This window comes from Hordeum vulgare, chromosome 7H (genome assembly GCF_904849725.1).
Source record: "Hordeum vulgare subsp. vulgare chromosome 7H, MorexV3_pseudomolecules_assembly, whole genome shotgun sequence".
In the NCBI taxonomy this organism is placed as follows: domain Eukaryota; kingdom Viridiplantae; phylum Streptophyta; class Magnoliopsida; order Poales; family Poaceae; genus Hordeum; species Hordeum vulgare.
In genome coordinates this window covers 22,811,674-22,883,762 of record NC_058524.1, presented here as the reverse complement: position 1 = coordinate 22,883,762, position 72,089 = coordinate 22,811,674, and the positions used below count along the sequence as shown (strand labels likewise).

The 72,089-nt window shown below is 46.3% G+C and overlaps 1 long non-coding RNA gene and 1 pseudogene across 1 annotated transcript; both read left to right on the top strand.

Annotated features, from left to right (window-relative positions):
* The first annotated feature begins 22,891 nt into the window (after nt 1-22,891).
* On the top strand, nt 22,892-24,272 carry LOC123411541. Its single transcript, XR_006613277.1, has 3 exons — nt 22,892-22,956; nt 23,227-23,395; nt 24,126-24,272. It is a non-coding gene; the product is annotated as an uncharacterized LOC123411541 (long non-coding RNA).
* A 2,944-nt stretch (nt 24,273-27,216) lies between these two features.
* Nucleotides 27,217-50,405, top strand: LOC123408073 (annotated as a pseudogene).
* Nucleotides 50,406-72,089: the final 21,684 nt, after the last annotated feature.

The window sequence follows — 72,089 nt, the reverse complement described above, 5'->3', positions numbered from 1 at the left end:
AATCGCCTAAGTATGAACTTTCTCCGAGTGTGCACTTAACGTCACACTCGGGGACTTAGCTGCGATCCAGAATCGCCTAAGTATGAACTTTCTCCGAGTGTGCACTTAACGTCACACTCGGGGACTTAGCTCCGATCCAGAATCGCCTAAGTATGAATTTTCTCCGAGTGTGCACTTAACGTCACACTCGGGGACTTAACTGCAATCCAGAATCGCCTAAGTATGAACTTTCTCCGAGTGTGCACTTAACGTCACACTCGGGGACTTAGCTGCGATCCAGAATCGCCTAAGTATGAACTTTCTCCGAGTGTGCACTTAACGTCACACTCGGGGACTTAGCTGCGATCCAGAATCGCCTAAGTATGAATTTTCTCCGAGTGTGCGCTTAACGTCACACTCGGGAACTTAGCTGCGATCCAGAATTGCCTAAGTATGAACTTTCTCCGAGTGCGCACTTAACGTCACACTCGGGGACTTAGCTGCAATCACGAATTGCCTAAGTTTTAACTTTCTTCGAGTTTGCACTTATCGCCACACTCGGGGACTTAGATGCGATGCAGAATCATCTAAGCACCCACATGCCTTCGACTGTATCCTACAGGTACACTCGGGTAATCAACTGACAACTACATGAGTTGCAGACCCTCATTGAGGCTCATGTGGAGGTCATAACAACTGACATCTACATGAGTTGCAGACCCTCATTGAGGTTCATGTGGATGTCAAAACAACTGACAACTACATGAGTTGCAGACCCTTATTGAGACTCATGTGGATGTTAAAACAACTGACAACTACATCAGTACCAACTCGCCCCGAGTGCGACCTGATAGTCGCACTCGACAACCTAGCTGCGATCCCGCATCGCCCAAGTACTCTTCAACCTCCGAGTATGCCCTACCGATCCACTCGGTGATCCTACCGATCTACTTGGAGATAATACAGATCCAATCGGCAATTTCACAGACCCTCAATGAGGTTCATGCAGATGTCAAGACAACTGACATGTTCCGAATGTTTGCCCCTGCTTCACCAAGATAAGCCAAACAAAAACTCGAGTCAAAATTGCACCAAAAGAGCAAAGGATTCGATGTCAAGTTCGACCACAGATAATGGCTCGGTGTGGATCAAGCTTACCCACACCGAAACAAGAATGTAACGGCCAACAGCAGTGGCCAAAGTTTCTTACAAAGCAACACTCGGCATACCGAGGATAATGTTTTCTTACGCGTCGTTTGGATCGGCGCCAAGACTGGAGGGCTCTACGAACGTGTCCAGATCAATACCGTCGGCGATGCGGGTAGCACTCTCAAGGAAAGATTCCATGAAGTCTTCGAATCGAAGTTTCTTCGTGTTGGCCACCTTCAATGTCTTTAGCTTCTCCTCGCGCACCTCATTGCAATGGACTCGGACCAGGGACAGAGCAACATCTGCACCACAACGAGCTGCAGATTTCTTCCACGACTACACTCGGTTCGGAATCTCCTCCAGTCGAGCCATCAGGTTCTCCATCTCCTGCCGCGACTCATCTTCTGGCCAAAGCTCCTTGTCGATTCGGCCGACGACTTCTCTCAGTTGACCAATGAAAGGGCCAACTTTGCCCACGCGGATGTGCGCCCGGAGCAGATCCCGATTGGCGTCCTCGCCGAGTGGCACGTTATCGCGAATCAACCGCTCCACATCAGCTGCTTCAGCTTTGGCGTCAATGCAAAAATCTGCGACAACAGGACACGCAAACAATAAGCGTCGAGTGTGACACACATACCACAAGCACTCGGAAAAAGCAGGACTTACCAGCGAGACGCGTCATCATCTGCCGAGCCCAGTCACTGACGTATTTCTCCTGCGCTCAGCACCGTTTGTTCAACACGTCCCTTTGTCCCATCAGAGCAGTCCTTTGTTTCCCCATCTTCTCAACTTCCTCAGTCAGCACTTTGTTCGCTTCATGAGCCTCCTCCAACGACTTCTCTCGCTCCGCCAGAACCACCTTCATACCATCCATTGCAAGCAGTGCCGCATCCCGCTCACCGGCAAACTGAATCTTCTCCGCCCTCAGAGTCTCATATGTTGTCCCCATTTCACAAGTTTTCTGCCAGCCAGCACCAAGAGACAATCAGATAATTCAGCAATAAAAGTCTAAATTCTTCAGACCCCTGCCGACGCAAGCAGTCGACAGCGATCTCGGGGACTACACCCAGTGGGTTCACTGAGAGTGACCCCACTGGCTGAGAGTGACCCCACTGGCATGCAACTCAAGCAGGCCCGCCCTATTGAGATACATGTTACTACCCACGCCTACGAGGCTAATACTACCCGACCTGAGTATAATTACTCTTGGGGACTCTTACAGTAAGTGCACCCCGACTGCCACAACTGTTTGCAGTCGACCATACTATTTCAAGATCTGACCAAGGCAAAAACAATATGTATAAAGTCAACTGCCGGTGCAAGCACTCGACAGAAGTCTCGGGGACTACACCCACTGGGTTCACTCAGAGTGAACCCATTGCAAACATCATCCGATATCCGAGAACACCCAGTGGGTTACAAGAGAAAAGTAAATACTTACTAGCCCACTTACTCGGATATCTTCCCGCAGCTCCAAACTCCGCCGGTACAAGGATGCGACGGAGTCGTAGGCCCTCTTGGCTTCCCCAGCCATCAGCTCCGTGTAACGACCAAGATGCGGTCCTTTCCGATCTGGGGGTCGAGGCCCCCGAATAGGAAAGAAGCGCATCTAAGTGTTTCGCAAGCAAGTAAACATAGCACATAACAATAATTACAGTAGACAATCTGGGATTCAACTGTCTTCTTATTAATAATACAGAGTACAACACAGATACAAACAAGGTAGTTCCGGTACGGACTACAAAACAAGGAAAATGCTATGCTACCCGCTGCAGGCCCACGATCACGACCACGGCTCAGTCCTCTGGATAGTTCACGTAAAGGCGATCTGTCTCCTCGTCGTACTGCCACGCCAGCTGGGTGCCGTCGGGATCATCTGACTCTGGGGTACCTGTACCTGCTGGAAGTTTCGGAGGAATCCGTGAGCCACGGGGACTCAGCAATCTAAGACCTTGGTGCCAGAACTAGTCATGTTATTGGGTAAGGAAAGGGTGAAGTGTTTCAGGCTGCTGCATCCTAAGAATGAATAAGTGGCTAACTTGCGCGAGAAGGAAGTGAAAGTGGTCTACGCTAACGATCGGGAATACTTGATCAGAAAGTGGTCCTGAACACCTACCTACGGCAATCATAACCCCACAGTGTTCCCGGTCGAAGAGAGATCTTCGAAGGGACAGTCACGGTTACGCACACAGTTGGCATATTTTATTAGTTTATGTTTAAGTTCTCTAATACCGGATGTTAAGAAAATATTCCAAGTTGCCACATAACCGCGGGCACGACTTTCCGAAAGATTAAACCCTGCAAGGGTGCTCCAACTAGTCCATCACAAACGAACACAGGCCGCAAAGGCATCCTCTATCACGAATCTCGTGATCTCGTCGGATTCCTTAGAGGAAAACCTCGACTCTGGGGTAAACCAAAGCTTCACCGAGATTCCTATACGCAAGATATACCGCTAAGGCAAGACAAGACTAGCAGGACCTCCCGACGTGTCGACGACCCTGATAAGAGCCGCGTATCTCAGTCTCAGGACACGCCGGATGAGCGATGGTTACCACGCCAAAACTCCGAGTTGCCCCGGGGAGCGTAATAAGCTGCTCTGGTTTGGACCAACACTCATGAGGAGCACTGGCCCGGGTTGTTGATTAAATTCCTCGGGGTAGCTATTCCCTATGCAGTTTATTATTAGGTGATTAGCAAATAGTACCAAAGTTGGGTCCTGCCGGACAAGCCTTAACACTACGCGATTTATCAAGGGGGTCACCATAACAACCCCGAACGTGTTAGGAGCGATCATTATGGAATCAAACATCGGTAACCGGTAACTAAGGCGGCAATAACGGAACAAGACACCCGGCAAAAGGCTAGGCCTCCCGTCATTTACCAAGTATATAGATACATTAAATAAATAACCGAAATTAATATAATGATATCAAGCTCATGTCATCACATGGGTTTAAAACACCTGCAGCTAACAATGCTAACATTATAGCTGAGCAAGCCTACCTAGCCATGCAAGTTTGCTAGGAAAGAGTAAGGTGTTCAGGCTCATGGCATATGAAGAGGCAATATATTTTCAGTGGTAGGCAGCGAGCAATTTGACATGGAATCGAAACTAACATAACAAGTCTAGAGATGGGATCAAGGTCATGCCATCTTGCCTGTGATATCCTCAGCTTGGAATGGTTCTGGATCGTCCTGCACGTACTCTCCTGACTCCACGTATTCGGTCTCCGCTCCCGGTGCTACCCAACACAAGAATAACAGCCAATGAAAAGCAGCACCACAAAATGCAACAATCACATGATGCATGAGATGAAAGTTGAGCATGCACCACTATTTCTAACACTAGCACAAGCAAGATAAACTACAACAAGTTCCTGGACAGAACTTTGCACTAAACTATTTGGACATGCATGGGAATGATATGAACAGATGCATCTCGTAAAAACGGTGCAAAACCATGTAAAGAACTTTGCAAACGGAGCTACGGATCAACGGGAACCAACGAAACACGATATGAAGCCCTACGTGAAAGATTCACCACCACACACACAATTGGCACAAATCTGGTGTTCCCAGGTTGCCAAGACATATATTAACCCAACATGAATGAAATGGAGCAATCTAGAACACCCCAACAACAATTAAACACAAACTTTGAACAAAACGGCAAAACTACGCAATCTGCCAGTTTCTGCATCTTAGCTGTTTGTGAGCAACATGCAACATAGCTACAGGTCTTCAAATATGACAAATAATATATGTGGCTGTTTCCAACCAAGAACACTACAAGCTCCAGCAAGAATCACAGCAAAAGGAATTAAACTCTAGAAGATACAAGGCTACAAACTTTCCCAAAACCATCAGATCTCAGGGACTTAGTGAAAATTCCTGCACCTGAGTTTCTGTTTCTGTTCTGAAGCTTTTTGACAGCAATCAAAACACAAGCTACTGGAATCCAAATAACTTGAAAATTGACAGGAAGCTTCACAAACATACCAGGTTCAAAACACTAGCACTGAACTAAGTCCAGTTCTCAACATAATGACCAGCACATCCTTATCTACAGGGGAAGAAAATGTCTCCAGCATTCCAGACTTTGTGAAATTTTCAGAGTTCAAAAATCTGGAATTTTCCAGCCACATGCCCACTTTGTCTAGGCATAGTTTGCACACACATGTCGCCAAGAGGTGATTGACACCACTATGGTGTTGAGCACAAACCCCTACCACTAACACACCAAGATCCATGCCCTTGGGCTCCATCTATACCATGGAAACAAAGCCCAAACTTTCAACAAAATGAAAATGCAACTCCATAAGGTATGCTTATAAGATGACAATTACATAGGAGAGTTTCATGTGCACAATGACAAAGTGACATGGGGGTTTGAACCCCATGTTTGTGTCATGCACATCAACAACACCAACACACACAATACCTCACTAGCACTAGCATCAAGCTCAACACAAAAGAAACTCTAAGCTAACAAGAGAGTATGCACACCCCCACATATGGGCATGTGATGGTGCACACTCTCACAAGCATCACTAGGATCTTCCTAGTATTCATGTCATCCTCAATATGCAACCACCACAACAATCCACACCCTCACATGCTAACATAGATAGCTATCTAGTGCAACTCATCACCTCAAGTACATGTGGTGAGGGGGGAGGCATCCACCCCACTACACCCTTGCAAACAAAAGAAACTACAATATCAACTTAGACCCTCTTAAGCTCAATAGATGTGGCCAAACATGTATAGCTAGTGCTTCTATCACCCCCTTAAGAACATCACTTCACAAGAAAAACACATCACAAGCACACACCTCTACCAAGTGTTCTTCACACCACTAGATGTAACCCACAAAAGTTTACAAAGCTAGCAATACAACCTCTATCATCTTGCAAGTGTGCAACACACACACAAAGGAACCTGCTCCTAACTACACTAGCAAGGAAAAGATTATAATGCCATCTTGCTGCCCAAACACAAGGGAGGGAAGAACAAAAAAATAAAAATAAAAAAGGCAGCAAAGAAAGATAGCAAAAAAAATGTCAGGGGTCCTGGGATTCGAACCGTGTACCTCCTGGTTTACAAGTCACCATCTAGCCACTGCACCACCTGCACTACTGTCGACAGGAACGAAGCAGGAAACAAAAGAACATGCTTCGCTGGCCACCGAATAGCAAAAAAACCAAAAATAGGCCGAGAGGGGGATCGAACCCTGAACCTCTCATCAGGCACGCATGAGATCGACCACTGGGCTACGAAGAGGTATCTGACAGAGGGGGATTCTCATACAGGAATAGATATCTGAAATCGCCCCCTGTTTGTCTTCTGGGAACGACAGTGACAGGGAACCCGACGGCTATCCTAGCCGACGTTGCTAGCTGCGCTGCCGGCGACGAGCTCTTGCACACGACGAACAGCTATCTACGCGGGAAGGAATCCCCGCTGCTGCTAGAGCACGCCCGCATGGCGCCCTAGACTGACGGAGGAACCGCACTAACTCTACGCTGCCGCCCTGCTTCTACCGGGGACGAGGTGACAGGAAGCCACAGCTACCGACGGCGAGGCGGGTTCCTCTGGCCACGGCGCTGCTGCCGAGAGGGGGGAGGAAGCCCTCCTCTGCGCGGCACCCCCATAACTCTACACTATGCAGAACCACCCGATACTACTGCATCTCTGTCTACTGCTGCTATCGAACACGGGAAGTACGCGCCACGACGAGGTCTGAGCCGATCCGCGGAGGAGGAAGGAAGGGGGAGGACGCGGCCTCACCTTGGGGAGGAGAGGGGGCGCCAAACTGCCGGAGAGGAAGCCGGAACAGGGAAGGAAATGCCGAAGAAGTTCGTCCGCCGTAGACCGAAGCAGGGAAGGAGTTCGCCCGGTTCGCCCCGTTGATGAGGACGAGCTCGACGGGGGGGGGGGGGGGGGGTCGCTCCTCGGGGGTCCTAACGCCGGGAATGGGACGCGGGGAGCCGCCCCGAGCCCCCGAAGATGGCGGCCGTGCCGCCCGACGTCGCCCGCGGGTAGACGCCGGCGACTCTCTTCTCTCTGCACTCTCTGCTAGCTACAGGAAGCTCACCTGGGAGGAAAGGAAGAGATGGAGATGGGGTTGGGAGAGGTGGCGGCGGCGGCTGAGGGGAGAAGAGGAACCCTAGGCTACGGGCACGGACGCCAACGCATCTTATAGGGGGTCCTCGACGTGCTGCTCACGGCGCCGTCAGTTCTCTCTCTCACACGTGCTGACGGAAAGAAGAAAGCGAGGGAAGGAGAAGGACGCCGTCAGGAAAGAAAGGAAAGGAGAGGGCTTCGCGTGGGCTCTCTCTGGAGGGAGCAGCTGGGCCAGAAGGAAGGAAAGAGGCCCATGTTGTCCAGGAAGAAGAAAAAAATGTTGGGGAGGGAATTCCTATTTAGTTTTAAACACACACAAGAAAAATAACCCACATATAATCTACTGTGGCAAAAATTCAAAAGGAAATACCTGCTGGGCATAAGGAATTATGGCCCAATAGGAAAAAATAGGAAAGCAACATTTGGACATGTTTGAAATAAATGCAAAACAGTAATTAGTTCACTGTTTTGAGTTTATTTGCACCTCTAAAAATCAAAGAACAAGCTAGAAAAATTGCACCTCCTCATAAACACATTTTTATCTAACCACCAGACATTTTAGAATCATTTTTGGGAAGAAGGAATTTTGACAAGAAAAAAAAATAGGAGGGAAAAGGAGTTTAAATTGCAAGAGCTTCAAATGACTAGCACTCACTCCTACACTACACACCACTACTCCTAGTAAGAACAAAGGCAACATGATCATGGCATGCAATCATAAGGTATGGCAAGGAATGATATGTTATGCATGCATGCAAGGGAAGTAAGTACTAAGGAACACACATGAAATCATGGCACAAAATGATATCATCACATCTCTGACAAGGTGGCCCCACATGGAAGGTTACAAAAAAGGAAAGTCCTATACTTGGGGCATTACAAACTATCCCACACTACAAAGAAGATCTCGACCCCGAGATCTAAGACTGAAAGAAATCGGGAAATTCGGAACGGAGGTGATCCTCGCGTTCCCACGTAGCCTCTTTATCGGAATGGTGTGACCACTGCACTTTGAGAAACTTGACAGACTTGTTACGGGTCTTGCGCTCAGTCGCCTCGAGAACCGCAACTGGATGCTCGCGATAAGAGAGGTTAGGCTGGAGATCGATATCCTGAAGATGCACAGTGCGCTCGGGGTTCTTGAAACACCTCCGAAGGTGAGAAACATGGAACACATCATGGACATTTGCAAAGGTTGACGGAAGCTCGAGCTGGTACGCGAGGTCGCCCCTCTGGCCAACCACTCTGAACGGACCAACAAAACGAGGCGCAAGCTTGCCTTTGATGCCAAAACGCTGCATACCCTTCATAGGCGACACCTTGAGATAGACAAAATCATCAAGCTCATACGACATGTCACGGTGCTTGCTATCGTAATAGCTCTTCTGACGGGACTGAGCTGCTCTAAGGTTGTCGCGAATGATCCGACACATCTCCTCAGCTTCTTCTATCATATCATTGCCAAGGATCTGACGCTCGCCTGTCTGGGACCAGTGGAGCGGAGTATGGCACTTCCTGCCATAGAGAATTTCAAACGGAGCCTTGCCAGAGCTAGCTTGATAACTGTTGTTATACGAGAACTCCGCGAAAGGCAGACAATCCTCCCACTTCATGCCAAACGAGATAACACAGGCTCTCAGCATGTCCTCAAGAACTTGATTCACCCTCTCCACTTGACCACTAGTCTGAGGATGGAACGTTGTGCTGAAGCGGATCTTCGTGCCCATAGCAGACTGAAAAGAGTCCCAGAACTTGGAAGTGAAGATACTTCCGCGATCTGATGAGATCATCATAGGTACACCGTGCAACGAGACAACCCTCGAGGTGTACAACTCTGCCAGCTGAGCTGCTGAAATGGACTCCTTGACTGGAAGGAAATGCGCCACTTTACTCAATTTGTCGATGACGAGGAAGATAGCGTCATTGCCCTTCTTGGACTTCGGAAACCCTGTGACGAAGTCCATCTCAATGTGATCGAACTTCCACTCGGGAATCGGCAAAGGCTGCAAGAGGCCCGCTGGTCTTTGATGTTCTGCTTTCACCCTTCGACATACATCACAGTCATTGACGAATTGTGCAATTTCACGCTTCATACGGGTCCACCAGAACGACTGCTTCAAGTCATGATACATCTTAGAACTTCCCGGATGAATAGAAAGCAGAGAATTATGAGCTTCTTCCATGATCACCTTCCTGAGATCACCTTTCGGGACGACAAGGCGGTCCTCGAAAAACAAAGTGTCCCTGGCATCCACAGTGAAACACGTATACTTGGGAAGACTCTTTCCCACACCAATCTTGACCTTCTTCACCATAATGTCAAGTAGCTGAGCTGCTCTGACCTGATCTTCCAAGGTAGGAGAGATCTGAAGGTTCGCAAGAAAAACCTGAGGAACCAGCTGAAGATTGAGCTTCCTGAAAGACTCAGAAAGACCCGGCTGGAGAGGTTGCAGAATCAGACTGTTGCAATATGCTTTCCAGCTCAATGCATCTGCCACAACATTTGCCTTGCCTGGCGTATACTCAACACTCGGATTAAAATCCTGGAGCATTTCCACCCAACGTGTTTGCCGAAGATTCAAGTTAGGCTGAGTGAAGATATACTTGAGGCTCTTGTGATCGGTGAAAACTTCAACCTTACGTTCCAACAAGAGATGTCTCCAAGTCATCAAGGCGTGCACAACAGCTGCTAGCTCGAGATCGTGCACATGATAGTTCTTCTCCGCAGGCTTCAGCTGCCTGGAGGTATAAGCAACCACCTTCCTATCTTGCATCAAGACTGCACCAAAACCCTGAAGAGAAGCATCGCAAAAGACCTGGTACGGCTTGGAATCATCCGGAGGAGCCAATACCGGAGTGGAGGTAAGCTTCTCTTTGAGTGTATCAAAAGCCAGTTGACACTCTGGAGACCACACATACTTGACACCCTTCTGAAGAAGACTAGAGAGTGGCTTGGCGATTTTGGAGAAGTTCTCAACGAATCTTCTGCAATATCCGGCAAGACCGAGAAAGCTTCGAAGCTGCTTCACATTCTGCGGAGGTTCCCATTCAACAATGGCCTGAACCTTGGACGGGTCAACCTTAATGCCCTCGGCAGAGATAATATGCCCAAGATACACCACTTCTTTCAGCCAGAACTCGCACTTGGAAAACTTGGCATACAGCTTGTATTCTCTCAGTTTATCAAGCACCAACCTGAGATGTCTCTCATGTTCTTCCTCATCCTCAGAAAAGACCAGAATGTCATCGATATAAAGCAAGACAAACTCATTCTTGAATGGCGAGAAAATATAGTTCATCAATCGGCAAAAAGTCGGAGGAGCATTAGCCAGACCAAAAGACATGACCGTATACTCATATGAGCCAAAACTGGTCCTGAATGCCGTCTTTGGAATGTCTTCCTCACGAATGCGAATCTGATGATAGCCCATTCTGAGATCAAGCTTGGAGAATACTTTAGCACCTTTCAGCTGCTCGAACAACTCATTTATGTTCGGAAGCGGATATTTGTTCTTGATTGTCTTCTTGTTCAATGGGCGGTAATCGACACACAGCCGTTCTGTACCATCCTTCTTCTTGACAAACAGAACACCACATCCCCACGGAGACGAGCTTGGTCTAATCAAACCCAAACGCTTCTGCTCATCGAGTTGTCTCTTGAGTTCCTTCAACTCTTCTGGACCCAGCTTGTACGGCCGCTTGCACACTGGCTCTGTGCCTGGCTGAAGCTCGATGACGAACTCCACTTCACGGTGCGGAGGCATCCCTGGCAACTCTTCAGGAAACACGTCCTGATATTCGCAGACTACTGGAACTTGCTCAATGGGATTGATCTCACCCTTTTCATTCAAGGAGAACAAGCGGACTGTGTCATCGCGCGCCGCGAATATAATCACATCCTCCGAAGAGTGGGTCAGCTTCACTTCTTTAGCTTCACAATCAATTGATGCCTTATTCATGGCCAACCAGTCCATACCAAGGATCAAATCAATGTCGGACTTGCCCAGGACAATAGGAGATGCCAGAAAAGCATAATTGTCCATCTTGATAGAAACATCCGGAACCCTCATGAACGAACTCATGCGCATGCCCGGAGAAACCACACGGAAGGGACTATCCAAATGAATTGCAGGAATATCATGCTTAGCTAGGAAAGGCTTGGAGATGAAGCAATGCGAAGCACCAGAATCAAACAAGACTTTAGCAGGAAAATGATTGACTAAGAGATTACCCATGATCACATCCGAAGAATTTTCTGCCTCAGCTGCATTCACCATGTTGACTCGAGCTGATTTGGGGTTGAACTTCACAAGAGCGTTGCTAGGAGGTTTGCCTGGAGGAGGAGGCGGCAGACGGAGCTGAGAAGTGCATTTGTTGGCATAGTGACCCTTCTGCCCACATTTGTGACAAGTGACCTCTGCTGGCTGCCGGAACTGAATCTGAGGAGGCCCTTGCTTCTGATGCTGATATCTCTGCTGGAATCCAGGGTTGGGTGGGCGGGAAGAACCACGTCCACCTAAGTGCTTCGGCTGCTGAGAGTGCCGAGGAGGAGGAGGAGGAGAAACCCAAAACCTCTGTTGCTTCTGAACCACCTGAGTCGAGGAAGAGCTGGAATCTCTGAAACGTTTCTTGGAGTTCTCCACCCTGAGCAAGGCTGCCTCTGCTCTGAGAGCTAAGTTATAGAATTTGTCAAACTCCTCAGGGTCGTACAAAGCGAGTGCTAACTGCAAATCCTCCTTCAAGCCACCTCTGAACTGGTATATCTTGCTCTTCTGATCCGGAACATCCTGCAACGCGTAACGGGCCAGCTCGTGAAACTCAACATTGTACTTGTACACAGAATTGCTGCCCTGCTTCAAGCGCCTGAACTTCTCACGCATCTCCTCAACAAAACTGGAAGGAATGTAGTGGGACCTGAAGTCACGACAAAACTCGTCCCAAGACATCACCCTGCCACCTCTGGAATCCTTAAGCTGCTGCCACCAAATAGAAGCCTGCCCTTTCAACTGGAATGTTGCAAACTTGACATAATCCTCTGGACGCACATTGCTACACTCGAAATGCTTGTTCATATCACGGATCCAATCTTCCGCATCAAACGGCTGCTCGCAAGAAGTGAACGTCCTAGGCTGGTTTGAGAGGAACTGACTCAGACTGGCGAAGTGATTGCCACCCTGCTGGAAATTGCCTTGCTGATGATTGGCTCTATCCTGGATCAACTGCAACAGCATCTGAGTATTTGCATTGGTAGCTGCCATCATCGCCTGCCAGGCCTCTGCAGGAGGAGGCGGCGGTGGCGGAGGAGGAGGTGGAGGCGGCATATCCTCACGTGCTGGGGTCTGGCGAGTTGGTGGAGCCATCCTGAAGGCGGACAGCATATTAGTCCATAGAATAATTGAAGATAAGCTGAATCAAAAGACAGAATATTTGAATAGAACTTAGCACTGCACTCGAACAACATAGCAAGTGTGCATTCTCAAAGTAATAGACGACAAAATTCCGATAAGGCCACAGCAAACAAGTGTGAGCTAGAATTTCTCGGGACAAACATATGATCGAGATTTCCCAAACCTCAATCAAGCGTCTGTAGGAAGATAGTCCTATAAGATACTACCAGATGTCCCACCTATGAATTCCCGAAATAACTGGTCATGCAATCAGGCACCCGGATACAAGGAGTATTTCACACAACTCCTAAACTAACCCGTCACCTGTATCACATCCTTCAACACACAACCAGCATCTCGGACCTTCGTCTACAACAGATCCTCGTGATCACAACGATACAACGTGTGGTAGTACCCCCGAACAATCTACACCAGTACTGGGGACGTCGGGGTTATCTCACCACTACCCGTATTGAAGCAATAACGAACACCCTCCGTTCTTAGGTACTCAGAAATCTGAATGATGGCGATGTGCGCGATAATCCGTGGAGCTCAACTCCCCTGATACTTAGAGCAGATAGGAGGCACAAGGACATGATTCCGTCACATCGAAATCATATAGATTTCGCAAACACCCGCGTGATCCTAAAAAAAATTTTGAGCGAGAAAAGGAGTAGAGTTAAAGATTTCCTAAGACGGAAGCCTCACCAGAGCAAAGAAGAGGAGAAAAATGAAACCTACTCTCCGATATAACTAAAACTCAAAACACTTACTAGACTCGACTCGGCCAAATACGATCACACAAAGGCTCCTATGGTCGTAAGGCTCTGATTACCAACTTGTAACGACCAAGATGCGGTCCTTTCCGATCTGGGGGTCGAGGCCCCCGAATAGGAAAGAAGCGCATCTAAGTGTTTCGCAAGCAAGTAAACATAGCACATAACAATAACTACAGTAGACAATCTGGGATTCAACTGTCTTCTTATTAATAATACAGAGTACAACGCAGATACAAACAAGGTAGTTCCGGTACGGACTACAAAACAAGGAAAATGCTATGCTACCCGCTGCAGGCCCACGATCACGACCACGGCTCAGTCCTCTGGATAGTTCACGTAAAGGCGATCTGTCTCCTCATCGTACTGCCACGCCAGCTGGGTGCCGTCGGGATCATCTGACTCTGGGGTACCTGTACCTGCTGGAAGTTTCGGAGGAATCCGTGAGCCACGGGGACTCAGCAATCTAAGACCTTGGTGCCAGAACTAGTCATGTTATTGGGTAAGGAAAGGGTGAAGTGTTTCAGGCTGCTGCATCCTAAGAATGAATAAGTGGCTAACTTGCACGAGAAGGAAGTGAAAGTGGTCTACGCTAACGATCGGGAATACTTGATCAGAAAGTGATCCTGAACACCTACCTACGGCAATCATAACCCCACCGTGTTCCCGGTCGAAGAGAGATCTTCGAAGGGACAGTCACGGTTACGCACACAGTTGGCATATTTTATTAGTTTATGTTTAAGTTCTCTAATACCGGATGTTAAGAAAATATTCCAAGTTGCCACATAACCGCGGGCACGGCTTTCCGAAAGATTAAACCCTGCAAGGGTGCTCCAAATAGTCCATCACAAACGAACACAGGCCGCAAAGGCATCCTCTATCACGAATCTCGTGATCTCGTCGGATTCCTTAGAGGAAAACCTCGACTCTGGGGTAAACCAAAGCTTCACCGGGATTCCTATACGCAAGATATACCGCTAAGGCAAGACAAGACTAGCAGGACCTCCCGACGTGTCGACGACCCTGATAAGAGCCGCGTATCTCAGTCTCAGGACATGCCGGATGAGCGATGGTTACCACGCCAAAACTCCGAGTTGCCCCGGGGAGCGTAATAAGCTGCTCTGGTTTGGACCAACACTCATGAGGAGCACTGGCCCGGGTTGTTGATTAAATTCCTCGGGGTAGCTATTCCCTATGCAGTTTATTATTAGGTGATTAGCAAATAGTACCAAAGTTGGGTCCTGCCGGACAAGCCTTAACACTACGCGATTTATCAAGGGGGTCACCATAACAACCCCGAACGTGTTAGGAGCGATCATTATGGAATCAAACACCGGTAACCGGTAACTAAGGCGGCAATAAGGGAACAAGACACCCGGCAAAAGGCTAGGCCTCCCGTCATTTACCAAGTATATAGATACATTAAATAAATAACCGAAATTAATATAATGATATCAAGCTCATGTCATCACATGGGTTTAAAACACCTGCAGCTAACAATGCTAACATTAGTAGCTGAGCAAGCCTACCTAGCCATGCAAGTTTGCTAGGAAAGAGTAAGGTGTTCAGGCTCATGGCATATGAAGAGGCAATATATTTTCAGTGGTAGGCAGCGAGCAATTTGACATGGAATCGAAACTAACATAACAAGTCTAGAGATGGGATCAAGGTCATGTCATCTTGCGTGTGATATCCTCAGCTTGGAATGGTTCTGGATCGTCCTGCACGTACTCTCCTGACTCCACGTATTCGGTCTCCGCTCCCGGTGCTACCCAACACAAGAATAACAGCCAATGAACAGTAGCACCACAAAATGCAACAATCACATGATGCATGAGATGAAAGTTGAGCATGCACCACTATTTCTAACACTAGCACAAGCAAGATAAACTACAACAAGTTCCTGGACAGAACTTTGCACTAAACTATTTGGACATGCATGGGAATGATATGAACAGATGCATCTCGTAAAAACGGTGCAAAACCATGTAAAGAACTTTGCAAACGGAGCTACGGATCAACGGGAACCAACGAAACACGATATGAAGCCCTACGTGAAAGATTCACCACCACACACACAATTGGCACAAATCTGGTGTTCCCAGGTTTCCAAGACATATATTAACCCAAAATGAATGAAATGGAGCAAGGTAGAACACCCCAACAACAATTAAACACAAACTTTGAACAAAACGGCAAAACTACGCAATCTGCCAGTTTCTGCATCTTAGCTGTTTGTGAGCAACATGCAACATAGCTACAGGTCTTCAAATATGACAAATAATATATGTGGCTGTTGCCAACCAAGAACACTACAAGCTCCAGCAAGAATCACAGCAAAAGGAATTGAACTCTAGAAGATACAAGGCTACAAACTTTCCCAAAACCATCAGATCTCAGGGACTTAGTGAAAATTCCTGCACCTGAGTTTCTGTTTCTGTTCTGAAGCTTTTTGACAGCAATCAAAACACAAGCTAATGGACTCCAAATAACTTGAAAATTGAGAGTAAGCTTCACAAACATACCAGGTTCAAAACACTAGCACGGAACTAAGTCCAGTTCTCAACAGAATGACCAGCACATCCTTATCTACAGGGGAAGAAAATGTCTCCAGCATTCCAGACTTTGTGAAATTTTCAGAGTTCAAAAATCTGGAATTTTCCAGCCACATGCCCACTTTGTCTAGGCATAGTTTGCACACAAATGTCCCCAAGAGGTGATTGACACCACTACGGTGTTGAGCACAAACCCCTACCACTAACACACCAAGATCCATGCCCTTGGGCTCCATCTATACCATGGAAACAAAGCCCAAACTTTCAACAAAATGAAAATGCAACTCCATAAGGTATGCTTATAAGATGACAATTACATAGGAGAGTTTCATGTGCACAATGACAAAGTGACATGGGGGTTTGAACCCCATGTTTGTGTCATGCACATCAACAACACCAACACACACAATACCTCACTAGCACTAGCATCAAGCTCAACACAAAAGAAACTCTAAGCTAACAAGAGAGTATGCACACCCCCACATATGGGCATGTGATGGTGCACACTCTCACAAGCATCACTAGGATCTTCCTAGTATTCATGTCATCCTCAATATGCAACCACCACAACAATCCACACCCTCACATGCTAACATAGATAGCTATCTAGTGCAACTCATCACCTCAAGTACATGTGGTGAGGGGGGAGGCATCCACCCCACTACACCCTTGCAAACAAAAGAAACTACAATATCAACTTAGACCCTCTTAAGCTCAATAGATGTGGCCAAACATGTATAGCTAGTGCTTCTATCACCCCCTTAAGAACATCACTTCACAAGAAAAACACATCACAAGCACACACCTCTACCAAGTGTTCTTCACACCACTAGATGTAACCCACAAAAGTTTACAAAGCTAGCAATACAACCTCTATCATCTTGCAAGTGTGCAACACACACACAAAGGAACCTGCTCCTAACTACACTAGCAAGGAAAAGATTATAATGCCATCTTGCTGCCCAAACACAAGGGAGGGAAGAACAAAAAAATAAAAATAAAAAAGGCAGCAAAGAAAGATAGCAAAAAAAATGTCAGGGGTCCTGGGATTCGAACCGTGTACCTCCTGGTTTACAAGTCACCATCTAGCCACTGCACCACCTGCACTACTGTCGACAGGAACGAAGCAGGAAACAAAAGAACATGCTTCGCTGGCCACCGAATAGCAAAAAAACCAAAAATAGGCCGAGAGGGGGATCGAACCCTGAACCTCTCATCAGGCACGCATGAGATCGACCACTGGGCTACGAAGAGGTATCTGACAGAGGGGGATTCTCATACAGGAATAGATATCTGAAATCGCCCCCTGTTTGTCTTCTGGGAACGACAGTGACAGGGAACCCGACGGCTATCCTAGCCGACGTTGCTAGCTGCGCTGCCGGCGACGAGCTCTTGCACACGACGAACAGCTATCTATGCGGGAAGGAATCCCCGCTGCTGCTAGAGCACGCCCGCATGGCGCCCTAGACTGACGGAGGAACCGCACTAACTCTACGCTGCCGCCCTGCTTCTACCGGGGACGAGGTGACAGGAAGCCACAACTACCGGCGGCGAGGCGGGTTCCTCTGGCCACGGCGCTGCTGCCGAGAGGGGGGAGGAAGCCCTCCTCTGCGCGGCACCCCCATAACTCTACACTACGCAGAACCACCCGATACTACTGCATCTCTGTCTACTGCTGCTATCGAACACGGGAAGTACGCGCCACGACGAGGTCTGAGCCGATCCACGGAGGAGGAAGGAAGGGGGAGGACGCGGCCTCACCTTGGGGAGGAGAGGGGGCGCCGAACTGCCGGAGAGGAAGCCGGACCGGGGAAGGAGACGCCGAAGAAGTTCGTCCGCCGTAGACCGAAGCAGGGAAGGAGTTCGCCCGGGTCGCCCCGTTGACGAGGACGAGCTCGACGGGGGGTCGCTCCTCGGGGGTCCTAACGCCGGGAATGGGACGCGGGGAGCCGCCGCGAGCCCCCGGACATGGCGGCCGTGCCGCCCAACGTCGCCCGCGGGTAGACGCCGGCGACTCTCTTCTCTGTGTACTCTCTGCTAGCTACAGGAAGCTCACCTGGGAGGAAAGGAAGAGATGGAGATGGGGTTGGGAGAGGTGGCGGCGGCGGCTGAGGGGAGAAGAGGAACCCTAGGCTACGGGCACGGACGCCAACGCATCTTATAGGGGGTCCTTGACGTGCTGCTCACGGCGCCGTCAGTTCTCTCTCTCACACGTGCTGACGGAAAGAATAAAGCGAGGGAAGGAGAAGGACGCCGTCAGGAAAGAAAGGAAAGGAGAGGGCTTCGTGTGGGCTCTCTTTGGAGGGAGCAGCTGGGCCAGAAGGAAGGAAAGAGGCCCATGCTGTCCAGGAAGAAGAAAAAAATGTTGGGGAGGGAATTCCTATTTAGTTTTAAACACACACAAGAAAAATAACCCACATATAATCTACTGTGGCAAAAATTCAAAAGGAAATACCTGCTGGGCATAAGGAATTATGGCCCAATAGGAAAAAATAGGAAAGCAACATTTGGAGATGTTTGAAATAAATGCAAAACAGTAATTAGTTCACTGTTTTGAGTTTATTTGCACCTCTAAAAATCAAAGAACAAGCCAGAAAAATTGCACCTCCTCATAAACACATTTTTATCTAACCATCAGACATTTTAGAATCATTTTTGGGAAGAAGGAATTTTGACAAGAAAAGAAATAGGAGGGAAAAGGAGTTTAAATTGCAAGAGCTTCAAATGACTAGCACTCACTCCTACACTACACACCACTACTCCTAGTAAGAACAAAGGCAACATGATCATGGCATGCAATCATAAGGTATGGCAAGGAATGATATGTTATGCATGCATGCAAGGGAAGTAAGTACTAAGGAACACACATGAAATCATGGCACAAAATGATATCATCACATCTCTGACAAGGTGGCCCCACATGGAAGGTTACAAAAAAGGAAAGTCCTATACTTGGGGCATTACACTCCGCCTGCGCCATGGCTCCCTTGGCCGCTCCCACCTGCTCCTCCGTGAGACGTTGGATGTTGAACTCGACATTCGACGAGCCTGGCATCATCGGAAGTTCCTGAGGCATCCCAAGGTCCGCTCCAGTCGGCTCTTCAACCACCAGCGCCAGTTCAGTCGGCGGCAGCGCCTCACTCGGCAGCACGTCGGCGGCGAGAGCAGGAACAGGCGGAGCAGCCTCAAGAACAGGCTCCGCAGCTTGTTCAGCTCTCCCCTGATCGCCCTCGTCCACGCAAATCGCCCCTGATAGGCCGAACGGCGCGAGATCTCAGAAAAAGAAAGAGGCAGAACCTATGTTAGAATTCGAGACGCGATAGTATAAAACACTCGGAGTCACTACAATGCACCTGGCTGGGACGAGACGACGTTGTCCGTGTCCATGGGGTCATCCTCCTGGCGCGCCGGAGAGGTGGCAGAAGTAGCGACTCTGTCGAGTGAAATCCATTCGACCAATAAACAGGAGTTCACTCGGATATCAGAAGAAATTAGAAGATCGATACACTTACGTGGAGGTGACGGGGACGGCAACCCTCATCCACGGCAGAGCCTTCCGAGGTTTAGGCCCACTCGGTTTGGCCGCCTTGGAAGACTGACCCGCAGGCTCAGCGGCAGCATCCCTGGCCCTCTTGGTGCTCCGAGCACTCGGGACCATTGGGGCGGTGGGTGGAGCACTCGAAGATGCCGGAGGGACCGAGGGAACGGCAAGCTCGTGTCGGCGCTTGGTCCGATGCTCTAATTGCGGAGGCGGCGAGTCCTGCTCTTCGTCTTCCTCCTCTTCCTCGCTAGTCTCTTCCTCCGACTCCCCGCTGTCGGAGACATACTCAGCGCTCTCCATGCTGCCTTCCTGGCTGCCTTCCTCCTCCTCCTCGGCCGGGTTCCCGTTCGAGACGGGAGAAAACCAGTTGGTACACTTCTACGTGAAATACAGTCGGCGACATCAAGCGATAAGCAGAGATTCAAGAAAGCGATAAAACTAAAACAGATACGTGCACTCGACACATGGTACTCACCTGATTCGGAGGAGGATTGTCCGGGCTGAAAGCCCTCACTCGCCGAGCCCCTCTGGGGTTCTCGCAGGCGCCTGTGATCTGGAGCACCCACGACGCCACCTTCTCCTCGGTCACGCTCAAGACGTTAGTCCAAGTGGAGTCCTCGGTCCCCGAGTAGTGCCACATGGCGTGGTCGCGAGCCTGTAGTGGTTGTATGCGCACGCCAAGGAAAGTCTCCAGCAAATCCATGCCGGTGACTCCCCTCCTGACGACGTCTACGAGTGCGTCGACCAAGGGCTGGATGTCGAGCTTCTCCGCCTTCGTGAGCGCGAGCTGCTTAGGTGGAGCGGGACGATCAAGGCTAAAAGGGGGCAACCCTGAAGAGGCGTTCGGACAGGCAACGTCTTGGCAGTAGAACCACGTCGACTGCCAGTTCCTGACCGACTCGCTCAGCTGAAGAGCAGGATAACTACTCCGACTCTTTTTCTGGAAACCTAAACCTCTGCAGAGTTGGAGAAGATGCGTTTTATCATCCGACTGGCTGAGTCGTTTGATAGTCTGAGATCTAGCAGAGAATATATGTTTGAACAACCCCCAATGGGGGGGGGGCAGCCGATGAAAGACTCGCACATAACGATGAAAGCAGAGAGATGGGAAATAGCATTCGGAGGAAAGTGGTGAAGCTGTGCCCCGAAGTGGTTCATGATGCCCTTAAAGAAAGGATGCGGAGGCAGGGAGAAACCTCGGTAGACATGGCTGAGCAGCAAGACGCGCTCCCCCTCCCGGGGTGCCGGCTCGACCTCGTTCTCAGCCCGCAGCCTCCAAGACTTGTGGACGATCATCCCGTCCTCCACCAGCTGCAGCAGATCCCCCTCCGTCACCGTAGAGGGGAGGAAGTCGCCTTGAATCCACCCCGCTGGCAACGGCCGCTGCCGCCGCTGAGCAGGAGCCTCCGCCTTCCCCTTCTTCTTCCTCGCCTCCATCTTGCCGGTTTGACCCTTGGTCATGGCGGAAGTTGCGAGTTCGCGGAGAGAGAGGAGGAGTGGGGAGGTTAGGTGCGCTGGAGGAGGCGAGGAGGACGAAGCAACGGCAAAAGATCCGGCGGGCGTAGCGAAAAACCCTTGCCGCCGGGATTTAAGTAAGGTTCCGACTGGGTCGCTGGCAGGTGGCCCCGAAACCTTGTCCCCCGACTGGCCGCGGCGATATCAGTGGAGGAGTTGAAGGTGCGAGAATCGAGGCGTCAGACGCTAATCGAGCACGCTGGCGTCATCCCCGCTGAGCGCGCGAAAACCGAAATTTGAAGATCCCGAAAAATCCGCTGCTGTCAGTTGACGGGTCACGTCAAGAGATACCCTGAATACACTCGGTTTCCGACAGTTTGTTCCACGGAGATTTCCACTCGGATCGTTGGTCAGAAAAGATAAAATAGATCGAGGCAAGCAACACCCAAGCCAAGTCCGCTCCAGCCGGATCCAAACTTCAAACATCGCTTCGTCGTTCCAACCCCAATCCATTCGGGGACTAATGATGGGGTTATAGTCCTAGGGTAGGGTCATAGGCCTGCCCTGTAGGTCCTACCCAAGGACTACCCCTCACTAAGGACAAGGCCCTTAGTCAGCTCCGACTGAATTAAGGAGTCCCCATCATCCAGTCGGTAACAGGTCCTCGATCATCCAGTCGGAGACTAGCATTCAGAGCATCTCAAGCTAACCGACTGGATACCACTCGGTACATCGTAACCCCCTGGAGGGAAACGGTCGTACGTTTCTAGGTGCATTTATTAGCATTTAGGGCGTAAGTTACCTGTAACGTACACATTCAATCGTCACTACTCCACCCCTGTACCGGAACCGTTGTGGAGGGCAGCGCACTCTATATAAGCCACCCTCCCCCGCTGGTAGAGGGGTTAGCAACTCATTGTATTCCATATTTCCACTCGACAACAAGCTCCCTGAGCACTGAGACGTAGGTCTATTACCTCCACCGCAGAGGGGCCTGAACTCATACAACCTCGCCGTAGCTAAGGCTCTGCCCATCTTTTTCATACCCTACACATCTACTGTCAGGCTTATACCCACAACAGCGAGGTCGTTGAGAACGCGACGGAACCGCCCCATCATTCTCCGATTGAGATTGCCGTTGTTCTTGTCTTCGTCGCGATAGATCATATTAAAGTCCCCGCAGATGAGCCATGGCCCGGGGCATGCGTCGCGGACGTCGCGAATCTCCTCTAGACAGCTTCTATGATACTGTAGGTCTTCCTCTGGACAGCGAGCAGGAGAAGCTCACCGCGGAGGCTGATTTCAAAATTTCAGATAGGTAGGTAGATGGATGAGAATGATTGTAATCGCCTAAAGATTCAACGGTTCGCTCTCACTAATTTAGGGCAAACACCCGCACCGTGATGATAGCAGTCACTGTGTGGATATGAGGCCAATTGCATTATTTCTAGCCTAATATTTTTGTTTATTGTTGTAGAATGGGGAAGGATGCCGAAGATGTAGGGTTGTTGCTCCAGCGACGCCGGAACCCATTCAAGGGAAGAGAACACATGATCCAAGTGTTGCAACCTTTTCTGCTCCAGATTTCCATTGCGATATTAGTTATATGCAAGGTGTGTTCATGAGAAATGATCTCTCAGTTGGAGATTATGGTGCATATAATTTATTATATATGTTGATCTGGATAGTAGTGTGACATCCCCGGATTATGTGTTCATGTGTGCAATGACAGCAGCCTCCCAGGGTTCAATCTTGGCGGCAAAATCTCCACAACAATGAGGGGGATTCGACGAGCATTTTGTCAATATCTGATGTTACTTGTTACATTTTTTCTGAAATTTAAAATCTTTCAGGTGTGTAATGAGTTTTAGTAACAATTTCATTGTTTTTTTGTTATATGTCATGGTTTAGAGTCCAATGAAATTTTCGGGTATTTGTCGCTTAAATCGTGGCAAGTGAGCTTCAGACTGAGGTCACGACTTCACGTAAGTATGGATCTAAACCAATAGATGCTTATATTATTATTTTTATGAATAACAAGTGACTGCGGTAATTGATTTGTTGCTGCATACTGGCATAATAGTGGTTCTTTTGATTCACACCAGTAGAGCCAGAAAAATTTCCATACTATTGTTTTTGCAGTCCATGACATTTTCATATGAATCTTGTGGATGAATTCTAAAGAGACTGACTAATTGTTACTTATAGGCACCGTTTAGGTATGCATCCCTAATTTATATTTCTACCTGGCACAGGAGCCCATCCTATTGTCCTTGCCTCCAATCCCTGAATCCAGAAAAGACAGTGGGGTTTCGGTCCAAGATTGCCGAGGACGATGAGCAGCTTGGTGGTGCAGCTGCGAACGGCTGCGATCATCAGCAGAAGGCACGGACACTAGGAAATATGCTTCAACAAGTGCATCAGGTAGTTCTCTCAATTAATATCTCCTCTCTATTCCTCTGTGGGTTTTGGCCTATCAGGATTTTGTGGTGTTGTGGTTTTGGCCTATCGAGACTGAATTGTTCGACACTCTCATTCTTGTATGAAGCTACTCCATTTTCTATGATCCGAGAAGAAATGAATATGACATGGCTCGGTGTCCACAAGTTCATTTCTCTCCCAACATTCTAAAGCTAAATTGATTCTGTTGTGTTGCTCTATAACAATAGTTTATGTTTAAGATGAATTGAATCCTGGACTCCAAACTACTAGCATCATTTTGGTCTGAAGTGATTACTAAGGCCTTGTTTTGTACTCGAGCATAAGCAGACTTGAAACTTCACATGGCACATAATTTATCCAGCGAGGTTGATGTTCTCATTCAACTAAGACCAAAGAGCATAAAACATGGCTTTCTGCTAGAAAAAAAGGGCATATGTCTTAGCGTGTTGATTATTCACCTGCTGAATTGAAAGCAGCACATGGGACCGCCATGTTTTGGCGTATGCATGAGATCGGTTTATGTGGCTGTACCTGACTCTATCTAATCATCAAGACCACGACATGGTTGAATAAATTTTGACTGATGTAGCTTAGTAAGGACAAATAATTTCTTAAAAAAAACTATGTGTTATTTCTTTGCCCTTTTCCGTGCTTATATAAAAATATCTGAGTATTAAGCTAAAGCGTATCTATATTTGACTATTTTCTACAGCTCACTAAGATGACTGACACATCAGCAGCTGAAGCAAGGGCAGGAAAGGATATACAAGGTATACCATGGGAGAGGTTACAAATTACCAGGAAGGATTACAGAAAAGCTAGGTTGGAACAGTACAAGAACTATGAAAACTTCCCTCAATCCGGAGAGCTCATGGATAAGGTATTTAATTACTATAAATTGTACCTGTCAATGTTTAGGTTTATGGTATAAGATATCCACGCGACCAAGCATGATTTTTTTTACAAAGCAGATGAAGAGAATCCTAAGGGTATGAACTCACCTTTTTATTGTACATTTGTACCATTGTATCGACAAAATTAACAAATCGATACAAATTTGACAAATCAAGTTAGAAGTTTAATTTATTTATTTTTATGCTTGCGAAGGTGCATTGTATGTGCACGTTTACTATTCTACTCCTGTTTCCCTATCCCTATAAAAGAACATAACCCTTAGTGTTGATGTTCTGTCATGTCTAACAAGCCCGAATCAAAATTTGTGGATACTTGCACTATGGTTATATTCCAGCTTCCCTACTTAGTTCCAGGTGCAAAGCAAATTCAGATAAATGACATTTGTTATTTGATGACGTACTAAAAAACATTTGTACACATTAGCTAACTTGAAAGTTGAGTATGAAATCTTTACATCAAATATGGACGACAAAAAAATGTTCGTTAGTCTACACGTGCGTTGCACGTGCCCGTGTACTAGTATTTATACAAAAGGGTTTTAGTTCAGCCGCAGACACACATATATCGGGGCACATACATGAAGTGAGCACGAAAACAACCCTCTTTTACATCGGTATCTGTTTGTTTGAATCCTATATATAATCTAAAATTGAGGGTGTGCAGTGTGCAAAGTGCCTAGAAGAACATCTCTATGTATAGAAACAAAATAGGCACTACATATGAAAGGATAACAACTGATCAGCAAGCAGAAAAGCTATGAAGTCTCCCACTCGGTACTATAAAGATTACAACATTAAAAGGGACAAAGAGCTTGTTGATGCCAACTTTGTTCACTCTCATTCAAGTTGTTACTGTTGCATAACCAAAATTTGGTTTCCTTTTATGTCAAGTTCCCCTGTTCCCTGTTCCATGTAAGCACTCTATTCACACTATGAGCCATTGATCCATACAAATTCAGATAAGAGTCATAAGACACCTTCTGGATATGAGGGAAATCAGGTTAGATGAAACCATCTCACTTATTAGTGAGTTCACTGAAGTATGGGACAACATGCAACAAATGACCGAATAATCACGCATACACCTTTTCTTCTTCCTCACTTATTTGGACTCATTTCTATAACAAGATCTCTATCTGGATGTTGCTGTCTATAGCTAATAAGTAATAACTGGTGTTCTTGTTGGAAGGAAAAGCATATAGAATGGGGTAAAGGGTTGGTGCAGAAATGAGCAGCTGAGGCTCGAGTGGAGGAGCTTGAAAAGGAGAAGGATCAGCCATTTGCGAGAACAAGGTACTTTTGCTTATTAAACTTGCACAAAAAGGGGCATGATTCTTGTTAACATCTCTCGCGAATTTGTGTAACCGATAATAAGGTTCCTACTTTGATCAGGTGTTTTTTTGTGTGTAGGTGTTGTCTGCGTTTTGTTCTCCAAATGAACCTGAATATATCTAACTAGCTGAAAAGTATTTAAAGTTGAGTTTATTTACGTGTAGGGATGATCCTGAGCTTGACAACATGCTGAAAAACAGAATCGGATGGGGTGATCCTATGGCTCATCTTGTCAAGGTAACTGCAACTTTTGATTTGGAGTTGGCTAATTAAATCTATCAATGCCATTTCTTCTGGTTAATGGGTGACATGTGTGCTAATGCATTGCAGCGCAAAGATACATGTTTTCTTCTCAATGACTTGGGAGATGATGAAAACATGAAGGAATCCGACTTTATAGTTCCTCAAACGCTGGACAAATGAGACAAGCTTAGGCTAGCTATGACTACAAAAGTGGTTCCAAAGGATACATCATTTTGTTGAGGTGGATGGTGAATCAAATACATATAACTTCTCCGCAGGAAATAGAGTACTTACAAGGACACGTAAAATGTTCCTGAAAGAAATGTTGTTTATATCAGGAGCGCCTATAGAGATAACTTCTGCAACATGTGATTTGGTTAGCTAGATGCAACAAATATTCCGACAGTACAAAACCAAACCAAAAATAGACCAGATGGTTTGCTGCATTTAAACATAGTGATTTATGAATTTTACCACTTTCGATCCATAATAAGTGTCGCAATTTTGAACTAACTTCTGTTCAAAATTGCAGATCGAGTGAGTAGTTTTTACATGGACATTTTTTTTTGAAACGAATGAAGGCGAATTATGTTCTTTCTATTTAGGAGGAGGATTAAACTCTTCAAATTATTTAATTTTGTAGATCCTATTTTTATTTTATTTTATTTTACTTATTTTAGGTTAATAATTTCTTTTACTCAGGAGAGGAAGTAACATTTTTTTTGGGTCTTGGGCCGGGCATAACTCCCCCTATTGGGTCTTGTTGCTTTGCGGTGGCTATTGGGCCGGTTATTGGGTACTGGAACCGTAGTTGCAGCGGCCTCGTGTCAAAACTAAAACTGACCGCCTGCTCCTGGCCCAGACCCAAACCCTCTCCCACCTGTCTCGAGTCGCGCTGGCCGCCTCCCTGCCGCCGCCGCCGACGGAGACAGCAAGCGTCGCCGCCGCTGGTTCCGCCTGCCGCCGGTCGCGAGTCGACGAGCCAACGGAGCATGTACTCGCGGTGGCGTCTGCTCTCGCTCCTGCGCAACGCTCGCCTCGCCCCTGCGCAACGCTCGCCTCGCCCCTGCGGGTCGTCTCGCCGCCGCGCCGTCTTTGAGGAGCTTCGGCCCACCCCACACGGCCGCCACCTCAGGTGAGCGCTTCCCTCCTACCTGTACTCTCCCAGGATCCCCACGCTTGTACCTCAGTCGAGCACTTCAGTTTAGCAGCAGATGGTGTCTGTCTTGGTGGGTACTTTCTACTTTGACGACCTGTTGGATCGTGTGATGCGCTCTGGGTTGCATTGCTGAGTCGATGTAGTGTGAAATTACGATGATGCTGCCTTGGATTGTTTCCATGGATGCGGTGAGAGGTAGGTGAGTATTATGACGGCCAAAGAGTAGATTAAGCCATTGGGGAGATTGATGTAGTGAGCCTTTGCTCTGCTGCTGCCCTAATTTTGGTTGCCTTCGTATCGCATGATCGCCCGTACTTGTGCGCATAGATTGGTCTCCTACTGTCATGGAATATGCGACACAAATGCTTGGTTCAGTCTATGATAGGTTTTTTTTGGCAGTAAAGCTCATCTATGATAGTTGTTTTAATGATAGACTGTTATTGCGAATGGAGTTCTAATTTCGGTTTTGTTCCTATTGCAGCTACGACTGGTATCATTAGCCAAAAAAAAATAATATAAGACTGATATTGCTCATGTTTGCTGTCATGATCATTTTACCAAAATGAATAAAATACATGATTTCCCTCTCAGGTTCTAGTGATGGTCACTTCAGTTGTAAGTGTTCAACATATGCTGCTATACTGAATTACTGATTGGGCAAGCAGGTCTGCTCTCTGCATATGCAGCCTCCTCCATTTAATTTGATGAAATATAAATGCCATATTTGATACCATGGCAATCCTAATTCCAGTTTGGTCTTGTTACAGCTGTTGTTCTTGGCCTGAGCAGCAATTCTGTATTGGCTCAGGATGATTTGTTTGCTCCAGTCCAGCAGCTACAAGTGAGCAAGCTGATGTGAATGTTACTGCCCTACGTCGTATAGAAGATGGTTCAGTGATCTCCAATGAACACACGATCAAATGGAGAATCTGCACCGATAAAGCACTAGAGTTTTTCCTGCAAGCAAGTATCTCACTATCATTACCTTCACCTGAACCACCTTTTGGCATTAATCCTTTTTCTGAGAGAAAAAAATCTTAGTACTACATTATAATTTCCTCCTCCGTTGAAACATATTTCTCTTTATTATTCTTGTTTCCCGAAAGTGATGCGAAATTCAACCACAATTTGTTGATACATCATAGCCTAGAAAGAACAACTCTAGTGCTTAGTTCCCTGATGCTCATTTATTTTCATATAACCTGTTCAGTCCACACTTTTTGGTTACTTGCTGCAACTCTTACCATGTGCGTCAGCCCTTCAGTTTCCTCATTAAACCATGTGGATTTGGAAGGTTTAGCCTTTAATTAAACTATGTGTTGTTTCATGTTGATATGCGGAAACTGGGTGGTAATTTGCCATGATATTTTTTATTGGCATTTCTTGAAAGCTTGGAGAGGGCAGGCCTGGCGCAGTGGTGAAGTACTCCCCACTTGTGCCAAGAGGTCCTGGGTTCGAACCAGCCTCTCTGCATTGCACTGTAGCAGGGGTAAGACTAGGTTCCTATAATCCCTCCCAAGACCCCACCTTGTGTGGGAGTTTCTATGCACTAGGTCTGTCCTTCTTGAAAGCTTGGGTTTAGCAACTTCTCGTATCATAAGTACATATTCGAAGACCTTGCTTCAGTTACGAAATGATGCAACTATAGAACATTTCGATTAAGTATGACTGTTTGGACCATGTACCCTGTGCATTACAAGTTTTTAACATCTTAATGTCGGTTGGAGTATGACTTTATGAGAGGAGGAAAGGAGGCGTGTCTCTTTAGTTACTGCTGCTCTTCATTCGACCGTTAGATTACAGTTGTTGTTAGTCTATTATATCCTTTTATATTAATTTTCTAGGGAAAACTAGATGAAGCTGAGAAGTTATTCAAGGCAGCCCTGCAAGAAGCTAAAGAAGGATTTGGACTCAGAGATCCACATTCTGCATCGGCTCTGAACAACTTGGTATGTGTTCTGTTGACTATGAACTCAAGATTGAAGTGACATTATATTTGCCTTTATAATGTATGGAACTAAAGTACCCATATAAGTCCATAAGCTAGATTATGAGGTTTAAGATCTGTTAAGGTTTATAGCCAAACATTACCACACTTTGTTTTACTTCAACCTAGGAAAGTTTAACCAAGTTAGGAATGCGTTTTGTTCATAGTAAGTACTAACATATTTGGTTAGATTCCTTTTCTGACAGTGGGCTATACAACCATAGACTCAAAAGGTGTGCCAGACTCTCTTAGGGATGCTAAAGTGCACACAGATTTTGTCGCCCTAACCTATTGCAAGTTCAGCAATAAATATGTGGAAAGTTTGAACAGGTTAGACATTGAACTAAACTGGTAAACTCAGCGGCATCTAATACCATACCATCATATGCCTAATTATGTCTATTTTGTAATATGTAAACCGTGTGGGGCACTGACAACGTAAGGCTACCAATGGAATCAAATAGGCTAATAAGTCACCTAAAGAACTTTTGTTTGCTAGTTTTTATGCTTTAGAATTTAAAATACTTGGGTGTATCAGGATTTAGGAATAAATTCCGCGCACTGTATTTTAGATTCCATACGTTTATGAATCTGCATGTGAAGTCCAATCTTTCATGCTAGCATGTGATTCCATTAAACCCATAACCTTTTAGGGCTCCTTTGATTCAAAGGAATTCCATAGGATTTTTGGAGGGTCAGAATCCATAGGATTTTTTCCTACGTTTGGGCCCTCTTTAATTTGTAGGATTTTCAAAACGCATGAATAGGAAAAATATAGGATTTGAGGGGCGTGTACACTTGAATCCTATAGGATTAGCATAGAGTGTTTGATGCCACTGGAAAAACAAAGGAATTGGAAAAAGAGGTTGTACAGGATTAGCATAGAGTGTTTGATGCCACTGGAAAAACAAAGGAATTGGAAAAAGAGGTTGTACCTATAGGATTCAAGTGTACACGCCCCTCAAATCCTATATTTGTCCTATTCCTGTGTTTTGAAAATCCTACAAATCAAAGAGGGCCTAAGGCCCTGTTTGGAACCACCCAGATTATATAATCTGGTTTTTATAATCTATTGTATTTCCACCTTTTGGCATTATCCTATATTTATAATCCTATATTTGTCCTATTCCTGTGTTCATTACCTTCATGTGAACCACCTTTTGGCATTATCCTTTTTCTGAGAAAAAATCTTAGTACTACATTATAGTTTCCTCCTCTGTTGAAACATAATTCTCTTTATTATTCGTGTTTCTCTAAAGTGATGCAAAATTCAACCATATACCCTGTGCGTTACAATTTTTTAACATCTTAATGTTGGTTGGAGTATGAGACTGTATGAGAGGAGGAAAGGAGGCGTGTCTCTTAGTTACTCCTACTCGATCCAAACTTTAAGTTACATTTGTTGTTAGTCTATTATGTCTATTTAATCATTTATATCCATTTTCTAGGGAAAACTAAATGAAGTAGAGAAGTTATTCAAGGCAGCCCTACTCGATCCCCATGCTGCATCGGCTGTGAACAACTTGGTATGTGTTATTGATCACTTGAACTGAAGATTGAAGTAACATTCTATTTTCCTTTCTAATGTATGGAACTGCAGTACCCATTTAAGTCCATAAGCTAGATTATATGATGTTTAAAATCTGTTTGGGTTCATAGCCAAACATTACCACACATTGCCGCACTCCAAGCTAGGCAAGTTTAACCGAGTTGGGAATGTTTTTTTAATAACTAGTAACATATTTGACAAATTGCTTTTTTGGACATACAACCATAGACTCAAGGTGTTGTAGATTCTCTTAGGGATGCTCAAGTGCACATAGATTCCTTTGTCATGAAAGTTGTTTCGACCTGCCACTCTTACATTATGTTGGTTCAGAGCGGACATGAGCAGATAGGTCGATGGGACGACTTTCTGCCGCATTGAACGATGCTGATCGTTCGACCACCTGCCTCACATTCATGCTGCCGTTGCGAACAAGAAGCCAACTCCGGCGGTGCGCATTTGAGCCGTTGCTCCACTGGCCCCGATGCCCACTATTTAAAGATCGCCAGCCACAACACAAACCCTACCACCTTCGAGCCTCGTCGCCCTTCGTTCGAGCCACCGTGCTCGCCAGTGATGATCATGCCATTGACATATAGATGAGTTTGACCACAAGCTGAAAGGCGGACATAAAATGGAAGACCATAAGCACTCGCGAGAAAATCGCCCACAATCACCACTAAAACGAAATGCTCAAACCAGAATACCACGATGAGCAAGATCATGCCATCATGACCAGAAACGGGTGGTGGCTACATGTAGACCTCCTCGTGCTACTCGCCATTAAGCATTTTTGACATCAAGCTAAGCAGAATGAGAAATATCAAATAGTGGTCATGTAGGCCACATGAGAAAATGTCTCATCGTAGTCATGACCATATTCCAGCTAAAAGCCACGGGACACACGACAAGCTTTGTAACGCTCAGGAGAACCATTACTCTTAACCTTGTAGACCACTTACAAGTGATGGGACGACCACACTTGGGAAGGGAAATGAGATCCCACGTGCATGTGTGCTCACGAGCATCAATCTCTTTTGCCATCGCATGTTGCCGTTTGGGATGAACAACACGGCCACGATTAGAAGTCGCCTTGAGAAGAATGCCTCCCACATAACTATAGCGGCCAATAGGTGGAAGTGGGCGAGTGCGGAAGCCATAAGTAGGTTGAGCTTGAGGCGATGAGTTGCCAACAAAATGGCATGGTAGTTGAGGGAGATTGTGCATTAGAAGAATCCACAACACGTACGCAACCAATGTGGTAAAGAGGAGGACGAGGGGGAATCACTAGAGAAGCCTCGGGGAACGAGCAAGGTGAAGTGGCCTCAGGTAACAGATGAGGTGGTGGAGTCGCATGTGTTGATGGTATGGATCTACAACAATAGTACGGGAAGACACGATGGGATGCATGGACGAGGACAATACAGGAGTGATATGTGTATCAGGAAAGGTGAGGAAAGAAATATCCTGAATGGGGGAGGCGGAAGGAGAGGATGGATGTGGATAGAAAGGATGAGACTCATCAAAAGACAGACCCCGAGAAAGGTGCATCCGACTACCGTCATGATCCTAACACCGATGGTCCTTCTGCTCTTCACTGTAACCTAAGATGACACATTGAGCAGACTGAGCGGTTAGTTTGATGCGTTCATGTGGGACAAGAAGAACATATAGCAAATACAACCAAAACAAACGAAACACTGAGTAGTCACGAGTACGACCAAAAGGACGCTCGATTGTAATGTCACACTGCGGAGGAAGGCCGAATGTTGGTGAGATAAGTGGAACTAGAAACAGCCTCAACCCAAAAGTGAGGCGGAAGAGAGGAGATGATCATCAACGCACGAGCTGCCTCAAGAAAGTGATGATGCTTATGCTCATCATCACTATCCTAAGTATGAGCATCAGGAAAAGAGAACTTAGCAAGTGTGCCCTTTTCGACAAGGAATCCACGCAGCAAATGAGAGATATACTCAGGAGCAGAATGTGGACAAACGACACATGTCTATGGAAAATTGGGTATGAACCATGGCGACAAACTTCTTACCAAGGATAAGGCCTCACTACAAGGACATAAATTATATCCATTTGTGTCGAGATAAATCATCTTTAAAGATAATATAGTAACGATGGCTCCTTTCGAGGGAAGGGAGCCGGACCACAAAAATTAGAGTGCGCAAGATCTAAAGGACGCTGGGACAGTCTTGCTATGAGCATAGGGTAACTGGTGGATGTGGAGCTTGGGCTAAATGGCGTTGAGCATGAAAGTCTGTTCTAATGCGAGTCAATATCAAACTGAAAAAAAAACCTTTGAGGTTTTCACGGACTGGTGAGCTATTCGAGAAGCTGTCGTGTTTTTGCGCAAATCAAGATATGATTAGCCATGTTGTAGAACAATGTGGGGATGGGATTCGAGATCCAAAGAAGATTCGGTTTGGCAGTTTTATGATAGTTCCAACCTAGATGTGGTTCTAGCCTAGAAATGTGTTTTAATTGCTCCACCTCGTGGTAGCACTACTTGTGGAAGAGGTGATTGGGCTAGTAGGGCCTAGGTGGTCATGGAGGGAAAAGTGGGCATGACCCAATGTATCATAAAAATGATTTTGACCCTGTGAATGAAAATACAGGTACATGCAATGTCAATGCAAACAATGCTAGTTAAGGAGATTCTGGTACGTAGCTAACCCAGCGTATGTCAAGGACCCTCCCGAGGCGCTAGGGGGAAAGGAAGTACATATCTTATAGAATACCATTACAGCAAAACTTGGTTGAGCAACACAGCTGAGGGTTGCTCTTTGCAAGTTGAAGTGAAGAAAAAGCAGAGGATAGTGGGGGGGGGGTGCTGCTTATGCAAGAATTTCATCGCATCCCCATATCTCCTGTGCATTCTTCGTTCCTTGTTGATTTGGCTTGGCATCCTTCCACTGTTTGCGGGTTTTGTGCCACGGACTTGATGCTGCACTCCACGTTCCTTTGTTTGGGGTCCCTGGCCTTGGCGACAGGTAGCGGCATGCTCTTGGTCGCTTTGCTTCCTTGGATAAGACGGAGACGGTGCCGACTGCCCGTGCTCTTGCTCCGCCAGTGGTGGTGCCTGAGCTTGTGGCCATGGTGGCAACGTGCATGGGAGCATGGGATGTAGGAACAAGGCAGCGCACAACAACTCGTAGGCATGCAAAGGATGCCTAGCTGAGCTGGCATGCAATGGAGAGTACAGAGGAGGTGTGAGGGGAGGGGTGAAAACGTTGCTGGCAGCGGACCGCCGTCGCCGTCAACCTTTGGAAGCGAAGTCGAGTAGTGAGGTGATTGTGATAGGGGAAGCGAGGAAGAGGGCACTGTGAGCAGAAAAGAATGATCCACTACCGTGATGGCGGACGGTTGCGGGTAAGACACGGTGTCTACACGTGGATTTGCTAGACGGGATATGAGATGACATGGTTGTTGTGTGGTGAGGTGACACGAGATATGACATGACACGGGATATGACATGACATGGGATATAACTGACGTGTGGGGGTGTTTGGTTGTCGTCGGCAGGGCACTCTGCTATGTGTGCTGCCACATAGTCTGAGCTCCCTTGTGTGGCTTAGTGGTGGCAAATTTCTTACCATGAATAAGGCCTCGCTAAAGGACAAAAAGTGTATCCATTTGTGTCGAGAGAAATCATCTCTAAAAATAATATAGTAACAATGGCTCTTTTCGAGGAAAGGGAACCGGACCACAAACATTAGAGTGAGCTAGATCGAAAGGACGCCGGCTAAGTCTTGCTATGAGCATAGGGTAACTGGTGGATGTGGAGATTGGGCTGAATGGCGTTGAGCATTAAAGTCTGCTCTAATGCGAGTCAATATCAAACTGAAAAAAAACCTTTGAGGTTTTCACGGACTGGTAAGCGAAGTAAACCACCTCGAATGTTTCGTGTGCTATTCGAGAAGCTGTCGTGTTTTTGCGCAAATCAAGATATGATTGGCCATGTTATAGAATAATGTGGGGATAGGGTTCGTGATCCAAAGAAGTTTCGGTTTTTGCAGTTTTATGATAGTTCCAACCTAGATGTGGTTCTAGCCTAGAAATGAGTTAATTGCTCCACCTCGTGGTAGCACTACTTGTGGAAGAGGTGATTGGGCTAGTAGGGCCTAGGTGGTCATGGAGGGAAAAGTGGGCATGACCCAATGTATCAGAAAAATGATTTTGACCCTGTGAATGAAAATACAGGTACATGCAATGTCAATGCAAACAATGCTAGTTAAGGAGATTCTGGTACGTACCCAACCCAGCGTATGTCAAGGACCCTCCCTAGGCGCTAGGGGGAAAGGAAGTACATATCTTATAGAATACCATTAGGGCAAAACTGGGTTGAGCAACACAGCTGAGGGTTGCTCTTTGCAAGTTGAAGTGAAGAAAAAGCAGAGGATAGTGGGGGGGGGGGGGTGCTGCTTATGCAAGAATTTCATCGCATCCCCATATCTCCTGTGCATTCTTCGTTCCTTGTTGATTTGGCTTGGCATCCTTCCACTGTTTGCGGGTTTTGTGCCACGGACTTGATGCTGCACTCCACGTTCCTTTGTTTGGGGTCCCTGGCCTTGGCGACAGGTAGCGGCATGCTCTTGGTCGCTTTGCTTCCTTGGATAAGACGGAGACGGTGCCGACTGCCCGTGCTCTTGCTCCGCCAGTGGTGGTGCCTGAGCTTGTGGCCATGGTGGCAACGTGCATGGGAGCATGGGATGTAGGAACAAGGCAGCGCACAACAACTCGTAGGCATGCAAAGGATGCCTAGCTGAGCTGGCATGCAATGGAGAGTACAGAGGAGGTGTGAGGGGAGGGGTGAAAACGTTGCTGGCAGCGGACCGCCGTCGCCGTCAGCCTTTGGAAGCGAAGTCGAGTAGTGAGGTGATTGTGATAGGGGAAGCGAGGAAGAGGGCACTGTGAGCAGAAAAGAATGATCCACTACCGTGATGGCGGACGGTTGCGGGTAAGACCCGGTGTCTACACGTGGATTTGCTAGACGGGATATTAGATGACATGGTTGTTGTGTGGTGAGGTGCCATGGGATAAGACATGAAACTAGATATGACATGACATGGGATATAACTGACGTGTGGGGGTGTTTGGTTGTCGTCGGCAGGGCACTCTGCTATGTGTGCTGCCACATAGTCTGAGCTCCCTTGTGTGGCTTAGTGGTGGCAAATTTCTTACCATGAATAAGGCCTCGCTAAAGGACAAAAAGTGTATCCATTTGTGTCGAGAGAAATCATCTCTAAAAATAATATAGTAACAATGGCTCTATTCGAGGAAAGGGAACCAGACCACAAACATTAGAGTGAGCTAGATCGAAAGGACGCCGGCTAAGTCTTGCTATGAGCATAGGGTAACTGGTGGATGTGGAGATTGGGCTAAATGGCGTTGAGCATTAAAGTCTGCTCTAATGCGAGTCAATATCAAACTGAAAAAAAACCTTTGAGGTTTTCACGGACTGGTAAGCGAAGTAAACCACCTCGAATGTTTCGTGTGCTATTCGAGAAGCTGTCGTGTTTTTGCGCAAATCAAGATATGATTGGCCATGTTATAGAATAATGTGGGGATAGGGTTCGTGATCCAAAGAAGTTTCGGTTTTTGCAGTTTTATGATAGTTCCAACCTAGATGTGGTTCTAGCCTAGAAATGAGTTAATTGCTCCACCTCGTGGTAGCACTACTTGTGGAAGAGGTGATTGGGCTAGTAGGGCCTAGGTGGTCATGGAGGGAAAAGTGGGCATGACCCAATGTATCAGAAAAATGATTTTGACCCTGTGAATGAAAATACAGGTACATGCAATGTCAATGCAAACAATGCTAGTTAAGGAGATTCTGGTACGTACCCAACCCAGCGTATGTCAAGGACCCTCCCTAGGCGCTAGGGGGAAAGGAAGTACATATCTTATAGAATACCATTAGGGCAAAACTGGGTTGAGCAACACAGCTGAGGGTTGCTCTTTGCAAGTTGAAGTGAAGAAAAAGCAGAGGATAGTGGGGGGGGGGTGCTGCTTATGCAAGAATTTCATCGCATCCCCATATCTCCTGTGCATTCTTCGTTCCTTGTTGATTTGGCTTGGCATCCTTCCACTGTTTGCGGGTTTTGTGCCACGGACTTGATGCTGCACTCCACGTTCCTTTGTTTGGGGTCCCTGGCCTTGGCGACAGGTAGCAGCATGCTCTTGGTCGCTTTGCTTCCTTGGATAAGACGGAGACGGTGCCGACTGCCCGTGCTCTTGCTCCGCCAGTGGTGGTGCCTGAGCTTGTGGCCATGGTGGCAACGTGCATGGGAGCATGGGATGTAGGAACAAGGCAGCGCACAACAACTCGTAGGCATGCAAAGGATGCCTAGCTGAGCTGGCATGCAATGGAGAGTACAGAGGTGGTGTGAGGGGAGGGGTGAAAACGTTGCTGGCAGCGAACCGCCGTCGCCGTCAGCCTTTGGACCCGAAGTCGAGTAGTGAGGTGATTGTGACATGGGAAGCGAGGAAGAGGGCACTGTGAGCAGAAAAGAATGATCCACTACCGTGATGGCGGACGGTTGCGGGTAAGACCCGGTGTCTACACGTGGATTTGCTAGACGGGATATGACATGACATGGTTGTTGTGTGGTGAGGTGACACGAGATATGACATGACACGGGATATGACATGACATGGGATATAACTGACGTCTGGGGGTGTTTGGTTGTCGTCGGCAGGGCACTCTGCTATGTGTGCTGCCACATAGTCTGAGCTCCCTTGTGTGGCTTAGTGGTGGCAAATTTCTTACCATGAATAAGGCCTCGCTAAAGGACAAAAAGTGTATCCATTTGTGTCGAGAGAAATCATCTCTAAAAATAATATAGTAACAATGGCTCTTTTCGAGGAAAGGGAACCGGACCACAAACATTAGAGTGAGCTAGATCGAAAGGACGCCGGCTAAGTCTTGCTATGAGCATAGGGTAACTGGTGGATGTGGAGATTGGGCTGAATGGCGTTGAGCATTAAAGTCTGCTCTAATGCGAGTCAATATCAAACTGAAAAAAAACCTTTGAGGTTTTCACGGACTGGTAAGCGAAGTAAACCACCTCGAATGTTTCGTGTGCTATTCGAGAAGCTGTCGTGTTTTTGCGCAAATCAAGATATGATTGGCCATGTTATAGAATAATGTGGGGATAGGGTTCGTGATCCAAATTAGTTTCGGTTTTTGCAGTTTTATGATAGTTCCAACCTAGATGTGGTTCTAGCCTAGAAATGAGTTAATTGCTCCACCTCGTGGTAGCACTACTTGTGGAAGAGGTGATTGGGCTAGTAGGGCCTAGGTGGTCATGGAGGGAAAAGTGGGCATGACCCAATGTATCAGAAAAATGATTTTGACCCTGTGAATGAAAATACAGGTACATGCAATGTCAATGCAAACAATGCTAGTTAAGGAGATTCTGGTACGTACCCAACCCAGCGTATGTCAAGGACCCTCCCTAGGCGCTAGGGGGAAAGGAAGTACATATCTTATAGAATACCATTAGGGCAAAACTGGGTTGAGCAACACAGCTGAGGGTTGCTCTTTGCAAGTTGAAGTGAAGAAAAAGCAGAGGATAGTGGGGGGGGGGGTGCTGCTTATGCAAGAATTTCATCGCATCCCCATATCTCCTGTGCATTCTTCGTTCCTTGTTGATTTGGCTTGGCATCCTTCCACTGTTTGCGGGTTTTGTGCCACGGACTTGATGCTGCACTCCACGTTCCTTTGTTTGGGGTCCCTGGCCTTGGCGACAGGTAGCAGCATGCTCTTGGTCGCTTTGCTTCCTTGGATAAGACGGAGACGGTGCCGACTGCCCGTGCTCTTGCTCCGCCAGTGGTGGTGCCTGAGCTTGTGGCCATGGTGGCAACGTGCATGGGAGCATGGGATGTAGGAACAAGGCAGCGCACAACAACTCGTAGGCATGCAAAGGATGCCTAGCTGAGCTGGCATGCAATGGAGAGTACAGAGGTGGTGTGAGGGGAGGGGTGAAAACGTTGCTGGCAGCGAACCGCCGTCGCCGTCAGCCTTTGGACCCGAAGTCGAGTAGTGAGGTGATTGTGACATGGGAAGCGAGGAAGAGGGCACTGTGAGCAGAAAAGAATGATCCACTACCGTGATGGCGGACGGTTGCGGGTAAGACACGGTGTCTACACGTGGATTTGCTAGACGGGATATGACATGACATGGTTGTTGTGTGGTGAGGTGACACGAGATATGACATGACACGGGATATGACATGACATGGGATATAACTGACGTGTGGGGGTGTTTGGTTGTCGTCGGCAGGGCACTCTGCTATGTGTGCTGCCACATAGTCTGAGCTCCCTTGTGTGGCTTAGTGGTGGCAAATTTCTTACCATGAATAAGGCCTCGCTAAAGGACAAAAAGTGTATCCATTTGTGTCGAGAGAAATCATCTCTAAAAATAATATAGTAACAATGGCTCTTTTCGAGGAAAGGGAACCAGACCACAAACATTAGAGTGAGCTAGATCGAAAGGACGCCGGCTAAGTCTTGCTATGAGCATAGGGTAACTGGTGGATGTGGAGATTGGGCTAAATGGCGTTGAGCATTAAAGTCTGCTCTAATGCGAGTCAATATCAAACTGAAAAAAAACCTTTGAGGTTTTCACGGACTGGTAAGCGAAGTAAACCACCTCGAATGTTTCGTGTGCTATTCGAGAAGCTGTCGTGTTTTTGCGCAAATCAAGATATGATTGGCCATGTTATAGAATAATGTGGGGATAGGGTTCGTGATCCAAAGAAGTTTCGGTTTTTGCAGTTTTATGATAGTTCCAACCTAGATGTGGTTCTAGCCTAGAAATGAGTTAATTGCTCCACCTCGTGGTAGCACTACTTGTGGAAGAGGTGATTGGGCTAGTAGGGCCTAGGTGGTCATGGAGGGAAAAGTGGGCATGACCCAATGTATCAGAAAAATGATTTTGACCCTGTGAATGAAAATACAGGTACATGCAATGTCAATGCAAACAATGCTAGTTAAGGAGATTCTGGTACGTACCCAACCCAGCGTATGTCAAGGACCCTCCCTAGGCGCTAGGGGGAAAGGAAGTACATATCTTATAGAATACCATTAGGGCAAAACTGGGTTGAGCAACACAGCTGAGGGTTGCTCTTTGCAAGTTGAAGTGAAGAAAAAGCAGAGGATAGTGGGGGGGGGGTGCTGCTTATGCAAGAATTTCATCGCATCCCCATATCTCCTGTGCATTCTTCGTTCCTTGTTGATTTGGCTTGGCATCCTTCCACTGTTTGCGGGTTTTGTGCCACGGACTTGATGCTGCACTCCACGTTCCTTTGTTTGGGGTCCCTGGCCTTGGCGACAGGTAGCAGCATGCTCTTGGTCGCTTTGCTTCCTTGGATAAGACGGAGACGGTGCCGACTGCCCGTGCTCTTGCTCCGCCAGTGGTGGTGCCTGAGCTTGTGGCCATGGTGGCAACGTGCATGGGAGCATGGGATGTAGGAACAAGGCAGCGCACAACAACTCGTAGGCATGCAAAGGATGCCTAGCTGAGCTGGCATGCAATGGAGAGTACAGAGGTGGTGTGAGGGGAGGGGTGAAAACGTTGCTGGCAGCGAACCGCCGTCGCCGTCAGCCTTTGGACCCGAAGTCGAGTAGTGAGGTGATTGTGACATGGGAAGCGAGGAAGAGGGCACTGTGAGCAGAAAAGAATGATCCACTACCGTGATGGCGGACGGTTGCGGGTAAGACACGGTGTCTACACGTGGATTTGCTAGACGGGATATGACATGACATGGTTGTTGTGTGGTGAGGTGACACGAGATATGACATGACACGGGATATGACATGACATGGGATATAACTGACGTGTGGGGGTGTTTGGTTGTCGTCGGCAGGGCACTCTGCTATGTGTGCTGCCACATAGTCTGAGCTCCCTTGTGTGGCTTAGTGGTGGCAAATTTCTTACCATGAATAAGGCCTCGCTAAAGGACAAAAAGTGTATCCATTTGTGTCGAGAGAAATCATCTCTAAAAATAATATAGTAACAATGGCTCTTTTCGAGGAAAGGGAACCGGACCACAAACATTAGAGTGAGCTAGATCGAAAGGACGCCGGCTAAGTCTTGCTATGAGCATAGGGTAACTGGTGGATGTGGAGATTGGGCTAAATGGCGTTGAGCATTAAAGTCTGCTCTAATGCGAGTCAATATCAAACTGAAAAAAAACCTTTGAGGTTTTCACGGACTGGTAAGCGAAGTAAACCACCTCGAATGTTTCGTGTGCTATTCGAGAAGCTGTCGTGTTTTTGCGCAAATCAAGATATGATTGGCCATGTTATAGAATAATGTGGGGATAGGGTTCGTGATCCAAAGAAGTTTCGGTTTTTGCAGTTTTATGATAGTTCCAACCTAGATGTGGTTCTAGCCTAGAAATGAGTTAATTGCTCCACCTCGTGGTAGCACTACTTGTGGAAGAGGTGATTGGGCTAGTAGGGCCTAGGTGGTCATGGAGGGAAAAGTGGGCATGACCCAATGTATCAGAAAAATGATTTTGACCCTGTGAATGAAAATACAGGTACATGCAATGTCAATGCAAACAATGCTAGTTAAGGAGATTCTGGTACGTACCCAGCCCAGCGTATGTCAAGGACCCTCCCTAGGCGCTAGGGGGAAAGGAAGTACATATCTTATAGAATACCATTAGGGCAAAACTGGGTTGAGCAACACAGCTGAGGGTTGCTCTTTGCAAGTTGAAGTGAAGAAAAAGCAGAGGATAGTGGGGGGGGGTGCTGCTTATGCAAGAATTTCATCGCATCCCCATATCTCCTGTGCATTCTTCGTTCCTTGTTGATTTGGCTTGGCATCCTTCCACTGTTTGCGGGTTTTGTGCCACGGACTTGATGCTGCACTCCACGTTCCTTTGTTTGGGGTCCCTGGCCTTGGCGACAGGTAGCAGCATGCTCTTGGTCGCTTTGCTTCCTTGGATAAGACGGAGACGGTGCCGACTGCCCGTGCTCTTGCTCCGCCAGTGGTGGTGCCTGAGCTTGTGGCCATGGTGGCAACGTGCATGGGAGCATGGGATGTAGGAACAAGGCAGCGCACAACAACTCGTAGGCATGCAAAGGATGCCTAGCTGAGCTGGCATGCAATGGAGAGTACAGAGGTGGTGTGAGGGGAGGGGTGAAAACGTTGCTGGCAGCGAACCGCCGTCGCCGTCAGCCTTTGGACCCGAAGTCGAGTAGTGAGGTGATTGTGACATGGGAAGCGAGGAAGAGGGCACTGTGAGCAGAAAAGAATGATCCACTACCGTGATGGCGGACGGTTGCGGGTAAGACACGGTGTCTACACGTGGATTTGCTAGACGGGATATGACATGACATGGTTGTTGTGTGGTGAGGTGACACGAGATATGACATGACACGGGATATGACATGACATGGGATATAACTGACGTGTGGGGGTGTTTGGTTGTCGTCGGCAGGGCACTCTGCTATGTGTGCTGCCACATAGTCTGAGCTCCCTTGTGTGGCTTAGTGGTGGCAAATTTCTTACCATGAATAAGGCCTCGCTAAAGGACAAAAAGTGTATCCATTTGTGTCGAGAGAAATCATCTCTAAAAATAATATAGTAACAATGGCTCTTTTCGAGGAAAGGGAACCAGACCACAAACATTAGAGTGAGCTAGATCGAAAGGACGCCGGCTAAGTCTTGCTATGAGCATAGGGTAACTGGTGGATGTGGAGATTGGGCTAAATGGCGTTGAGCATTAAAGTCTGCTCTAATGCGAGTCAATATCAAACTGAAAAAAAACCTTTGAGGTTTTCACGGATTGGTAAGCGAAGTAAACCACCTCGAATGTTTCGTGTGCTATTCGAGAAGCTGTCGTGTTTTTGCGCAAATCAAGATATGATTGGCCATGTTATAGAATAATGTGGGGATAGGGTTCGTGATCCAAAGAAGTTTCGGTTTTTGCAGTTTTATGATAGTTCCAACCTAGATGTGGTTCTAGCCTAGAAATGAGTTAATTGCTCCACCTCGTGGTAGCACTACTTGTGGAAGAGGTGATTGGGCTAGTAGGGCCTAGGTGGTCATGGAGGGAAAAGTGGGCATGACCCAATGTATCAGAAAAATGATTTTGACCCTGTGAATGAAAATACAGGTACATGCAATGTCAATGCAAACAATGCTAGTTAAGGAGATTCTGGTACGTACCCAACCCAGCGTATGTCAAGGACCCTCCCTAGGCGCTAGGGGGAAAGGAAGTACATATCTTATAGAATACCATTAGGGCAAAACTGGGTTGAGCAACACAGCTGAGGGTTGCTCTTTGCAAGTTGAAGTGAAGAAAAAGCAGAGGATAGTGGGGGGGGGGGGGGGGTGCTGCTTATGCAAGAATTTCATCGCATCCCCATATCTCCTGTGCATTCTTCATTCCTTGTTGATTTGGCTTGGCATCCTTCCACTGTTTGCGGGTTTTGTGCCACGGACTTGATGCTGCACTCCACGTTCCTTTGTTTGGGGTCCCTGGCCTTGGCGACAGGTAGCAGCATGCTCTTGGTCGCTTTGCTTCCTTGGATAAGACGGAGACGGTGCCGACTGCCCGTGCTCTTGCTCCGCCAGTGGTGGTACCTGAGCTTGTGGCCATGGTGGCAACGTGCATGGGAGCATGGGATGTAGGAACAAGGCAGCGCACAACAACTCGTAGGCATGCAAAGGATGCCTAGCTGAGCTGGCATGCAATGGAGAGTACAGAGGTGGTGTGAGGGGAGGGGTGAAAACGTTGCTGGCAGCGAACCGCCGTCGCCGTCAGCCTTTGGACCCGAAGTCGAGTAGTGAGGTGATTGTGACATGGGAAGCGAGGAAGAGGGCACTGTGAGCAGAAAAGAATGATCCACTACCGTGATGGCGGACGGTTGCGGGTAAGACACGGTGTCTACACGTGGATTTGCTAGACGGGATATGACATGACATGGTTGTTGTGTGGTGAGGTGACACGAGATATGACATGACACGGGATATAACTGACATGTGGGGGGTGTTTGGTTGTCGCCGGCAGGGCACTCTGCTATGTGTGCTGCCACATAGTCTGAGCTCCCTTGTGTGGCTTAGTGGTGGCAAATTTCTTACCATGGATAAGGCCTCGCTACAAGGACAAAAAGTGTATCCATTTATGTCGAGAGTAATCATCTATAAAAATAATATAGTAACGATGGCTCCTTTCGAGGAAAGGGAGCCGGACCACAAACATTAGAGTGAGCTAGATCGAAAGGACGCCGGGGCAGTCTTGCTATGAGCATAGGGTAACTGGTGGATGTGGAGCTTGGGCTAAATGGCGTTGAGTATGGAAGTTTGTTCTAGTGCGCGTCAATATCAACCTGAAAAGAGCTTGGGCTAAATGGCGTTGAGTATGGAAGTTTGTTCTAGTGCGCGTGAATATCAACCTGAAAAAACCTTTGAGGTTTTCACGGACTAGTGAGAGAAGCAAACCAGCCCGAATGTTTCGTGTGTTATTCGAGAAGCTATCGTGTTTTTGCGCAAATCAAGATATGATTGGCCATGTTATAGAACAATGTGGGGATGGGGTTCGTGATCCAAAGAAGTTCCGGTTTGGTAGTTTTATGATGGCTCCAACCTAGATGTGGTTCTAGACTAGAAATGAGTTAATTGCTCAACCTCGTGGTAGCACTACTTGTGGAAGAGGTGACTGGGCTAGTAGGGCCTAGGTGGTCGTGTAGGGAAAAGTGGGCATGACCCGACCCGATGTATGAGAAAAATGATTTTGACCCTGTGAATGAAAAATACAGGTACATGCAATGTCAATGAAAGCAATTCTAGTTAAGGGGATTCTGATAAGTAGCCAACCATGTGTCCATCAAGATCCTCCCTAGGCGCTAGGGGGAATGGAAGTACATATCTTATAGAATACCATTAGGGCAAAACTGGGTTGAGCAACACAGCTGACTGTAGGGTGTGTGTGCCGCTCATGCAAGCATTTTCATCGCTTCCCCTTATCTCCTGTGCACTGTTCGTTCCTTGTCGATTTGTCTTGGCATCCTTGCACTGTTTGCGGGATTTGTGCCACGGACTTGATGCTGCACTCCAAGTTCCCTTGTTGGGCGTCCCTGGCTTGGCGACAGGTAGTGGTGTGTTCTTGGGCGCTTTGCTAACTTGCATAAGACGGAGACGGTGCCGACTGCCCGTGCTCTTGCTCCGCCAGTGGTGGTGCCTGAGCTTGTGCCCATGGTGGCAACCTCCATGGGAGCATCGGATGTAGGAACAAGGCTTCGCACAACAACTCATAGGCATGCAAAGGATGCCTAGCCGACTTGCCAGGCAATGGAGAGTACATAAGAAGTGTGAGGGGAGGGGTGAAAACGTTGTCGGGAGCGGATAACCGTAGCCTGACGCCTTTGGACCCAAAGTCGAGCAATGAGGTGATTGTGATAGGGGAGGCGAGGAAGAGGGCACTGTGAGCAGAAAGGAATGATCCACCACCGTGATGGCGGACAGTTGTGGGTTGACCCGGTGTCTACACGTGGATTTGCTAGACGGGATATGACATGACATGATTGTTGTGTGGTGAGGTACCATGGAATAAGACATGACATGAGATATGACATTACACGGGATATAACTGACGTGTGGGTGTGTTTGGTTGTCGCCGGCAGGGCAGTATGCTATGTGTGTTGCACATAGTATGAGCTCCCTTAAGTTGCTTAGTGGTGGAAAACTTCTTACCATGGATAAGGCCTCTCTACAAGGACATAAAATACATCCATTTGTGTCGACAGAAATCATCTTTAAAGATAATATAGTAATGATGGCTCCTTTCGAGGGAAGGGAAACGGACCACAAACATTAGAGTGAGCAAGATGGAAAGGACGCTGAGATAGTCTTGCTATGAGCATAGGGTAACGGGTGGATGTGGAGCTTGGCCTAAATGGCGTTGAGTATGCAAGTTTGTTCTAGTGCGAGTCAATATCAAACTGAAAAAAACTTTTAAGGTTTTCAGGGACTGGTGAGCGAAGTAAACCACCTCGAATGTTTCGTGTGTTATTCGAGAAGCTATCGTGTTTTTGCGCAAAATAAGATATGATTGGCCATGTTATAGAACAATGTGGGTATGGGGATCGTGATCCAAAGAAGTTTTTGTTTGGTAGTTTTATGATGGTTCCAACGTAGATGTGGTTCTAGCCTAGAAATGAGTTAATTTCTCAACCTCGTGGTAGCACTACTTGTGGAAGAGGTGACTGGCTAGTATGGCCTAGGTGGTCGTGTAGGGAGAAGTGGGTATGACCCGACCCGATTTATGTGAAAAATGATTTTGACCCTGTGAATGAATATACAGGTACGTGCAATGTATATGCAAACAATGCTAGTTAAGGGGATTCTGGTATGTAGCTAACCCAGCGTCGGTCAAGAACCCTCCCTAACCGCTAGGGGGAAAGGAAGTACATATCTTATAGAATACCATTAGGGCAAAACTGGGTTGAGCAACACAGCTGAGGGTTGCTCTTTGCAATTTGAAGTGAAGAAGAGGAAGCGAGGAAGAGGGCACTGTGAGCAGAAAGGAATTATCCACCACCGTGATGGCAGACAGTTGTGGGTAATACCCAGCGTCTACACGTGGATTTTCTAGACGGGATATGACATGACATGGTTGTTGTGTGGTGAGGTGCCATGGGATAAGACATGACACAAGATATGACATGACACGGGATATACATGACGTGTGGGTGTGTTTGGTTGTAGCCGTCGGGGCACTCTGCTATGTGTGCTGCCACATAGTCTGATTCCCTTGTGTGGCTTAGTGTTGGTGAAAGGCCTGCACTTACTATTGTTGGTGTGATGATGGTGACCTTGCACATTCTTTCCTTCATGAAGGTCTCATCGTGTTGCTATGTCCCTCCATCGTGATTGTCGGTTTGGCAGGGTTGCTTTATGGTCAGACTCGGTGGATGTCAGAGCGGTGGTTTCGGACGACGGTTATACGCCAAGGCATGGTCGTGGATCTACATCGCATGGGTGGTGTCTTGATGCGAGATTGCTAATCTCTCTGTGAGGATAAGGTAACTGAACTTGTTTACTAAGCCGTCAAACCTGACAGTTTAAAGGCACACCGCCAAAGACATATCCAAGTGACCAAGACGATGATGCCACAAAGAGTCGGTAGTTGAGGTAATAGAGGCGAAGGGACTTGCGACGGTGGCAGCGGAGGGAAGGTGAAGCCAGTTAAGTTCCAGGAGGCCCTAGGAGTCACAACGTCAAGGGCGAGCACCAATGTGATGATGAACAAGAGTCAAAGTTGGGAATGACTCTACAACCAAAGTCAACAATCTAACCAGGTGAAACGAGCTACATGGTAAGTCAAGGAACATGACAAGACAAAGTGCTAAGAGTGCCTTGATTATCGACTGGAGGGAAGTACCATCAACAATTAAAACATGAACAGGAGAATGTAGAGGGTTAAATGGAGGACAAATTGGAAGAATCATGAGTGATATGAGAAGACGGTCAATTACCACGGATCCATGGAAATGTACCTGACCGGTGTAGTCTCTCTGTATCTGAAGAATCAGTAGCAAAACCTGCAAACTGTCGAAGGAGAACCAAAAGAGACATCTAGCAAACATTGAAGTCTTGTAATCTCTAGCGTAGGTAGGGGCTCAAATGAAGAGGAGAACCAAAAGAGACATCTAGCAAACATTGAAGTCTTGTAATCTCTAGTGTAGGTAGGGGCTCAAATGAAGAGGTCGACAAAGAAGCACCGGGCGTTTAGGAACCAAAAGCAGTAGCTAGGCAGCAAAGGCGACGTGACACGCCATAGGAGGGGGGGCAAGGGTATAGGAGAGGGAGTCGATCCATCACCACCGCAGAAGTCTAGGCAGCAAACGAGACGAGCCCTATCCTCCAAGGAGACAAGCTCGCCATTTTCCCAAGGAATCCCAGGACATATCGCCACGATGTAGGCACGCGAGGCATTACTTGGAGGAGCCTCAGAACCGCTCCCCCCTCGGTGCCAGACACGACATGACTCGGAGGAGCCTGAAGACATCTCTCTACCACGAAGACGGAAGTGCCAAGACTCAACACAGCTGGACGACCTGTTTCTCATAAGAAGACAAAAATTGGGACAGAGCCTAGGGGATAGGGATATTTCTCCACCAAGGGTCGAGAGTCTGCACCATATGATTTATCTCCACCCTGTAAGGAGAGACACTTCTCCAAGGAAGGTTTGAAGGAAGGAGCTTCGTATGAGATAAGGTGAGTTGGATTGATGTCAGCAGACGAAGAAAGAGAACATCAGAACGATTAAGGAGGTTGAGAAGCTCAAGTGAGTGATACTTCATGTCTTCGAACACATATGCTTACACCTTGTACTGAGATATGTGTTATGTTGTATGATGTTTGTCTTTTGTGTTCGCAGCACAGTACCCTTCATTCACTGGTAAAGGGGCAAAGGCAGTGTTCCGAGACAAGGAAGGTATGCACTGTGCATGCATGTTTTGGTTATTTTGGTGGCAGTTACCTATGTAGACATTCTACTTTCTCCGGTAACATTGCTTTGTGACGTTTCCTAGATAAAAGGATAAATCAAGAAGTCATACAGAAGGCAAAGGGAGACGAGAAGCCAAAGGTAAATATATGCTCTTCCTCTGTTTTTTTATTAGTCATCTTTCTGTTTTATCTGGACATCTGGTTAATTATACTTTGCCACATGAAATTTCTTGTATTTTTAGTAGTACAGAATATAGATTTGAGGAACTGTTTTGTGCTAATTATCTTATCCTGATATTGTGTCACACACTTCTCTTTGACTGCAAGCACCAACATTTGAAGAATATGCACTACATATACAAGGATAATGATTGACCAGCAAGCACCAACATTTATATGTAGTGCCACACACTTCTCTTTGACTGCAAGCACCAACATTTCTTAGCTTATTTGAATAAAATGTATCTTGGGACCATCAGAATAGAGGATGTGCAATGTGTAGAGTGCCTAGAAGAATAGGCACTACGTATAAAAGGGTAATGACTGATCAGCAAATAGAAAACTATGAAAGATAGGACTCAGTACTATAAAGATTTGAACACCATAGGCACAGAGCTTGTTAATGCCAACTTTGTTCACTCTCATACAAGCTGTTACTGTTGCATAAACCAAAATCTGGTTTCCTTTTATGCCAAGTTCCCCAATTCCCTGTACCATGTAAGCACTCTATTCATGCTATGAGTTACAGATCCGTACAAATTCAGATATGACACCTGCTGGATATGAGGGAACCAGATTAGTTGAAATCATCTCACTTATTAGTGAGTTCATCGTAGTATGGAACGAAATGGAGCAAATGATCTAATAATCATCATACATTGTTGTTGTTGCCCAAAGCTAATAAGTAATAACTGGTGTTCTTCTGTTGGGAGCAAAAATATATAGAATGGGGTAAAGGGTTGGTGCGGAAACAAGCAGCTGAGGCCCGAGTGAAGCAACTTGAAGATGAGAAGAACATCCATTTGGGCAATCGATATTAGGCACCTGCTTTGAACAATGTACTCTTTATTGTTGGCTTTGGTGTTATCTGTCTTTTGTTATGGAAATGAACATGGAGTTATATAACTAAAAAGTGTTTAAATTTGAGTTTGTTTACTTGTAGGGATGATCCTGAGTTGGACAGCATGCTGAAGAACAGACTCCGATGGGGTGATCCTATGGCACATGTTGTGAAGGTAGTTCCTCAAAATGTATCTCCTCACAGCTGGCTGGAACATGGGGTGGACCCTCCTCCAAACCGTTACGATATAAAACCTGGCCATCCTTGGGATGGAGTGGACCACAGCAATGGTACGTGCCTTTCAAATTCATTCAGTTTCCTTTTCTTTCTGTTCTTCAACTGCATGCATCTTGGCTATGGCGAAAGAACCAGGTTGGCTTACATTAAAATTGAATACCTTCCTGTGTGAGGTACCTAGTATATGTCGAGGCTGGCACGTTTAAATGAACCATTAGGATTGTTTCAATTTCACTTTACACCTTTCTTGTTTTGAAGATTTTTTTTGTTTCATTTAAGAGTGACATCATTTTAACCTGCTTAACAACTTTAAACTGTTAGTCATGTTTCTGATACATTTGTTGCAGTTTGTCCATTCATTTGGTTGCATATCGTGTTTGTCGTAGCCAAGATATGTTTCTCTGTATGAATCGTTCAATACCTGCTTATGGTTACAAAAGGAAATGAGAAAACCTGCTTAAGAACAGAACATGTTGCTCGCTGTAATCCTACACTAACTTGTCTGGTACTCTATGAATTCACACAACTTGTAGAACTTTCTGTCTATCATTAGTTGGCTCAGGTTTATGTTGTGATTCAGTCGTAATGCCCTTTGCCGCAAGGGATCTGGCAGGCATCAACCACTAAATCCATTTCCGTGCGTTTCCAGGATACAAGAAGGACATGTACAAGCTAAAGAATGATAATCAGCCCACGGAGCAAGATGCATATGTTTGGTCCGATGCATATGTTTGGTCCGTCGCAGATATGTGAGTGTCACTGCTGTTCGAAGAACATGTGTGCCTGAATTGATCATTATTACACGTCTGTATCAGTTGTTGAAGCTGTGCCATGTGCCCGAAAGGAAGCGGATCCTTGTGAATGTTTCTTTTTCAAACCCATATAATGACCAGGAGTTATTTGCTTGAGTAGCCCTATCGCTCGCTTTGGAGCGACAGTTTTGTTGTGCATTTGTTGGGTTCTGCTACCGAATCTCCTTTTGTAACATGTATGTAGGTGGATATATACGTTGAAAGATTTTGGTTTGGCACAAAAGAGTGTAAGTGCAATCCTTCTGTTGTACTCCCTCCGCCCCAAAATAAGTGTCGCAAAATTTGTACTAGGTTAGTACAAATTTTATACTAGATCAACGACACTTATTTTGGGACGGAGGGAGTATATGAATAACTTTGTTGTCACAAAATATGCATTTATTTATTATTATTATTATCGTTATTATTAGTGGTGAGCAAGTCTGGAACCACCTTCTGTGAGGTTTGACTTTGGTCAGTTTTCTCTAACTGATTCTGTAACTTACAAGCATCTTACACACATTATGGCCAATATATATGTTATTATTATTAGTGAGCAAGTCTGGAACCACCTTCTATGCTGTCAAAATGGTGCTTCGCAGCAACCAAATGCCAACACTTGAATTCTAAATTGATTTCTTGATGCATTGCACACCCACAGGCCAGACTGTCAGAGTAAAGAAAATAGGCTTCACAGATTTGATCACTCTCCATTCATCAGATCAAAGGTACTATAGAAAAAATAATCTATGGAGCTGATGACGGATTCCCATTGGCAGCAGTGAAAATTGTGTTCACTCGTCAACACCTGGGAGCTCTCTTCCTTGTCGTTAGCAACTCGACCAGCCCCTAGGGGGACCACCGCACCTTTCATGACAAACATCCATCAGTTGGTTGGGTCTGCTCTTCCTGAATTTGCTTGATTTTGTTAAGTTGAGAGCACTTACAATTGCCTTGCCTGTAAATGAAAAAAGAGTTGATGCCCCTGTAGACTGCCGAACACCCTCGTCGATGGACGTGAGTGATTAGGTATGGAACACACATCTAACATCTGTTGGCGTGAATGCGAGCCTTTTCTCAAAAGGCAGCCGCCTACAAACTGCAAACTGAATTATTGCCCAAAGACGTCCTATGATTAATGGACTCGAATACTGGTGGATTTACCTTTCAAGGTCCCAAAATTGTACATAAATATTATGGGAACAAACCGCACAACAGTTGATGACAAAGTCCTTTGGTTTATAATAACTTGGTTGCAAGCTTCTCATGGGCCAAATGCATCTTGAGGCTGAAGTTTTGTACATTCAAAGAATCAAAACTTGGGTGGTTTACCCCATTGGACCTATTCGTCAAGCTTAAATTTGTTTCAGGCTGATTGAATGCAGGGAACTCCGCCTATGTTGTCTCAACATAGCCGGTCCCAAGACCGGGTAAAGGAGGAGGGTTGTCATAGGTTTGGCGGGCCAACATCAAAACTCAGCCACTCTTATGGAGATGAAACCCAAAAGATTTTCGTTGGGGCATAACCCTCTCAGCGATGCGCCACATCGAAACCCGGGTGTGGTGGAAAATGGGCAAGGATCGGGTTGTCACCTCCCAGGTGGTGCGCCGTATCATGATCTGGATACTGACGCAAGTGAGCAAGGATTGGGTCATCGCATCCTTAGTGGCACGCTACATCGGTGCCCGGGTGTAGTAGAAAATGAGCAAGGATCTGCGCATTTGACTCGATGAGTGCAAAGGGTAAGGAAGATAGCCGATCCTAGGAGGATTCGCTTAGGTAGCTGGAACGTAGGGTCTCTGTCAGGTAAGCTTTGGGAGGTAGTTGATACATGGGTGAGGAGAGGCGTTGATATCTTTGCGTCCAAGAGACCAAATGGAGGGGATATAAGGCGAAGGAGGTGGAGGGTACCGGCTTCAAGCTATGGTACATGGGGACGGTTGCAAACAGAAATGGAGTAGGCATCTTGATCAGCAAGAGCCTTAAGTATGGAGTGGTAGATGTCAAGAGACGTGGGGACCGAATTATCCTGGTCAAGCTGGTAGTTGGGGGCGTCGTTCTCAATGTTATCAATGCATATGCCCCACAAGTAGGCCACAATGAGAACACCAAGACGGAGTTCTGGGAAGACTTGGAGGATATGGTTAGGAATGTACCGATTGGCGAGAGGCTCTTCATAGGAGGAGACCTCAATGGCCATGTGGGCACATCTAACACAAGCTTTGAAGGGGCGCATGGGGGATTTGTCTATGGCATCAGGAATCAAGAAGGATAAGATGTCTTAAGCTTTGCGCTAGCCTACAACATGATCATAGCTAACACCTTTTTTCAGAAGAGAGAATCACATCTAGTGACTTACAGCAGTGGGAAACACTCTAGCCAGATTGATTACATCCTCTCGAGAAGAGAAGACAGGCGCGCATGCCTAGACTGTAAGGTGATACCTGGAGAGAGTGTTGTCCCTCAGAATAAGCTTGTGGTTGTTGACTTCCGCTTTCGGATTCGTGTCCAGTGGGACAAGCGTGCCAAATTCACTAGAACGAAGTGGTGGAAGCTCAAGGGGAAGGTAGCTCAGGCATTTAAGGAAAGGGTCATTAATGAGGGCCCTTGGGAGGAAGGAGGTGATGCAGATAACATGTGGATGAAGATGGCAACTTGCATTCGTAAGGTGGCCTCGGAGGAGTTTGGAGTGTCCAAGGGAAATAGAAGAGAAGCTAATTAGGGAGAAGAAAGATTGTTTCAGACGCCTATATATGGATAGGAGTGTAGGCAACATAGAGAAGTACAAGATGGCAAAGAAGGCCGCAAAGCGAGCTATGAGTGAAGGAAGGGGTCGGGTGTATGAGGACCTCTACTAATGGTTATACACGAAGGAAGTTGAAAGGGACATCTATAAGATGGCCAAGATCCAAGATAGGAAGACGAGGGATGTTGACCAAATCAAGTGCACCAAGGACGGAGCAGAGCAACTCCTGGTGAAGAACGGGGAGATTAAACATAGATGGCGGGAGTACTTTGACAAGCTCTTCAACGGGGAGAGTGAAATCTCTACCATTGATGTGGAAGACTCCTTTGATGATATTAGAAGGCGTTTTGTGCCGCAAATCCAGGAGTTGGAGGTCAAGCAGGCTTTAAAGAGGATGAAAGGAGGCAAGGCGATGGGCCCTGATTGTATCCTCATTGAGGTGTGGAGATGCCTTGGGGACATAACGATAGTATGGCTTACCAAACTTTTCAACCTCATTTTTCAGGCAAACAAGATGCGAGAAGAATGGAGACGGAGTATATTAGTACCAATCTTCAAGAACGCGCGGGGAGGGGGAGTGTTCAGATTTTTACTAATTACCGTGGAATTAAATTGATGAGCCATACAAGGAAGCTATGGGAGAGAGTCATTTTTTTGAGTGTAAGATAGTAGGATAAGATCCTACTGCATGTATATATAAAGCCAATAGTTACACATGTACATGATGGGGAGGGGGTGGATGTTGGAAATATGCCCTAGAGGCAATAATAAATTAGTTATTATTATATTTCTTAGTTCATGATAATCGTTTATTATCCATGCTATAATTGTATTGATTGGAAACACAATACTTGTGTGGATACATAGACAAAACACTGTCCCTAGTAAGCCTCTAGTTGACTAGCTCGTTAATCAAAGATGGTCAAGGTTTCCTGGCCATAGGTAAGTGTTGTCACTTGATAACGGGATCACATCATTAGGAGAATCATGTGATGGACTAGACCCAAACTAATAGACGTAGCATGTTGATCGTGTCATTTTGTTGCTACTGTTTTCTGCGTGTCAAGTATTTATTCCTATGACCATGAGATCATATAACTCACTGACACCGGAGGAATGCTTTGTGTGTATCAAACGTCGCAACGTAACTGGGTGACTATAAAGATGCTCTACAGGTATCTCCGAAGGTGTTAGTTGAGTTAGTATGGATCAAGACTGGGATTTGTCACTCCGTGTGAACGGAGAGGTATCTCGGGGCCCACTCGGTAATACAACATCACACACAAGCCTTGCAAGCAATGTAACTTAGTGTAAGTTGCGGGATCTTGTATTACGGAACGAGTAAAGAGACTTGCCAGTAAACGAGATTGAAATAGGTATACGGATACTGACGATCGAATCTCGGGCAAGTAACATACCGAAGGACAAAGGGAATGACATACGGGATTATATGAATCCTTGGCACTGAGGTTCAAACGATAAGATCTTCGTAGAATATGTAGGATCCAATATGGGCATCCAGGTCCCGCTATTGGATATTGACCGAGGAGTCTCTCGGGTCATGTCTACATAGTTCTCGAACCCGCAGGGTCTGCACACTTAAGGTTCGACGTTGTTTTATGCGTATTTGAGTTATATGGTTGGTTACCGAATGTTGTTCGGAGTCCCGGATGAGATCACGGACGTCACGAGGGTTTCCGGAATGGTCCGGAAACGAAGATTGATATATAGGATGACCTCATTTGGTTACCGGAAGGTTTTCGTGCATTACCGGAAAAGTTTCGGGCTCATCGGTAGTGTACCGGGAGTGCCGGGAGGGGTGCCGGGGACCATCGGGAGGGGTGTCACGCCCCAAGGGGTCTCATGGGCTATGGGAAGAGATAAACCAGCCCCTAGTGGGCTGGAATAAGTTCCCACTAAGGCCCATAAGGTTTGAGAAGGAAAAAACACAAGGTGGAAAGAGTTTCCAAGTGGGAAGGTGGAATCCTACTCCAAGTAGGATTGGAGTAGGACTCCTCCACCTCCAATTTCGGCCAAACCTTTAGATTTTGAGGCTGCCTCCTCCCCTCCCTCCCACCTATATATACGGAGGTTTTAGGGCTGATTTGAGACGACTTTCTCACGGCTGCCCGACCACATACCTCCATAGTTTTTCCTCTAGATCGCGTTTCTGCGGAGCTCGGGCGGAGCCCTGCTGAGACAAGATCATCACCAACCTCCGGAGCGCCGTCACGCTGCCGGAGAACTCTTCTACCTCTCCGTCTCTCTTGCTGGATCAAGAAGGCCGAGATCATCGTCGAGTTGTACGTGTGCTGAACGCGGAGGTGCCGTCCGTTCGGTACTAGATCGTGGGACTGATCGCGGGATTGTTCGCCGGGCGGATCGAGGGACGTGAGGACGTTCCACTACATCAACCGCGTTCACTAACGCTTCTGCTGTACGATCTACAAGGGTACGTAGATCACTCATCCCCTCTCGTAGATGGACATCACCATGATAGGTCTTCGTGCGCGTAGGAAATTTTTTGTTTCCCTTGCGACGTTCCCCAACAGTGGCATCATGAGCTAGGTTCATGCGTAGATGTCTTCTCGAGTAGAACACAAAAGTTTTTGTGGGCGGTGATGTGCGTTTTGCTTCCCTCCTTAGTCTTTTCTTGATTCCGCGGTATTGTTGGATTGAAGCGGCTTGGACCGACATTACTCGTACGCTTACGAGAGACTGGTTTCATCGCTACGAGTAACCCCGTTGCTCAAAGATGACTCGCAAGTGACGGTTTCTCCAACTTTAGTTGAATCGGATTTGACCGAGGAGGTCCTTGGATGAGGTTAAATAGCAACTCATATATCTCCGTTGTGGTGTTTGCGTAAGTAAGATGTGATCCTACTAGATACCCTTGGTCACCACGTAAAACATGCAACAACAAAATTAGAGGACGTCTAACTTGTTTTTGCAGGGTATGATTGTGATGTGATATGGCCAATGATGTGATGTGATATATTGGATGTATGAGATGATCATGTTGTAATAGAAATATCGACTTGCACGTCGATGGTACGGCAACCGGCAGGAGCCATAGGGTTGTCTTTATACTAACATATGTGCTTGCAGATGCGTTTACTATTTTGCTAGGCTGTAGCTTTAGTAGTGATAGCATAAGTAGCACGACAACCACGATGGCAACACGTTGATGGATGATCATGGTGTGGCGCCGGTGACAAGAAGATCGTGCCGGTGCTTTGGTGATGGAGATCAAGAAGCACGTGATGATGGCCATATCATGTCACTTATGAATTGCATGTGATGTTAATCCTTTATGCACCTTATTTTGCTTAGAACGACGGTAGCATTATGAGGTGATCTCTCACTAAAATTTCAAGACGAAATTGTGTTCTCCCCGACTGTGCACCGTTGCGACAGTTCTTCGTTTCGAGACACCACGTGATGATCGGGTGTGATAGACTCAACGTTCACATACAACGGGTGCAAAACAGTTGCACACGCGGAACACTTGGGTTAAGCTTGACGAGCCTAGCATGTGCAGACATGGCCTCGGAACACATGAGACCGAAAGGTCGAGCATGAATCGTATAGTCGATATGATTAGCATAGGGATGCTTACCACTGAAACTATTCTCGACTCACGTGATGATCGGACTTGAGATAGCGGATTTGGATCACGTACCACTCAAATGACTAGAGAGATGTACTTTTTTGAGTGGGAGTTCTTAAGTAATATGATTAATTGAACTAATTGTCATGAACATAGTCTAATGGTCTTTGCGATTTACGATGTAGCTTGCGCTATAGCTCTACTGTTTTTATATGTTCCTAGAGAAAATTTAGTTGAAAATTGATAGTAGCAACCTTTGCAGACTGAGTCTGTAAAACCGAGGATTGTCCTCGTTGCTACGCAGAAGGCTTATGTCCTTAATGCACCACTCGGTGTGCTGCACCTCGAGCGTCGTCTGTGGATGCTATGAACATCCGACATACACGTCACTGATGACTACACGATAGTTCAGTGCAAGATACTTGATGGCTTAGAAGCAAGGCGCCGAAAACGTTGTAAAACGTCACGGAACATAAGTGATGTTCCGAAGAGATGAAATTTTGATTTCATGCTTGTGCCCTTGTTAAGAGGTACGAGACCTCCAAACAAGATTCTTTGTCCACAAAGTAAAGGAGAAAAGCTCAATCGTTGAGCGTGTGCTCAGATTGTCTGAGTACGACAATCGCTTGAATCAAGTGGGAGTTAATCTTCCAGATGAGATAGTGATGGTTCTCCAAAGTCACTGCCACCAAGCTATGGGAGCTTCGTGATGAACTATAACATATCAAGGATAGATACTATGATCTTTTGAGTGATTCGCGATGTTTGACACTGCGAAAGTAGAAATCAAGAAGGAGCATCAATAGTTGATGGTTAGTAAAACCACTAAGTTTCAAGAAAGGCAAGGGCTAAAAGGGATACTTCGTGAAACGGCAAAGCAGTTGCTGCACTAATGAAGAGACCCAAGATTAAACCCAAACCCGAGACTAAGTGCTTCTGTAATAAGGGGAACAGTCATTGAGGCGGAGCAACTCTAGATACTTGGTGGATAAGAAGGCTGGCAAAAGTCGAGAGAAGTATATATGTGATATACATGATGTTGATGTGTACTTTACTAGTACTCCTAGTAGCACGAGGGTATTGGATACCGGTTCGGTTGCTAAGTGATTAGTAACGCGAAATGAAAGCTACGGCATAAACGGAGACTAGCTAAAGGCGAGGTGACGATAAGTGTTGGAAGTGTTTCCAAGGTTGATATAATCAAACGTCGCACGCTCCCTCTACCATCGGGATTGGTGTTGAACCTAAATAATTGTTATTTGGTGTTTGCGTTAAGCGTGAACATGATTGGATCGTGTTTATTGCAATACGATTGTTCATTTAAAGAGAATAATGGGTACTCTATTTTCTTGAATAATCACCTTCAATGGTTTATTGAATCTCGATCGTAGTGTTACACATGTTCATGATATTGGTGCCAAAAGATACGAGTTGATGATGATAGTACCACTTACTTGTGGCACTGCCGCTTGAGTCATGTTAGTATAAATTGCATGAAGGGGCTCCATGCTGATGGATCTTTGTACTCACCTGATTTCGAATCACTAGTGACATGCAAATCATACCACATGAGCAAGGCCTTGTTTTCATTGAGATGAAATAAGATAGTAACTTGTTGGAAGTGATACATTTTGATGTATGCAGTCCAATGGGTGCTGAGGCACGCAGTGGATATCATTATGTTCTTACTTCACTGACGATTTGAGTAGATACTAGAGTATTTACTTAATGAATCACAAGTCTGAAATATTGAAAAGTTCAATTCTGTTTCAGAGTGAAGTTCGTCGTAACAAGAGGATAAACTGTCTACGATATGATCATAGAAATGAATATCTGAGTTACGAGTTTTGGTACGCAGTTAAGACAATGTGGAAGTTGTTTCGCAGTTCATGCCACCTGGAACATCATAGTGTGATGATGTGTCTGAACATCATAGCCACGCACTATTTGGTATGATGCATACTATGATGTCTCTTATCGAATTACCACTATCGTTTATGGGTTATGCATTAGAGACAACCGCACTCACTTTAAATAGGGAACCACGTATTTCCGTTGAGATGACACAGTATAGACTGAGGTTTAGAGAAATCTAAACTGTCGTTTCTTGAAAGTTTGGGGTTTCGACACTTATGTGAAAAAGTTTCAGTCTGATAAGCTCGAACCCAAAGCGGATAAATGCATCTTCATAGGATATCCAAAACAGTTGGGTACATCTCCTATCTCAGATCTGAAAGCAAAGTGTTTGTTTCTAGAAACGGATCCTTTCTCGAGGAAAGGTTTCTCTCGAAAGAATTGAGTGGGAGGGTAGTAGAACTTGATGAGGTTATTGAACCATCACTTCAACCAGTGTGTAGCAGGGCGCAGGAAGTTGTTCCTGTGGCGCCTACACCAATTGAAGTGGAAGCTGATGATGGTGATCATTGAGCTTCGAATCAAGTTACTACAAACCTCGTAGGTCGACAAGGTCGCGTACTGCTGCAGAGTAGTACGGTAACCCTGTCTTGGAGGTCATGTTGTTGAGCAACAGTGAACCTACGAGTTATGGAGAAAGCGATGGTGGGCCCAGATTCCGACAAATGGCTGGAAGCCATGAAATCCGAGAGAGGATCCATGGATGAAAACAAAGTGTAGACTTTGGAAGAATTACTTGATGGTCATAGGACTATTGAGTAAAGATGGATTTTTGAAGGAAGACAGACGATGATGGTGATAAGTCACTATTAAGAAAAGCTCGACTTGTCGCAAAGATGTTTTCGATAAGATCAAACAGTTGACTATGATGAGACTTTCTCACTCGTAGCGATGCTAAAAGTCTGTTAGAATTATGTTAGTTGTTGATGCATTATTTATGAAATATTGCACGTAGGACGTCAAAACATTGTTTTCTCGACGGTTTCCTTGAGCAAACATTGTATGTGATACAACCAGAAGGTTTTGTCGATCCTAAAGATACTAGCAAGTATGCAAGCTCCAGCGATCCTTCAATGGACTGGTGCAAGCATCTCGGAGTTGGAATATATATACTTTGATGAGATGATCAAAGATTTTGGGTTTGTACAAGGTTTATGAGAAACTTGTATTTCCAAAGAAGTGAGTGGGAGCACTATAGAATTTCTGATAGGTATATGTGGTTGACATATTGTGGATCAGAAGTAATGTAGAATTTCTGTAAAGCATACAAGGTTGTTTGAAAGAAGTTTTCAAAGGAGTACCTGGATTACGCTACTTGAACGTTGAGCATCAAAGATCTATGGAGATAGATCGAAAGCGCTTAATAGAAGTTTCAACAAGATGCATGCCTTGACAAGTTTTTGAAAGAGTTCAAAATAGACCGGCAAAGAAGGAGTTCTTGGTTGCGTTGTGAGGTGTGAATTTGAGTAAGACTCAAAACCCGACCGCGGCAGAATAAAGAGAATAGACGAAGGTCGTCTTCTATGCCTTAGCCGTAGAATCTAAAGTATGCCATGCTGTGTACCGCACCTGATGTGTGCCTTGACTCAAAGTATGTTGAGAGGTACACAGAGTGATCCATGATTGAATCACTAGCAGCGGTCAAAATTTATCCTTAGTAACTAATGGACTAAGGAATTTTTCTTGATTATGGAGGTGGTTGAAGAGTTCGTCGTAAAGGGTTACGTCGATGTAAGCTTTGACACTAATCCGAATAACTATGAGTAGTGAAACGGATTCGTATAGTAGAGTAGATATTTGGAGCATTTCCGAATAGCATGTAGTAGCAGCATCTATAAGATGACATAAAGATTTGTAAAGAACGCACGGATCTGAAAGTTTCAGAACCGTTGACTAAAACCTCTCTCACGAGCAAGACGTGATCAGACCCCATAACTATATGGGTGTTGGATTCGTTGGAATCACATGGTGATGTGAACTAGATTATTGACTCTAGTGCAAGTGGGAGACTGTTGGAAATATGCCCTAGAGGCAATAATAAATTAGTTATTATTATATTTCTTAGTTCATGATAATCGTTTATTATCCATGCTATAATTGTATTGATTGGAAACACAATACTTGTGTGGATACATAGACAAAACACTGTCCCTAGTAAGCCTCTAGTTGACTAGCTCGTTAATCAAAGATGGTCAAGGTTTCCTGGCCATAGGTAAGTGTTGTCACTTGATAACGGGATCACATCATTAGGAGAATCATGTGATGGACTAGACCCAAACTAATAGACGTAGCATGTTGATCGTGTCATTTTGTTGCTACTGTTTTCTGCGTGTCAAGTATTTATTCCTATGACCATGAGATCATATAACTCACTGACACCGGAGGAATGCTTTGTGTGTATCAAACGTCGCAACGTAACTGGGTGACTATAAAGATGCTCTACAGGTATCTCCGAAGGTGTTAGTTGAGTTAGTATGGATCAAGACTGGGATTTGTCACTCCGTGTGAACGGAGAGGTATCTCGGGGCCCACTCGGTAATACAACATCACACACAAGCCTTGCAAGCAATGTAACTTAGTGTAAGTTGCGGGATCTTGTATTACGGAACGAGTAAAGAGACTTGCCAGTAAACGAGATTGAAATAGGTATACGGATACTGACGATCGAATCTCGGGCAAGTAACATACCGAAGGACAAAGGGAATGACATACGGGATTATATGAATCCTTGGCACTGAGGTTCAAACGATAAGATCTTCGTAGAATATGTAGGATCCAATATGGGCATCCAGGTCCCGCTATTGGATATTGACCGAGGAGTCTCTCGGGTCATGTCTACATAGTTCTCGAACCCGCAGGGTCTGCACACTTAAGGTTCGACGTTGTTTTATGCGTATTTGAGTTATATGGTTGGTTACCGAATGTTGTTCGGAGTCCCGGATGAGATCACGGACGTCACGAGGGTTTCCGGAATGGTCCGGAAACGAAGATTGATATATAGGATGACCTCATTTGGTTACCGGAAGGTTTTCGTGCATTACCGGAAAAGTTTCGGGCTCATCGGTAGTGTACCGGGAGTGCCGGGAGGGGTGCCGGGGACCATCGGGAGGGGTGTCACGCCCCAAGGGGTCTCATGGGCTATGGGAAGAGATAAACCAGCCCCTAGTGGGCTGGAATAAGTTCCCACTAAGGCCCATAAGGTTTGAGAAGGAAAAAACACAAGGTGGAAAGAGTTTCCAAGTGGGAAGGTGGAATCCTACTCCAAGTAGGATTGGAGTAGGACTCCTCCACCTCCAATTTCGGCCAAACCTTTAGGTTTTGAGGCTGCCTCCTCCCCTCCCTCCCACCTATATATACGGAGGTTTTAGGGCTGATTTGAGACGACTTTCTCACGGCTGCCCGACCACATACCTCCATAGTTTTTCCTCTAGATCGCGTTTCTGCGGAGCTCGGGCGGAGCCCTGCTGAGACAAGATCATCACCAACCTCCGGAGCGCCGTCACGCTGCCGGAGAACTCTTCTACCTCTCCGTCTCTCTTGCTGGATCAAGAAGGCCGAGATCATCGTCGAGTTGTACGTGTGCTGAACGCGGAGGTGCCGTCCGTTCGGTACTAGATCGTGGGACTGATCGCGGGATTGTTCGCGGGGCGGATCGAGGGACGTGAGGACGTTCCACTACATCAACCGCGTTCACTAACGCTTCTGCTGTACGATCTACAAGGGTACGTAGATCACTCATCCCCTCTCGTAGATGGACATCACCATGATAGGTCTTCGTGCGCGTAGGAAAATTTTTGTTTCCCTTGCGACGTTCCCCAACAGTGGATTGGGGTGAGGGGGGAGGGGGGTGAGGTGGGCAGGGTGGAGTTACATATTATGTGGTATCAGCTAGGGTTGCCACAATGTTATCTATGGTTTGCACCTTGCTAGTAGGCACACGGTGTCTAAGATTGGAGAAGTCTAATACAAACCTACGTCGCCAGGCCCCAAGAGATGGAGTTATTTGCTCAAAGCACTTGTTATTTCTTTCCTTCCATAGACTCCAGGCCGCTACTAGAAAAATATCCATGAACATGTCCGTGGGGTGTTCTGTCCTCTGATGTTGCAGCTTCTCTAGCCTATGTTGTTGTTCTGACCATGTGATGTTTAGCATATCCCAACAGCGTTGGCTAAAGCTGCATTCGAAGAAGAGATGTTCCAGGGTTTCCTCCACGTGCCGATCACATAGCATGCAGTCAAGAGTAGACCCTATGTTGTAATGCCTTCGTTTGAGCATATTCCTCGTGTTGAGCCTGTCCATCAGCAAGAACCATCCAAACACCTTGATCTTTGGGACACATTTTGTTTTCCATAGCCAGTTAAACGCTGCATGCACCGTAGTTCCTTTGAAATAGAAACGTCAATATGCTGCCGTTGCAAAGGTGCCAGCCCCCCAGGTACACACCCAGTCATCTCCCCTAGGGTTTAGCCGCACATCTCTGATTTCTTGTTGCATCACTCTGAGTTCATCATGCGCTTGTTCTGACAGGGGCAGTGAGAAGGCCTCTTGAAGCGAGCTTGTCCCCAAGAAGTTCTGAACCGAAGCATCTTCAGTTCTAGCGAAGGAGAAGGCCCGAGGGAACTTTTCTGCATATACGACATTGTTCCAGTCGTCTTTCCAAAAGAGCGTCGAGAGGCCATCGTTAACCTTGACTCGCGTTATCCCTCGGAACACCAACATAAGTTTAGTCAGTTCTCGCCACCAGAAAGAGCCACAGCGATCTTGCGCATGGGGGAGTGTGTGTTCCAAATCAATGCTACCCATGGAATCTCTTTTCTGTTGTAGAACTTGTGAAGCATCTTTAGAAGCATCGCGTCATTCTGTAGCTTGAGATTCAGGACCCCTAGGCCGCCATTTTCTTTCGGGCGGCAAACTGCGTCCCACTCTACTAGTGCATTACTTTTAAATCCATCCTCAATCTTTTTCCTCCACACGCACCTCCTCCGGAGTTTATCGAATTGTTCTTCAATCGTCGGGGGATTCTGAGGGTTCCCATTGGGTACACAAGTAGCGACGTGACGAGTGAGTTCATCAAAGCCAATCTTTTCCCGCATGCGACATCAGTGCCATGGCAGCTGTGATTTTCCTCTCCGCTTTACAGACAAGCGGCGTCATATCCAGGACAGTAGGTTTAGATGTACCCATCGGGAGCCCTAGGTAGGTGAACAATATTGTTGCCTGTGCACAACGAAAGATCGAGATGATGTTGTCACAGACCCCTTGTGTTACATTGATAGGAATTAGGGTTGATTTCTGATAGTTAATCCTGAGCCCTATCATCGTGGCGAAGTCATCCAGTATTCTTTTCATTCTCGCAGCCTGGACAGCACACGCCTGCATGATGATGATGGTGTCGTCGATCGGGGTATTGAATTACTGGAAACACAACATCACCTCTTGGATCGATAGGGTGGGATAACAAGCCCAGATTTAGCTGTTTGTTAATCTCTGTTTGGAGTATATCAGCCGCCAGTACAAATAGCAATGGTGAGAGAGGGTCTCCCTGTCTTACTCCACATCTGCACGGGAATTGTTTACCAGGGACTCCGTTCAGTAATACCGATGATTTCCCCGACGAGAAGATGCATTGCATCCATTGGATCCACTTTGAATTAAACCCCATACGTTGCTTGCATGATGGTGATCATAGCCGAATGTTCAACCGTATCAAAAGCCTTAGCGAAGTCTAATTTAAGAAGGACTACCTCCTTTCGAGAGCTCTGACATTGGTGTATATACTCGAAAGCCCATGCCAAGCAGTCATGAATAGATCTACCACGGAGGAACCCGTACTGGTTTCGATGCACAATATGTAGAATAATCTTCTGGAGTCGCTGCGCCAGTATATTGGTGATCATCTTGAGGCAGCAGTTAAGCAGGGTAATGGGACGATAGTCGTTTACCATCTCAGGGGAAGCTGTCTTGGGGACGAGCGTGATGTGCCCATAGTTGAGAGATTCCATGTTGAGATTACCTCGGTGGAATTCATCACAAAGATCATATAAGTCTTTCTTGATGATGTGCCAGCAAGTTTTAAGAAAGGCGTCGTTAAAACCGTCCGGCGTCAGGCATCTCTTTCACTACAGCGTCTATTTCCTCTTTTGCAAAGGGGATCGTGAGAGCTTCAAAGTCGATACCTTGTCGCTGAAGCTGCGTTAAATCAAACCGTATATCGGGAGCTCTCGCCGCGCCCATCCTTGTTCTATAGGTGTCAAACAGGAGGGCCTCCTTGCTGGCATGTGTCTCAACCACGATCCCTGCATCAGTTTTGAGCGTGGCCACATAGTTGCGTCGATAGCATTCAGTTGCCACCGTTTGAAAAAACTTGGTGTTTTCATCTCCAAACTTGATCCATCTGATCGAGCATCTCTTGCGCCGGTAGTCTTTCTGGTATTGCAACAACCTGAGAAGGTGATTTTTGAGGATGCGCCGGAAGTTTCGTTCTGGTTTGGTGAGAGTACGTCGATCTTCGAGGGCATCTAACTCCAGCAATGCCTTGTTGGTGTTGATGGTTGCTACCTTTAGGCGGGAGATACTGCTGCTCCATCTTCTTAGCGCAAAGCGTACTGCTTTAAGTTTCTGACAGATTATCGCTGCTGCATTGCTATTCCTACCATGTTTGACGGGTTTATTCCATGCTTGTGAGACCGTCTCCAAAAACCCTGGGTGGGCAATCCAGTATGTTTCAAAGCGGAAGGTTTTGTTGTGGAATGTTGGTTTGGATTTCTACCGAACAGGGAATATGATCTGATACAGGTCATGCCAAGGGACGTACCAAAGTGTTGGGAAAGGAGGTGGTCCAATTCGGAGACGTAAAGAACTAGTCGAGCTGTTCGAGAAGAGGGTTTTGCTGCATATTCGACCATGTATATGCTCGGCCTTTGATTGGGATCTCCGTTAACATATGCTCACTGATGAGTTCATTAAACGTAAACATGTCTTGAATGTTACCTCCGGGTAGGTTGCGGTTTGTTGGTGCCCTAATGAAGTTGAAATCCCCTAGGATCAACCAGTCCTCTGTCGCCACAATATCAAGATCAAAGAGCCAAGAGGTGAAACGAACCCGTTGATCCCCTTGGCAGGGGCTATATATGTTCAAAAGCTTCCAGGTATGCATAGTTTGTGTTGATGAGAACTGGACCCCTAACGCGAAATCCTCTTCTACAAACGTAGTTCCTACAAATATAGAGCTGTTCCAAATCGTGACTATCCCACCAGAGGCCCCTCGGGAGGGAATATATGCAAATTTGTCAAATCGTTTTGGACACAATGTACGTAAGGCATGTTCATCAAACGAGGGCATTTTCGATTCTTGTAAACAAATGATAGAGAAGCTGCTGTCACGAATAGCATTCGATAGGGCTAGATGTTTTTTGGGCGAATTAAGACCACGAATATTCCAACATAAGACATTCCAACTATGCAAAAGCACCATAAAGATTAAAGAGGTGGTGGGTCAGGCACAAGATCAAACTTGGCCATCTGCAGGGCATGGATCTTCTCGAAGGAGCTCCGTAGCTGCAAGCTCTGCTTTAGGTATGGCACACAGCTGTGTCCCAATGGCTTGCATGGTGTTGATGGCAGTAGGAGGGGGAACCTCAAGTGTCAGGGCATAGTCAGTTTCCTATAGTGCAATATTGGGAATCATCCTGGGCTTAACTTTGGATTTAGTGATCTTACCCTATGCCATGGATGGGATCTTGAAACCATCATACTTGTTTGATCTCAGGCTGCGGCGAAGGTTAGCAGTATCCACTTGCAGTTTCATTTTGCCTTTGTTCCTCAGAGGAATCTTGCTGACTTGTGGTTCCTGGTCCATGTTGCACTCTGCTTCCAAAGGATCTGTGTGCTCAATAGTTGGAGACAGTGCCTGCTCAGGGGATAATGCTTCTATGATAACAGTAGATGATGAGCTGATCATGGGGAGAGTAGGACAGGTGTTGCTAAAGATTATGCCATCATCACCCAGAGCAACTGCAAATTCCACATGCATGCATTCATGCTTGAAACCATAACCAATATTCCAAGGGCCTCTAAAAGCTAGTAGAGGTTTTATGGCTCTGAAAATGAAATCATTCAGCTGCTGTCTTGGAGCTGGATCAGTTAATAGCAGGGTGATCACTGATTCTCCATGCTCAGATAAACCAAAACGAATTCCATCATTGTGAAGGAGATTCTCAAAAGACCCTCAGGGTGTTGCTGCTGATGTGTTTGAGAGTGTATCACCAGTGGAGTCAGAGATCCAGCAGACAGATTGGTGCTAGCAGAACTATTGGAGTAAGATATAGCATCATTCCAAGCCTGAGAAGCACTATCTGAAATGTTATCTTCAGGACCCAGGCTATCTTGCACCTGGAGTCCCTGAGCAGCAAGCCAAGCTTGAAAGTTGTAGAGATAAGGAGGTAATTGTGGTGCCGGTGGTGGTGAAGCTGGCCACACTCCCCATCCATTGTGCTGATCCTGTTGCTGTGGGGCTACATTAGCAGGAGGAGCCCCATGAGGTTGAGCTGCATTTTGAACTAGCCAATTATGCACTTGTTGTTGGTACAGTTGCTCAGCAGTGAGCTCAGGGCCAAACTGAGGGTGTGGGTTGCCATTAGGAGGAGGTGGTTCCTCCCCAGCAGGGAGAACCTCAGGTAACAAACCATTCCAGTCATTGCTATGCAAGATAGTAACTTGAACAGTCCAACAGTCTCTAGCACCACCTAGTTGCCAGACTACAAAGCTCTTTGGGATTAAACGCATATTAAGGACTCTCACTTTGAGCAGAATAAACCTCCTATCCTGTCTTGGATTATACCAGGAAACCAGAGCACCAAACCCTCCTAGGGATTTCTGAATGTAGTACTCTGTTTGATAGTCATAGGGAAACCCAAAATACATAATCCATAGTTCAGGCCCAAAGGTGGTGCTACGTCGATTCAGAGCTTCGTTGTGAGGTACAAAAGTGATGAGGAGGTCCTCGTCCTCAAGCTCTAGGGGAGAAGCAATGTCGGCATCTCTCATGAACGCATCCGCAAATCCAAATATCCCAATGCCCAATGGATGATCAGAAGATTCAGTGGTGAATAAGTGAGCTTCGTGAAGCAAACCTTCGATCTGAGTGCGGATGGCTTTGCGGCGATGAAGTGGAACATAGTGACTGGCCTCTGCAATCGCCAGGAAGTCATGGTTGAGGGGTGGAAACGGCCCAACCACCATCCCACTCCGCACGATTCGATCATTCGGACCAGGTTCCACGACGAATCCAGGCGGGAGGAACGGCACTGGGTTTAGTGGGTAGTTCGCCATGGAAATGGAGGTGGTTAGCAGACGAGGCGGCGGCGATGAGACAGGAGACAGAGGAGGGTGAAGCGGCCGTAGTCTCGGATGGTACAGGAGGGTGATGAGCTCTGTGGGGGGAGGCGCAGAATTCGAAGCGAGAGGGGTAGAATCGGAAACTTTAGGTATCCAGATCCATTAGAGGATTTTTCTCGCTTAAGGAATGGATCTTGTGCCCATATGCCCCACACCAGTCGCACCTGGTGTATCGACGACGTTTTCCTGAAGAATGAACCAAGCGGGAAACGGCAACTTGGGAGTGATTGCAATCACTAGTGCTAATTGCCCGAGTAGTAGTCGTGTCAGCCGACAGATTATGCTTAATAATCGCAGGGCAGGCAATCATCTTGTGATTAGGAGTTGAGCAGTTAATGCAAATCAGGCGCGAGAAGCAGTCCCGTTTATTATGTCCCCATTGAAGGCATCTTGCGCATAAAAACGACCAATTAATGGCTAATTCCGATATTTCGTCGGCAGAATATTGGGCTTGCGCTAAATCTGCCTTGTGTCGAGCCTCTAGGACCGGCGGCCACTCCGAAGATTGTGGCGCATATTTGATCGCAGATGTAAGGAAACATTGCGGTGGAGAAGGATATGGAACATTAAGCCGAAATCGGAGACTGCCCAAAAGAAGGAAATTGTCATTAGAGGCAGATCCCGCGTCCTCCAAATCCGCTAGGGAAACATAACTCTCCATTAAACGCTTATGCGGGCGTGCTTCCGATGATGGCGGTGTTGTATTCAAACTTGCATGTGCCATGTTACGTGGATTGTGGGCACGTGAAACTGCATGTGATGCTGATGCTTCACTTCCATGGCGATTGCAAGAATTGCTAGGATCAAACTTAACCAAATTTGGGGAGTGGCGCAAACCCGAGGTAGTATCATTGATAATCTCTTTCCAAGAAAACTTAAATCAGTTTTGATCGCCATAGACCTCCTAGAAGAGATGTTAACTAATTCCTCACCAGCATGCCAATGATAATCATGATGTATAGTCTGAGCAAAACGTCCCTTGAAGAGGTGGAAATGACAAACAAAATCTGGCCAAACTCTGTCTTTGAGCCCATAGATGAAGTGACCCACTTTGTTGTTGGCAACACTAAACCGAAATGTTCTAGTTGATATTTTTCGGGCAGAGAAACCCGAGCTTACTCCACCCAAACAACATTGGAGAGCAATGCCCACTGAATCCTCATTCAAGGGGAAAGAGGCCGAGGAGAACGAAACCACCAAGTAGAAAACTTTGCCTGACCGTGTTGCCAAACTTGAGCCTCACCTGCTTGGCCAGGGCTAACCCTGGTGAGAAATCCCAATGTAAGAGCCCTTCCATCTTGATTAACAGGAGAAATCTTCATGGTTGGAAGGATTGGAGAGGCTGTGGAGTGGGAGGAGGAGGAGGGGAAAGCCATCTCTTTTTTTCTTATGCTCTCCAATCTTTATTCTCCTCTTGTCCTCTTCTTGGAGCTAAATTAGCTAACTATGTCTTTTTGAAGCTAAATGGGCTAATTATGTCATTGTTGGGGAAAATAAGGTAGGGAGAATATGAAAGAGGAGAAGAAAGAGGAGGAGAAGAATAATAAGGAGAGAGTCATTGAGCACCACTTAAGAAAAATGACAAGCGTGACCAAAAATTAGTTTGGTTGCATGTCTGGGAGGTCGACCATGGAAGTCATTTTCTTGGTACAAGAACTTATGGAGAGATATAGGGAGCAAAAGAAGGACTTGCATATGGTGTTCATTGATAAGATACCACGGAACTTTATGTGGTGGACCTTGGAGAAACAGAGAGTCCTAGCAAAGTACATTAACCTCATCAAGGACATGTACGATAATGTTGTGACAAGTATTCGAACAAGTGATGGCGACATTGATGACTTCTCGATTAAGTTAGGACTGCATCAAGGGTCAACTTCGAGCCCTTATCTTTTTTCCTTGGTGATGGATGAGGTCACAAGGGATATACAAGGAGATATCCCATGGTGTATGCTCTTTGCGAACGATGTGGTGCTAGTCGATGATAGTCGGACGGGGGTCAACAAGAAATTGGAGTTATGGAGGCAAACCTTGGAATCGATAGGTTTTAGACTGAGTAGGACTAAGACCGAGTACATGAGGTGCGCTTTCAGTACTACTAAGCACGAGGAGGAGGGGGTGTTAGCCATGATGGACAGGTGGTACCTCAGAAGGAGACCTTTCGTTATTTGGGGTCAATGTTGTAGAAGGATGGGGATATCAATGAAGATGTGAACCATTCAATTAAAGTTGGATGGATGAAGTGGCGCCAAGCTTCTGGCATTCTTTGTGACAAGAGGGTGCCACAAAAGCTAAAAGGCAAGTTCTATAGGATGACGATTCGACCCGCAATGTTGTATGGCGCTCAGTATTGGGCGACTAAAAGGCGATATGTGCAACATCTAAGTGTGGCGGAGATGCGCATGTTGAGATGGATGTGTGGCCACACAATGAAGGACCGAATCTGGAATGATGATATACGAGATGGAGTTGTTGTAGCGCCAATTGAAGAGAAGCTTGTTCAACATCGTCTGAGATGGTTTGGGCATATTCAACGCAGGCCTCGAGAAGCCCGAGTGCATAGAGGATGGCTAAAGCATGCTGATAATGTCAAGAGAGGTCGGGGTAGGCCTTGGAGCATCACCAAAGAACTAACCATGGATAGGGGTGCGTGGTAGCTTGCTATCCATGTGCCAGAAACATGAGTTGGTCGCGAGATCTTATGGGTTTCACCTCTAGCCTACCCCAACTTGTTTGGGACTAAAGCCTTTGTTGTTGTTGTTATTATTATTATTGTTGTTGTTGTTGTTGTTGTTGATTGAATGCAGGGGCATATGCATGCCCTTGAAGCATAGAAGAACATGTAAGACCAAATAGATACTCATTAGAATCAATATGAGTTGCATAGCATTATGTGCAATTGGGGTGGTTCGTACTTGAAAAGTGGTCATGTTCTTTGCTAACTATGCTACGACAGGAAAATGAAGAGTCAAGCAGTGTTGTTTTCTTCAACGTTCAGCTGACTTTAATATACTCAAAGTATATTAGTTTTGAAGACATTAGCTGTCAATTAATAGTGTAACACACTAAGTGAACAATTTCGGGTTGGGGTAGTGCTAAATTCTTAAAGCAGCAAACTATACCAGCAAATTATAGGACCTCGTCCTAAATTTATGAAATCTCGCGTCAATATGTAGACAACATGATACACAAGTGGGTTAGCAACACCAATTCAGATGTAATAAATGTAACACTAACAGTTAATAAAAAGGAAATCAACATAAAGAACTTCAATATGCGCTCAAAAAAGAACATAAAGAATTTTAATAGATGAATGCACCACCGATATGGTTTGACACATCAGAGTGATTATTTTCTTTGGATATAAGGTGGAAGCATCACTCAGTTCAGCATTAGACGAATCAAGAATCCCGTCTATTTCCTTTGCCATCAGAAATATGCGAGAATGATTAGTAAGCTATATTGTACGAAGAATGCTAATAGAGTTCTTCAGAAAGTATTCCTTCGTAAGAAGTAAGAACATATTCAAATATTATGCAAAATGAGACAAGCTTTGATAGAGGCGAAGTTATCCCTGTCTTTCGATGAGATGGTGGCTAACGTTTTCGGTGGAGTAGACTTTGGCGATCTGACTACGAACGTGCGAAGACGTCGCGCCTTAGCAATCGCTAAACCAACTCCAAGAGGTTATTGACCACGTCCGAGCACAATCAACCTGACCACGAGGGTCTGTTTCCTGCACGCAAACGAAGAACACGCAAGAAACTCAGATTGCAATCTGGATATTGCGAATATAAGAGGAAAGCTTTATTGATGAAAAGTGGGGTTCTATGACGTCTTTCTATGGTCGTAGAACACAAACGAAGAACGCGAAGTTGCAGCTATGGCGAACTTGTAATCTAAGCAAAACCCAAGTCTAAATGGTGCCCTAAGGGTTGTATATATGAGGGAATAGAGAGGGATTTTCGTGACCTTTGAAGGAGGGGTTCGAAAACGACCCTAAACTCGGTTTCCCCACACCTACGGACTCTAAAACCAGCCTATGTGGTCGTATTTCGAAATTACATGGTCCTGGCCTAAAAAATAAGGTGTCGCGGCACCTATAATAGCCTATGGATGGCATTTATGAAGTGACATGTTGTATATTTTGTCCAAGCCTTCATGCTTTCCTTATGGTGGCTTCAAAGTCCAAAAATCACCACTCGAAGCTGCCTCGTTCTTTCCCGCGTGTGCACCTTCCCCTCCATTCTTGATCCCACT